Source organism: Erythrolamprus reginae, chromosome 2 (genome assembly GCF_031021105.1).
Source record: "Erythrolamprus reginae isolate rEryReg1 chromosome 2, rEryReg1.hap1, whole genome shotgun sequence".
Taxonomy (NCBI): Eukaryota; Metazoa; Chordata; class Lepidosauria; order Squamata; family Dipsadidae; genus Erythrolamprus; species Erythrolamprus reginae.
This window is the reverse complement of record NC_091951.1, coordinates 88,911,638-88,983,726: the sequence shown is the minus strand read 5'-3', so window position 1 is coordinate 88,983,726 and position 72,089 is coordinate 88,911,638. Positions and strand designations below refer to the sequence as shown.

The following is a 72,089-nucleotide window of genomic DNA, read 5'->3' as shown; positions in this document are numbered from 1 at the left end:
GTGATGGTGATGGCAGCAGTGATGTGTGTGGATTTCTTTACATTTGTTGCCATTTTATTAACTTTATTTTTTTTCTTTTATGAATTATTATTATTTGTAAGCGTTTTCTATTCCAGAAGATTCTGGACAGATTGTAGTTTTTAAATATTCAATCAAAAGAGCTGAACACATTAAAAAAGATGACCAGACTACAAACAATGATAACAATTTTTTTAAATGACAGGGATTGCACAAGCACAAGCAACCAGGAACACAGTTAGTTTTCAGGGCCTTCCAGAACTTCAAGACAGTGGACACCATATGTATCTCTGAGAGTATGCTGTTCTGGAAGGCAGGGCAAACCCATAGAAGGTATACTTCCTTCTGCTCCCCAAATGTTCCCAAAACATTTAAATTGAAGGACCTGGAACATACTCACCAGGAGTGGATTCCACTTACCTTCGCCACCGGTTCGCATTGTGACGTTTCGTGCACGCACATCCCCTTGTGCGATTACACTTCTGTGCATACTCAGAAGGTGGATTCAACCCAAAAGACAGCTGAGGAGCTGATCAGTTGTGCTTTTGGGCGAAGAAATATAGACCACTTTTAATCCAGGGGCAGGCAGGAGGGCTTTTTTCAAAGCACGGAACAAAGAAAAGACATCCAAACACAGGAAAATCAGCCAAAAATTCAGAAAAAAAGATGGCGGTGAGCAAGGACCGGCACAGGCAGAACCGGATCCATGACAGCAAAATTACATCAACAACAGTCACTAACAGTTCGGGCAATCTGGTCTAAACCGGGAGGAACCCAGCCCTGAACCTCACTCTACCCTAATATATCAAGAGACAAAAATAATTGGAGATGAGTAGTCCCTCAAATAATTATGCCTCATAATTTGTCAATTTTCCTTGACCAACATAGCTTTTTTAATAGCAACTACTGTGTTTCAGACAGCCATGGTTGATGGCGGATTAGGAGTAATTCAAGAGGCAGGGCACTGATTGAATGATATTCTTTGTACAATATTATCAATCATCTGGAGGGAGAACAGGTGATTGCTATTTGGCTTATGTTGTTTATGAGCAGGTCAGCTGTCATATTTCAAGGTCAACAGAATGAATATGATCAGAGTCATGGCAAACTGCTTCTGAGGAACTGGGAGGTGGCTGGTAATATGGAAGCACCCTGAGCAATTGTAAGAATAATTCATTTCAGTTAAACATTAGAAGATACTTTCTAATTGCAAAAAGATGTTCGACACCAGGGCAAATTATTCTGTGGGTGCTGAATTCTCCTTCCCTGAAGGAATATAAATAAAAGCTGTGAGGGTAAGATAAGTGTCCCTCTTGTTTTCCTTTCATTTCAGAGATGAGGGAATTAGCCTAGGAATATCTGTGATCCCTCCCAATTCTGTGATTTTGAATTAATAGATTCAAACAAGCACATGTAGACCTCAAACTATTTATACATCCACATGAAGAAGGAAAAAAACAACTGTAATTAGAAATTTGACAGAGAGAACACTATAAATAATCTCTTTAATAGGAAAAAAGTGTTATGTGTGTTCTCTCTCTTTTTGTATGAGAATATTTAATTTTAGAGCAGGAGTAGGGGACTGTGGAAGTTTTATGACATGCCAGCTCAGGAATTCTGGGAGTTGAAGTCCATAAGTCATAAAGGGGCCATAGTTCCCGACCTATGTTTTAGAGGGAAAAATATAAGTTATAGAACTCATGATCATTTGGATTTCTCAGAGTAAGACAGATGGGAAATCTTTTGGAAGGTAAAGTAAATATCACAGTACATGATGCAGCAGGTCAGATCATAATATCATCTCTCGGTGTAAAAGAAGTGGGCCAGTTATCTGATGTCAACAGGTGATGATAGAGGAAAATATATGCTTTCTTTCAGGCTGGCTACCTAAGATCTAAATGGCCAAAACCTCCTATGAAAATAAAAATAAATGGCTATGTTATCTTCCTTGCGCTAGGCTTGCAGTATGCAAACCAATTTCCACATCAGAGGAAACAGAATTCTGAATCACTTGTCTAAATACTAATATTCTGCCACTGGGATGGTTCATGCTTTTAAAATTTGTAAATTATCTACTATTCTTATTTCAGTTTGCATGCTTTGTTATGGTGGGGCAGTTAGATCTAAAATTGTTTGCTTTAAAGTCATATATGTCTTACTGGAAAAAACCAAAGCATACAAAAACTCTTATTATGCCGAAATGGTTTGATCCACTCAAGGCAAACTGCTGTGTGTGAAACAGAGGACGTGCATGCTCGTACAGCACTAATTCCCCAGGTACAAAGAAAAACCATTTTATTCTCTTTAGCAACAAGTGTGTGTTTTCCTTTTGATGTGGGTTGATATCTATTCTTGAAGGTACTCTTCCTGCACTCCATCCAAAATAATTTAAAATGTAGCTAAAGATTACACACTTCTCCTGACCCCATTTGTCAGCAATAAAATTTATCTACTTCATTAAGAAGCAGCTTCATTGTTTCATTATAGTAAGGATAGCATAAGGAAATGAGAAAAAAAGATTTCTCAAGTCACAACAAAGGATTTCCTTTGTAGAAAAGAAGAGCTTTCTATAGATTACTAGCTCCACCTGCTGACAGAAGAAAGAAATCTGTTTTGTTAACATTTTTATTTATTTATTTATTTGTTTGTTTGTTTGTTTGTTTATTTGTTTATTTATTTAAATTTAAAAAACTTCTATTGTTTTTCTTCTCTGACCCCTAATTAAAAAATATTACCCACTTTCTGACAGTGTCAACATACACAGAATACTTTATTAAACCCAGAAACTCATGGTTTGAACTTCATAGCATTTTAAATTAGTGCTTTCATTAATGAGAAGTCCGCCAACTTTGAAAAAAGCCAAAATTATTCAAGTGATCTGCCTTAGAATCGTATATTGTGTCATTATCAATTATTTATCTTATGTAAATCAGAAAGTGAGGAGAAATAAATCAGTTCAAATGAATTACAAGTAAAGAACATAACATTTCAAGATGAAAATAAGATGTAAATTGCACTTTATGAATATTGTTTAGTTTTTAGCCATTATAGAACCTGTTTGACTTGGATTCAAGATTGAAGCAATGCCAGACTTTACGGATGTTGTGATTCCGTCTGAGGCTCCTCAGGGAACGGCTGACCCTCTGCCGGCTCCATGCTCAGAGGGGGAGGAGGAGGAACAGGAGGAAGAGGAGGAGGCCCAGGCAGACGGGGAGGAGGAATATCAGGCCGAGGGAGAGGGAGAACAGCCTGAGTCCCCTGGGGTGGAGCTCTCCCCAGCAAGCAGCCTTGAGTCCTTAGATGAAAATGCACAAGCCATCATCGATCTCAGGCAGAGAAGAGCAGCACAACGAAGGGGACAATTAGCCAGGTATTTCCAGCCCTAAATAGGCAACAGCTAGGTTTGGGTGTGGTTCTCCCCAGAAAGGTTGAAAAGGCAGACCCACCCTTCCTGTATTGTGGAGTATTATCTTTGGGAGTCCTGGGACCTGGCTGTGATCTTTGGCGTCTCTGATTCTGGCTTGTGGCCTTGAAGGCTGAAACCTTGGGGGGAAAGGCGTGGGTCTTATTCTCTACAGTGGTGTGTGTGCCAGCAAGAAGTCTGCTGTATTGTCTGGCCGTCAGGACTCTGCTGTGAAGCCTCATAGCCTGCCTGTTGGGAAGAACAGGTTTTTCTCTGTGTTTATTTTTCAAACTATAAAGTGCCTTTGCTTTTACCAGCGTGTCTGGCTGTTTTTTCCAGTTGGTGTTGAAGTCTGGGGGCACCCAGACAGAACAACGGAGTAGTTTATTTATCCCAGTTGTTATTTGTTTTCACATACTGTGTACCCACATACTGTACATATACAAAGACAAATTATAGAAAAGACAAATGTTAGTTCAGCCAATACTTTATTAGGCATTTGTTAATATGACATTTGCTAACCTAAAAGGGAAACAATGTTTTATGCAAATTCAAAAAAAGATAAAAAGTATGAACATAAACATTTTCCCTGCCCCCAAAAAACACATTTAATACCTAAACATGCAACCCACTAGTAATCCGAATTAAATAAAGCAGAAAAAGTGTACAGAAAATATCTCGAATTTACAGTATTTCAAGAAGGCATCTTATAGTAAGGAGGTATCAGCAGCTTCCATGCATAGTTGTGGTATAACTAGGGAACCTTGATCTAGTATCGTTACAAGCTCACAGGCATACATTCTGGAGGGCAACCTTTCAAAAAAATTGATTTCAAACTGTTCAGTCTTTTATATATTCAGATTCTTGAGGATTAGCTACTAAGGCAGTCAATGCAGTGATCCAGAACTGGGAAATATGTGTATGATTGTCTGCCTTCCTCAAGCCTAAGGTCCAGCTTCAGGAAGAAGCCCAAGGGTTGATGTTGTGGTCTGCCCGCATCCTGCACTGCTGGTCATGTATCCAGAGGACCAGGATATTATTTGGGCAAGGCCAGTTCATTTCGTGCATGAGACACCTGAGTTCGATAGTGAGGAAGGCTCAGTGCCAGAGGTTGAAAAAGCCAACCAGGGCCTTCTGCACCTCCTCAGTTTGAGCTGAGTGACTCAGGAGAAGAGGGGGAGCTTCTGCTTGATGCTAGGGTATGCAGAGCAGCTAGCTGGCATGACTGGCTCTATAGGAGGAGGGCTCCTCATGAGTAGAGCTAGAGGCTAATTGGCCATGCCCTGAGGCTATTTAAAATGTAAGTCACTTGCTGGAGACAACGTCGTTGATCCATTTATTTATTTATTTATTATTTATTTATTTATTTGATTTTTTTTGCCGCCCTTCTCCTTAGACTCAGGGCGGCTTACAACATGTTAACAGAGCCAGCCTATTGCCCCCCCAATCCGGGTCCTCATTTTACTCACCTCGGAAGGATGAGTCAACCTTGAGCCGGTTATGAGATTTGAACCACTGACCTTCAGATCTACAGTCAGCTTCAGTGGCCTACAGTACAGCACTCTACCTGCTGCGCCACCCTGGCTCTTATTTAGCTTTGCCGTGTTCTGATTTTCCTATTTTCTGAACTCTGGATTTATCGCTCTGTGAAAATAGATCAATACTGGGCTGTCAGCCGACTTCTGTGAGTTTTGATAAATGTGGATTTAATTGCCTCTTTACTTTGAGGGTTTGATATTGGGCCAGCTCTTAAGAGAAAGTAACATTTGAGCTTAGTGAGAAAAGACAACCTTTTCTGTTTCTATGAACTTTCCATCATAGCTAATAAGAAGATTTATTAGAACTGGACATATCTAGTTTAATGAAAAGAAGGACGAGGGGAAACATGATAGCAGTCTTCCAGTATCTCAGGGATTACCACAAAGAAGAGGGAGTCAACCTTTTCTCCAAAGCACCTGAGGGTAGGACAAGAAGCAATGGGTGGAAACTAAACAAGGAGAGAAGTAACTTAGAACTAAGGAGAAATTTCCTGACAGTCATAACAGTTGATCAGTGGAACAACTTGCCTCCAGAAGTTGTGAATGTCCCAACACTAGACGTTTTTTAGCAGATGTTGTATGACCATCTGTCTGAAGTAGTGTAGGACTTCCTGCTTAACCAGGGGGTTGGACTAGAAGACCTCCAAGGTCCCTTCCAACTTGTTGTTGTTAGTAGTAGTAGTAGTAGTAGTAGTAGTAGTAGTAGTAGTAGTAAATAGCATTGTTTGCCGAAAGTGGTGTGTGCATTATTTCCAAGGGGACTCTGCACTGGCACACAACAGGTTGATATCTATTTGGGAGTTATACGTACCCTGTTTCCCCAAAAATAAGTCACCCCTGAAAGTAAGACATAGGAGAGGTTTCATAGAATTGCCTAATATAAGGCATCCCCCGAAAGTAAGACGTAGGAGATATTTCGTTTTGCAGCATTCCCAAACAGAACATATATAACATATATTTGAAAAAAAGTATAATTGTTGTACATGGAAATAATGGTACGGTAGTAGTAAGAAATTCTTGATAGGATTCAGTTTGTCTGGTTATGCTGGTTTGTGATGACAACTACTGTACAGTATATAATAACCAGCTCCCCCCTGAGATTAGAATTGCCCCCACCCTCCTTGTCTTCCGTAAACTCCTTAAAAGCCACCTCTGCCGTCAGGCATGGGGAAACTGAAATAACTTCCCCAGGCCTATATTGTTTATGTATGGTGTGTTGTGTGCATGTTTTAAAATTATGGGGTTTTAGTTTAAATTATTAGATTTGTATTAAAAAGTGCTATTGCTAACATGTTGTAAGCCGCCCTGAGTCTAAGGAGAAGGGCGGCATAAAAATCGAATAAATAAATATTACATTGTTTTGCCACTATTGTTGTGAGCCGCCCCGAGTCTATGGAGAGGGGCGGCATACAAATTTAATAAATAATAATAATAATAACAATAATAATAATAATAATAATAATAATAATAATAAATGTTCTTTTTTTGCTGTTCAGCAATAAATGTGAATTCTTCTTCATTGGAAAAAAAAAATAAGACATCCCCAGAAAATAAGACATAGCACATCTTTGGGAGCAAAAATTAATATAAGACGCTGTCTTATTTTCAGGGAAACGGTAAGATAAGACAAAGTCATAGCTGGTATTAGAAGAGATGGAAACAATGGGGGTTTTTTAGATGATGGCTTTTGATTTAGAATTGCAAGTCTGTCTTTAAATATAAATAACTTGGTATTATTTACCCAAACACTACTTAGGACTACCAATAGATCTTTAAAAAGGAAGTCATTTGCCTACAAAGAAATAAGTGTGGAATCTTAATAGATGGCAAACATTTGGAAGCATGAAGAAAGCACAATCTATTCTATTGTGATGGGTTTTTTCCATTGCTTAGGACTGTGTCTTCATAAAATATTAGTTTTGCTGGAAGGAACAAAAGGATGACATATTGTAAATAACTTGTTATGCTAGTCTTTTACATGCTTATATTTTTGTGGTGGGAATTAATTCATTAACTGTAAAAGAACAGCAGCTAAAGCCCATATTGCCAAAACCCAGATAGTGCAAATATGCCAAACTATTTTTAGTTTCTTGTGGATTCAGACACATTCTGTTCAAAGGTCTCACGTGCCCATTAAAAAGGCATCTGCATTGACAGCTTGAATGATAATTCATGCAATTAATAAGAAGTTCATCAAAAACAAGAAAATTGTTATAGTTTCACCAAATAGTTTTTTTTCTTTTTAAAACAAACAATAGTAATGCTCTTCCCTCTTAAAAAAAAAAATTCACAAAGAGGATGTTAATTTGGCAGCATGTTGAAACTGCTTGTATTTTCATATAATTTTGAATAAATACATTTAAATGTGTTAAATAAATTATATATTTATAAATAATTTATTTAATACGTGTGTTTAAATAAATTATTTATTTACAGCAACATATAATATGTTTGTTTAATAAATTTTTAATCAATCTACAACCTCAAGTGCCTAATTCTTATGAGAAATCACATCAATATTGAGATTATTGTCCAAAACAAATGCACCATTTTTCTCGTACCTTAAGCCTGGCTGTACATCCTGCTGTGAAAATAAACTAGAATGAAGTTGGAAGAGGTGTAGCACTTTATTCAAATTCTACATGACAGTGTACAATGACAGTGCCTAAATTCTTCTTGTAATTGCTAAAGCAAGCAGCTAGGACTAATCCATTATTTTCTTTTAAGGCATTTTTTTTCTTGTTCTTTCAAAATATTGTGTCTTTCAAATATCACTTTGAAAACGTCACCACTTCAAGCTTTATGATAAGAAATGTCAACCTCAGACCTCCAGAGGATAACCCAAGGCCAGTCATGCTACAAGGAAACTAGCTGGCACCTTTTTCTGAAACACTGACATATCATTTTTCATATATCTCTGCAGCTTACTTCTTACATTACCACTGATCAGGGCTTAACCTAAGCATTTTTTTGCTAGTGGAAAAAGTGTCAAGGCTGACCTGTAAATTATGTCTCACACAGGCAACTGATGCGCTACAGAAAGTCTATGGTATATTCATTTAAAGACAGGCAGGCAGATACTGAAATGTATGAACATAGTCAAGACTGAGGATAACGTTTCCCTAATGCTTCTAGAAGAGTTGGTTTCCATTAATCATTAATGCAAATCAGACACCTTTATCCTCCCCCCACCCCCCAAAAATGTATCTCTATGTAAAGTTATGAAATATTGAATGCCAGAACACATTTTATATTTTATGGTAAAAGAATAAAATGAAAAACTTTATTTTAACAGCATCAATACATGATGACATGTGGAGGTTTGTTATGAGATAAATAGCCAGCTGTTCCTGAAAGACAGATGTCTCTGCATGGTTCCTGGGCAACCTTCTGTCTGACAAAAATTAAAATACTTAATTCTAATAATTGAACAATATTATATGTTTCAACTTTCTCCTTCAGGTATGTTTCAGAAGTATTAGGACCACAGTTTCCAATGATCTTGGAAGGCTCCCTTCTCTACCAGGTAATTAGTAGCTAATATTGCCCTCAAAAGACATCCAGCACCAGTACTCAAAGCTGGATGGTGGCTTTTTTTGTAAAGGCCATTGCTCCTTCACCTACTGCTTCCATTGTAATCTGATGGGATTCCACAAGTGGCTATTGTATCTTGCTAGAAACCATTATAATGCAAATGAGGACAAATGTCTCTCCATCCTTTTGAAAGGTATTTGATGCAGGAGTGGAGGAGCAGCTGTCCAGTGCTGAACTCAGTCAGCAAGATTCAAAGGCAATGGGGATCTTGCCAACTCAAAATTTGGCCCACAAATTTTCATGGACAAAAATGTGGTTAAGGAATTGACCACAAAAAGGTATATCCATTCACCAATATGATTAAGGGCAGGAAAAGGCAGAGAAGGAAAGTGGAAGCACTAGTTACCATATTTTTCAGTGTATAAGATGCACCAGTTTATAAGTTTTCAATAGTCTTGTTGGGCTGTCAGATTGGGTGGGAAAACATACATGGCAGACACATTCTTTCACCAACCCCACACATTTAGCTGCAACTCTCAGATCTTCAGTAATTCAGCTATACATCTTCATTACCAAACAAGAGCAGTTTTAGCTGTTTTTTAATATTAGATTTGTTTCCATTGTAAGATTGTTATTGTTGTTGTGAGCCACCCCAACTCTTCAGAGAGGGGCGGCATACAAATCTAATAAATTATTATTATTATTATTATTATTATTATTATTATTATTATGAAGAAGAAGAAGAAGAAGAAGAAGAAGAAGAAGAAGAAGAAGAAGAAGAAGAAGATCTGAAGTCTAATTAACACAGGAAAGAGATGGGATTCCAACTTTGGACATAAAATCAAAAAGCAAATAATTCACCTCTTCCTTCTGTTGCTAAGCAAGACATTTGTTCAATGAATTTTGTCCTATTTTATTACCTTTCTTGCCACAGTTGTTAAATGAATCACTGCATTTGTTAAGTTAGTAACAGTGTTAAGTGAATTTTGCTTTCCCATTGACTTGGCTCACATTGACTTCGAAGATCACAAAAAGGATCACATGACTCCAGGACACCATAACTGTCATAAATATGAACCAGTTGCCAAGAATCTGAATTCTGATCATATGACCATGGAGATGCTGCAATGGTCATAAGTGTGAAAAATGGTCATAAACTAGTTTTTTTTCAGTGAAACTGTTATTTCAAACTCTCACTGAATGAATTGTTGTTGTGTTGTAAGTTGAAGACTACCTGTTTATAGAAAACCTTATATAATGTATCTCTACTATAAACAAGTGAATAATCAAATTTATGTTTACATAATCAAATTAGTAATACAATATCAAGCATCAAAAATGTACATATCAGAAGGCACTAATTGGCAGTCACTTTAGTCCTTTGGAACATGTGGACAAATGTCAAATACAGACTACATTCCTTCACGTCTTTCTAAGGAAACTGCGAGTATGAAATAAACAAATATTTCCTCTGGTGTAAGCAATAATTCAGTCTGATATCTTAGTGACCCCCTCCCAACTTTAAAGGTATTGATCGACTCACGCTAGTCCTTTCATGCTCAATCCTAGAAGAGATCTATAGCATTATTTCTTGATTGGTTTGATATGGAACAGCTTTCACATAATTGCATTTTGAAGAGCAAGTAACAATAAATGTATAGATAACAGAAATTAAATGTGCAACCACTGCAGTAATAGATGTCCTAAAGCTGATTCCATAGGTGTAATAGATTCAAGTGGGATGTTTAAAAATGAATATGATAAACTTCTAACTGGACCTGAAAATAAAATCATTTCCAAATTGTACTTATTTGCTATAATATGAAAGATGTGGTAAAAGCACCTCTGGTGACATGGGCACAGAACATTGGTTATTATATTTAGAAATTTTAAAATATCAAAATCAGTATCTTATAAGGAAAATTACTATAAAATGTGTTTCCGATGGTATTTGGCACTGACCTAATTAGCTAAAATATATCCAAAATTGAGCCCAAATTGTTGGCAGTGTCAAAAAAAAATAACGGCACCTTCTTCTACATGTGGTGGTCATCTTCTGAGACAAAAAAAGTCTGGACAAAAATCCACAAATGGATACAAGAGATAACACAAACAAAGATGGAATTCTCACCAGAATTGTTCTTATTGGGAAAAATAAAAAGGAATATAGTAAAGCCAAAAAAAATTTAATATTACATATTATGACTGCAGCCAGAATTACCTTGTTCCAATATTGGAAAAATACAGAACACCGCCCCCCCCCCCCCCCAAGAAAAGCAGTAATTAACAAAATATATAATTGTTCTGTAAGGGACAAACTGACAATGGAATTAAGGGGCCAAAAAGATTCTGAGTATTATGAAATATGGGCGCAATGGCACAAATGGTTTGAGTTAAGAAATAGAAATGAAAAGATTACAAAAGATACATAAAAATTAGTAAAACAAAGAATGTAAACATGTAAATATGGATGGTTTGAATAAGGATTTTGTGATGGTAGAAATTAATATGAATATTACTGTAATTAATTAATATGTAGCAATGCAGAAATACTGAATGTTTGCTGATATTATAATTTCCTTTTTTGTTGTTGTTGTCTTTGCTATTTTTGTTCCTTTTTTATTTATTTTTTTCATTGTTGTTTGCTTGTTTGTCTGCTTTAAAATATATCTGAAAACCAATAAAACCTTTTCCAAAAAATGAATATATAGGCCTGCAAATAAGTCTTACTGCAGCATCTTTTCATTCTGACAGCCATAACAGCATGGGTGAAAGATCTCCTTTAGTGCCATTCCTATTCATCCTTCAAATGGTAAGTGGTAGCAGAGAAAAACTGGGAAACTTCTAGCAAGGGCTTCAATGGCTTTATGAATACTAGTGGTTGTGGATAAACAAATTGGAAGTCCTGAAGATAATGAAAGAGCTCTCTGCAGATGGGTACAGTGAGCATAAAATCAACAAATGCTGTACAGTGATCTCTCGATTAGCGCGGGGGTTACGTTCCAAGACCTCCCGCGCTAACCGATTTCCGCGTTATACTGGATGCGGAAGTAAAAAACCTTCTGCGCATGTGCGCCATTTTTTTTCATGGCCGCACATGCGCAGATGGTGGAGTTTGCGTGTGGGCGGCGGGGAAGACCAAGGGAAGATTCCTTCAGCCGCCCAACAGCTGATCTGCTCCGCAGCGCGGAAGCAGCGAGGAGCCGAAGATGGGGTAAAGGCAAAGGGGAAACCCCATCTTCGGCTCCTCGCTGCTGCCGCGCTGCGGAGCGGATCAGGTGTTGGGCGGCTGAAGGAACCTTCCCTTGGTCTTCCCGCCAGATCACTTGCCGCTTGCCGCTTGCCAGTCCACGCCCCCCTGGATGAGCAGCCAGCGATTGTTCCGCTGCCGCCAGCATGGCCTGGCTGGCAGCGGAAGATGTAACCTTCGCAACCTCGGAGAGCTTCCTGGGCATGAAAGCTCACGAAAACCAGGAAGCTCTCTGAGGTTGCGAAGGAGCCCACGATCACTCGGCTGCAAGCGGGAGGAAGGCGAATCCCACGGGGCTGGGCTCGGTTATCCCCTCGGCTCCCCTCCTACCAGCCCCGCCGCGGAAGGCTCCATTCTGTTCCCTGAATGGAGACCGCCGGCCGCTCAATCGGGTGGCAGGAAAGCGAATGTCACGGGGCTGGGCTCGGCTCCCCCAGCCCCGCCGCGGAACGCTCCATTCTGTTCCCTGCCGGCCCGATTGAGCGGCCCGCGGTCTCCATTCAGGGAACAGAATGGAGCCTTCCGCGGCGGGGCTGGTAGGAGGGGAGCCGGGGGGATAACCGAGCCCAGCCCCGTGGGATTCGCCTTCCTCCCGCTTGCAGCCGAGTGATCGTGGGCTCCTTCGCAACCTCAGAGAGCTTCCTGGTTTTCGTGAGCTTTCATGCCCAGGAAGCTCTCCGAGGTTGCGAAGGAGCCCAGGATCACTCGGCTGCCGGCGGCAGGAAAACGAATGTCACGGGGCTGGGCTCGTCTCCCCCCCCATAGCAGCCCCGCCGCGGAACGCTCCATTCTGTTCCCTGCCGGCCCGATTGAGCGGCCGGCGGTCTCCATTCAGGGAACAGAATGGAGCCTTCCACGGCGGGGCTGGGGGAGCCGAGCCCAGCCCCGTGACATTCGCTTTCCTGCCACCCGCAGCCGAGTGATCGTGGGCTCCTTCGCAACCTCAGAGAGCTTCCTGGTTTTCGTGAGCTTTCATGCCCAGGAAGCTCTCCGAGGTTGCGAAGGAGCCCAGGATCACTCGGCTGCGGGTGGCAGGAAAGCGAATGTCACGGGGCTGGGCTCGGCTCCCCCAGCCCCGCCGCGGAAGGCTCCATTCTGTTCCCTGCCGGCCCGATTGAGCGGCCGGCGGTCTCCATTCAGGGAACAGAATTAAAAAAAAAATATTTTTTAATATTTTATTTTTTTAAATAATATTTTTTGAAAAACCGCGTTGCAGCGTTTCGCGCTAATCGAGAACGCGCAAGTCGAGGGACCACTGTATTCACACTCAGAGGCTTCTGAGAATTAATAGATATTTTCAGTCCCCTCTGAACCATCTCCAGGCACAAAAATCTTAAATAAGCAAATAATAAACATGATGTATTATTTCAAATTAATATCAGCTACTACCTGATATTTACCTTCTTTTTTCCCTCCCTTTCTTTCATTTTTCTATTCAGTCTGCTTAGTTAATAAAACTTACATTACGAGCAACTGGCAATTGATGCATTCTATGCTGCATCAGTTAATATGACTTTATTATGACTTATTGAAATTCAACGAATCCCAGAAGGCTGTGCTTATGTTTTGGAAGCAATTAATTTTTGATTGATTTAATTCACTGTAGTACAGTTTGTAAACTGTTTGTGGATGTTTGAATAATTCTATTACGCACACACACACACACACACACACCATATTTTTGCTGGTAATATATATATGACAAAATATCTTATATATATTTTAATATATAAATAAATAAGATACTATATTTTTAATATATTAAAAAAAAAATAATAATAATAATAATTATTATTATTATTTATTAGATTTGTATGCCACCCCTCTCCGTAATAATAATATATATATGAGAAAACATTGCAGCCAAATGATCTGGAAATTGATTGTTATTTTCAGTAAATGTTATTTATTATTGCAGCCCTATTGTGGTAACTTATGCAGTTACTTTATGAAATAAAACAATGAAGTAAATGAACTTTGTCTTTTTACAAAAACGAATGGGTAAGGAGAAACAGAACATCCTTTTGTGTTTCAAATTATCAACTTCCCATTGTACAAATGCAATCCAATCGAGTGGCAAAAGTAATTAAACAAACAAAATGAAATCAAGGTGAAATGCTATCCTTTGTCAAGGATCTCCTAGAAAAGCTTAGAACATTAATACTGCCTGTCTAAATAGAAACCAAGATGAATATACATGCCTAAGTACAGAAACTACAGTGGTGAATCAAGAAAGATATACACACTCAGCGAAATAGTTATTTTTTTACCGTATCATTTCTCCATTGTGTTCCTCTTATATTCAGATTATTCTGTAATGTGGGTTGGATTCAAAGCCTGTGACTCCTTGAAAGGCAGTAATCAAGCTGTATGGCGGAGCAGTGGTTGAAGAGAACGTTTGTGGTCTATGTCCAAATCCAACCCTGACACCAACTCTAGATGTTGGAATGAGTTTTGTCTCCTGATCTTGGTGACAACACAATTTCACCAAAATCCAGTTGAAGCTAGATATGAAAAATTCAGTAGGATGTGACAAGAACAGGCTGATATAAACCAGGATCTCTTTCCTGCAATTTCACACATTCTTATCATTTATTACACAAGCATCAGGTTGGAAGGGGAGGGAAAATAAACCTGATAACTAGATAACAAGCTAAATTCTGGATTAGATAGAGGTGTGTATAGGCTGCTTCATCCTCATGTACAAAGAACATTTTTACAAAATAAGCACAATGTGCTAGAAAGCAAATCTCTCTTATATGCAAAGATAGTGAAATTAAGCTAATGGAAATTGTAACTCCATTACTTTGTTAACAGTAAATTCTAATGAAATGAAAACAACAGTTACCAAAAAATGCTGTATAAGATACTTATATGCACAGGTTCCATGCTAATATATGCACATTCAGGTAAATGCTAGAACAGCAACAGAGGAGCATCTTTAACATTTGGTATGTTGCCGACAAGTTTGTCAGGCCCTATAGGTAGGCTCACAATGTCCTACCTATAATTCCTATTTCACAAGAAATACATTATGAGAAACATAATTATTAGACAGGTGTTCCACACAAGACCACAACTTGCCTCCGAATAATCTACTTGCTTCCAACCAATCTACTTGCCTCCAACAAAATAATATCAAAATGGTGGTCATTTTAATATCCTCACAATACAATGATCCTAGTATGGAAAGAAAGAGGAATTTTAAAAATGACATTAACAAATCCAGTCAACATGATCCAATAACTGCATTGTTGGCAGAATCCCAATAAATTGTATTTATTTATTTAGTCAATCTTGTATTACATATAAGTATATACATAATGAGAAACCTGGTACAACCCTGAATCTAGGACTCATCCACGTTTCTACATAATATGCTTCTTTCACCTCAGCAAACATTCCATCATTATTGGACATGCTTGTTACAGTTCCCAGCTAATGTTATTCAAAGGTTATTGACTTTAAAGAGAAAAAAATGTGACTTTAATCAATATATATTTATACTACTGCCAAAAAGAGAACTGAAGATGGCAAAGAGCCATTGCTCTTAACAGAGAGAAAGCAATTGTAGAGAAGAGGCAGAGTACCAAATACAGCAGATTCAAGACAAAAACATTTCTTCCTGAACAATAAAACCTATCAATCCATTCAAGATACATCTATTATGTTGTTACTGTTTTTCTGCATACACCTTTCTCACTTGGTGGTCTCTGGATGCATAGTTCCCTCTAAGCTGAGCAGGTGAGCAATCGCTCACTTAAAAATCATCATCAACTCAGAGTTTTCCAAACCTGCCCAGAAGCCGAGAGGGAAATTTTATTATTATTTCTGTGTCGCCCAGTCCCGAAGGGACTGCCGCTCAGACACTATACTTTTCCGCCCACCCCAAAAAAAATTTAGAGAGAACACTGTCTGGATGTATGGATTATTCTTTCATATACTATAACCAGTCCTGAAATTGGCTTGTACTTGCCAGGGATTAGGATATTTTTATCTGGCCAGAGATTAGGATATTTTTAACTGCCTGTAAAACATACATGTTCTTCTTTTGGGGCTAGATTGAACTTTAAAACTGCCAGAATGAAGCCACTTTCTTGGCTTTGTCATTGCCCAAAAATAAGTCATTATTGGTACATGTTTCTGATAGTCGCCTACATACCAGCAGATGGGCCAGGCTCCACATTCACACAGCATATTGTTATCCACTAAGATTTTCCACTTGAGTATATTGGTTTTACATTTTGACACTCCAACTCTCAACCCACTCAAGATCCTCCAAGTAGTAAAAGGGAGGTCAGATCCTTCAGCCATATCCTCCTTTAATGTTACTCCTTGATCAATGGTCTCCTTTCTCCATCTTTTAATTCAATATTATTCTTGTGTATCCTCAATAATGTTTGTTCTTGCCATAAAGCTGTTCCTAGATCTGAGTCGGTGGAGCTTGGGGCATACTGTATTCAGATGATGTAAATCATTCTCTTGCTTAGTTCTCTTGACATCTGCTGTTACTTTTCTCCTAATCTTACATGGAGCAATACCAACAAGAGAATATATTTTCTCAATTGGTGTAAGTTTGAGACAAACTGTCATTAAATGTACTGCTTCATTGATGGCGATATCATCTTGTTTCGCATATGTACTTGTGCCCCAACCTGAAGGACATACTCTGCTGTAGAGATGCTCAAGGCCAAAGCTAATATGCGCAGTGTAGATGGTTGAGCTCTCCATGTGTAATTCATCAATTTCCTGATGATAGTGTTCCTCAATCTAACTTTAGCCTTTAGTTTTCAGGCAATGATGTTTAAAAGAGAGCTGGGTGAGATAGGTAAGAAGAAACAGAATAACCAACCTAAAAATCTTTTCTGTCCCTTTTTTCCCCCAATTGTTTTAATCAATCTCATAAATTGCTTTGTGGAAATTATCACCAGATAAATACTTGATAGCTTTCATATACTGTATTTTTAAAATTTGACACTTGATATTTATATATTTGATAGCAGCATGCAATTGACAATAAGTGCACACTGAAAATGATATGTATAATTAGTGGCAATTTACACATATTACAAGTACAACTGGGCAAACTTATTTATAACTCACAGATTGCATTGTCTCTCTCCCTTGCTCAAATAAAAAATATCTGATCAATAGATAGTATTCCAAGATGTACTGTTAAATCAAGGAATAGTTTTTCCAGCCAAATGGAAAAATATTACAAATGGGGCATTATATCTATTCCCCCCCTTCCTTCTTGTTCCATCCATAATTCACTGACAGCATCAATTGCTTTCATGACAGAGCAACATTATATTCAGTGGCTCCATTTTCTTCACACCTAATTCAAAGGTGCAGAAAAACTTAAACAAATCCACAAAGCAATTTATGAGATTGATTTTAAAAAATTGGGCATATACAGTATTCTTAAACATCATACTTCAATCTTGGTGGCTGAATCATTTTTTTATCAGAATAGTTTATTTGCTTAGCACCCTTTGACTTCACAGCACATCATTTTCTTAGTCTCGGTTTTAGTCATGATATAAACATTGCCTCCTCAAATTAAAAAAATATAGACTAGAATTAGATAAATATTTGCGGAGACAACGTACCTTAGTTGGGTTTCATCCCTTTTCCAAACAAGTTGCCTCACTCATCTTGAAAGGCAACACTTAAGGGTAACACCAGTTCATAAAAATTAAAAGGATCAGGAATTCTGACAAGAAAAATGAAAAACCATTATAGGATGGACTACGTTCAGACTGGTTTACTCATGGAAGGATCACACTGAGATTTTAAGAAACCAGCTTGCACGTGTCAATTAGTGTTGCAAGGACGAAAAAGAATATGTGAGTCTATCATTAAAAATCAAATATTATCACTGCTTGTTTTACTATAATTATAAAATGAATATATAAATGTTATATACATATACATATACACATACACATACATTACTCTTTAGAAAAGTGGTTCTCAACCTTTCTAATGCCGCGACCCCTTAATACAGTTCCTCGTGTTGTGGTGACCTCCAACCATAAGTCTAGCGCCAATTCTCCCAACAGAGCTTTCAGCTGATTGGCAGCAAGGTCAGATGGACAGCCCCACTGTCAACGCCTGATTGGTCGGATTGTAAAAAGTTCCAAAGCGTCAGAATAGAAGCTTTAGTTCCTAACATTGGGGGAAAATTGTCTTTTCTTATGTGGTCTTAGGCGACCTCTGTGAAACAGTCGTTCAACCCCCAAAGGGCTCCTGACCCCCAGGTTGAGAACCACTGCTGTAGAAGATTAAGGCAGCATATACAACATTCTCTCCTCTAATTTGTCCTTTGCTGGGGGTTTGAAGTAAAATGGTCTTTAAGATATTGCATTCTAACCATAGTTTCACCAATAACAATCTAGGTCTAAAAATGTTTTAAAAGAAACTTGCTGTTTAGGACTGTACAAACTTCCATTAATATTTTGCTCACTTCCAATATGGGCTGCCTTATTGGTTTCGTTTGACTTCAATACTTTTTCCCAGTACTCTAAGAATCCTCAAAGTTTCTCAACTTTAGCAATTTTATGGCTTCTGCACTTCAAGTCTTTGAAATCCCAAGCCAGCTTGAGAAATTCTAGTGCTTGCAAGATCACGAAGACATGTTTGCTTCCAGATATTGCGTCCAGGTAGCCTCTAGTCAAAAGCTTCTTAATGCTTTTGCAAGTAGAATTGGAAATGAGAGAGAAGATGATGAACAACAACAACCAAGATAACCTTTATTCAGGTTCTTCATTGAGGCAAACCAGCCATGAGATAGGATGGCCTTAAAAAATGTAGTTCTAAGATATCTGAGAAAGGTTTAGGGGAATTTTCAAATTTCTTATTGTTACAGTTCACAGCAAATTGCATATTGTTTCAAACAGGTCTTTGTTGTTTCACAAACGTGCTTTAGCAAAAAAAACAACCTCTGACATTCTGACAAATGGTCATCAACCCTGTGATTGACAAGAAAATTAGGAAATCACTGGCAATTAAAACCAGTCCATTCACAAGGAATATTTCTTTCCAGAGCAAAGTATCAACTCTCCAGAGTAAGTTTGAGAAAGAAAAGAAAGCTGGGATTACTTTGGGGAACCTATAAAGCCCTTCATGGCACCGGACCAGATTATCTCAGGGACCGCCTTCTGCTGCACGGATCCCAATGACCAGTTAGGTCCCACAGAGTGGGTCTTCTCCGGGTCCTGTCAATTAAACAAAGCCACTTGGCGGGACCCAGGGGAAGAGCCTTCTCTGTGGTGGCCCCAGCTGTCTGGAACCAACTCCCCCAGAGATTAGAATTGCCCCCACCCTCCTTGCCTTTCATAAGCTACTTAAAACCCACCTCTGCCACCAGGCATGGGGGAATTGAGATACTCTTTCCCCCTAGGCCTTTACAATTTTATGCATGGTATGTCTGTCTGTATATATGTTTGGTTTTTATATTAATGGGTTTTTAATCATTTTTATTATTACATTATTATCGTACGCTGTCTTATTATTGCTGTTAGCCGCCCCGAGTCTCCGGAGAGGGGCGGCATACAAATCCAATAAATAAATAAATAAATCTTTAGTGAATTCAAAATCAGTGCAGATAATTGCATATGGATCTGCTGATGTCTCAGTTGCTTGGTACTGTACTTTTTACTTCAGAGACAAATAAACTGTTTATTTGCAAATGTGTGTCTGAAATGCAGATTTTCAGTATCCATTTTCTTCAGCTACAATGAAGTTCCAGTAGAGACCATTATTTTCCACAAATTAAGCTGACTCTTCTCACCTGGGTAAATAATTTCATTGTTTCATGTGCTGATGCTTTGAACTTGTTTTTTTGTTTCTATATAACCGCTTCCTGTTCTTGTAATTAGATACTAGCTCTTGAGCACCTGTTCTGTTCCTAGCATAATTTAGCCTTACATAGGTTGTTGAATTTAATAGGTTCCTCTCCTCAAGAAGACTTTGCTAGATGTAGACCACCAGAGGAATAAAACCAGCATGTTCAAAAAGTATAATTACATTTTCAGTAGATACATGTTTGGCATCAAGCTGCATACACAAGCGGTGAGTGCAAAATGGATTAAAATTCCAATAGGCTTTCTTCTTCTTTTTTTCTGAAATCTGCCAGAATTGTTATGATTCTATACAGAAAATGAGCTACGCTACTCTCTGCAATCCATGACATTCAACATAAATTAATATAAAAATGATTGGAAATAATCATAAGTACAATTGAGATATTAACCTGGAGTCTACTCTCCAGGCATGAAGTCAATTACATGCTGAATTGTTTTTGGTTACTGCATAAGCTGCTTCAGTCATTAGTTTTTACACAGTTCTTTATCATCAGTAAGTAATGCATGATTTCTTTTGTTCTTATTGGGACTCATCAAGTGCAGAATCACTATAGTTAATATTGTATAAAAATAAGTTTGACCTACTAGTTTTGGCACCAGACTAGAAACCAAGAGACTACAAGTTTTAGTCCTATCTTAGCACGATAGCTGGCTGGGTGTCTTTTTCTCAACCAGCAACACAAATTGCTAGGAAGGAAACTGCTAAGAGGAAAAAAGTTCTGTTCAAACCACTACACTGGATATTGAACCCAGAAGCCATTGTGCTTTATAGCAGTGTTTCCCAACCTTGGCAACTTGAAGATATCTGGACTTCAACTCCCAGAATTCCCCAGCCAGCATTTGCTGGCTGGGGAATTCTGGGAGTTGAAGTCCAAATACAGTATCTTCAAGTTGCCATGGTTGGGAAACACTGCTTTATAGGATGAACCTAGATTTATGAGCTGTCATGGCCTTGGTAGTCAAGGTACTCCAGAAGGGAGATATATGGACAAGATTTTACTTACCCATGGCAGTGACTTCTTGATTTTCCACAAGCAAAGAGCAGCAAGCCTGCCAAATTCTTTGCTGCAATTAGCAAAGCACCTGGCAAGTCTGGGCTTCAGGTACAAAGGTTTTACTGCATCAACCTTGAGTGGGTAGAACTGATCACAACATCCAAGAAAAAAAGATACTCCTAATTGCATGCGTAATCTCTTTAGTAGCAACATATCCTGGTGAGCCCAGCAACCTTCTTCTTTGATTCATTTGAAAACCAAATTAACTTTTGAAAAGTGCATGGCCATATGAATTTTTAAGGGGGAAGCACTAGAAATTATATCCTTAGCATTCATTCAGCCGCGCAAGCATTGCCAAATGATTTGTTTGCAGATCATCTCAAGAGCTACATTTGCCAAGAGCAAAGTTAATAAATGTAAATACCTTCATGAATTAGCCATGTAAAAATTCTAAAAAATAGGCATCATTGGAACCAATTTCCTTCATTGTTACTGGTTTTAAAGCAAACTTCTTAATATGCTATTAAAACAGTATTGCATTAATGGATCGTTACTACAGCAATCCCTTGATATTCCATGGCTTTTTATTTGAAAACTAAAATGAAATAGTAGAACTGATTGCCATTAACTAAATGAACAATGAGAGAAGAGGCAATTTGGTAACAGCAACTGCCTCCCTACTGAATTTCACCAAACGTATTTCTGCTATTATTCACCTTTAATTAGCTTTATTAAAATATGTTTTGTAATATTTATTTATTTTATTTATTTATTTATTAGATTTGTATGCCGCCCCTCTCCGTAGACTCTGTAGACTGTTTGTGATAGATGGATAGACAGATAGACAGGCAGACTGACAGATTTGTACATACAGAAAAAAGACTGCTATTTCATTTAATTGACAATATATTCAAAATGCTTGTCTTTATCTTTTACTTGTTTGGCAATTTCAAGAGTGCATATAACCAATCTATAGTCTTCTTGCCATTTGAATATTTGTGCCTAATCCATATTAGTCTGTGCTTACGTCCCACTGACACTTCAATAATCACAATTATTGAAATGAGGAATATCATTTTAATAACATCAAATGCCTTGCTTAGATTACACCACAAAGCATAATTATAAAAGAAATACCTTCGAATTCCTACGCTATCCAAAGGTTACTCATAGAATGTTGAATTTCAGGATTTATGTTTTTAATACAGTTACTAAAATATTGCAAATCCAAACACAGATTATTTTATCAAATTAAGAGAGAAATAATCTGAAATACTTTGTTTTGATCCTTACAAACTCATTCCCAACGCTTAAATGTATATATCACAAAACAGATCTTTGAGAATGATGGACATTAAAATCAAACACATTTGGAGAGATCCTCTCCTTTGGGGAGGCTGTTTAAAGGACAGCCGTAAATTTAACAGGCAGCAGCAGCAATATATTCTATAGTAGGAAACAGAAGCCAATATTTCTACCAACCTTTGATTGAATACATCCTGTGCATGCCAAATCTTTCACAGGAACATGGAAACATTTTTCAGGAATGAAAAGGCCTTCAGTTCATAAAAAATGCATCATTTTAATGTAACAGTTATGAACTCAGAACACTGTAATTAAATTTATAAATAAAAAAATACAAAACATGGCTGCTATGATCCAGTACTCCTGTATTACCAGGAAAGAGAGGCAGAGAAGAACCTAGGTTTATTAGATCCTTTTGAGCCTAGAACTCCTCACACCCCTTAAAGTTACAACTATGAACTAAGGATGCTGTGAAATAGCAGAGTAGTTTGTGTGAGAGATTGTAGTGCAGGGGTGCCAAACTCGATTTTATTGAGGGATGCATCAGGGTTGTGTTTGACCTTGGAGAACTGGGTGGGTGTGGCTAGCGTGGGCATGACCAGCTCAATGTCACTTGTGTTGGTAGCATTTGTGGTGGCCCAAGGGATCTTCCAGTAAAAACAGAGCTTGGGAGGGCTGTGTGTGACACTCCCAAGGTCCATTTTCAATGGCAGAAGCATGGCAGGCCTGTCCTTTGCTGTTTCTAGGACAGCCCCTGGGCAAGATCTAAGCACCCCACAGGCCAAATCCGGGCTGCGGGCCTTGGGTTTGACACCCGCATTGTGGAGTATTTCTGGCTCTGAGCAGGAATATGTCATGGAAAGATCAGTTATTCCTATTCCTATTGCTTCTGAAAATGCCACTCACTTGTTATTCAAGAAAACAAATGGAATGTGTCTTCCAAGGTTTCTTGGAACTTGAACATGATAAAGTTTAACTATATTTATACCAAGTGATTTAATGATACATAATTGCCCATGACTTTAACAGAGCATGCTTTACTTGAGCTTTGCTGCTGAAATGTAATATCTAAAACCAAGGGAAACATATTAGCCTCACACATCCCAGGACCGGTTAGATCGCACAGAGTCAGCCTCCTCTGGGTCCCATCAGCCAAACAATGCCGACTGGTGGGCCCGTGAAGGAGAGACTTCTCTGTGGTAGCCCCAGTCCTCTGGAACCAACTCCACTCAGAGATTAGTACCACCCCCACTCTCCTCGCCTTCTGAAAGGCATTAAAAACACATTAATGAAGGATGATTGTTTTTACATTGGGTATTACCTATTTTTTCTAATGTTTTAATCGTATTCTATTTTTACCTGTCTTTTTACCCTTGTAAGCCACCCCAGGTCTGTGAGGAGAAGGGTGGCCTAAAAATAAATAAAATAAAATAAAAAATAAAATAAAATAAAATAATAAAATAAAATAAAATAAAATAAAATAAAATAAAATAAAATAAAATAAAATAAAATAAAATAAAATAATAAAATAAAATAAATAAATAAAATAAATATAAACTGTGTTTTATAGCAACACTTAAATTTGTGCTTTATTTAGTGATGCAAGCTAATCGTAACATTAAATGTTATGTTATTAATACTTTCCATGCTACAGTTATAGATATAAGTAGATCATTCTTCCAGTGTTTATTTTTAGCACTTTAATGTGGCTTTTGTTATAATTTTCCTTATTCCCCTTAAATACTATATTTTAACATGGTTTCATATGAATTTTTTTAAAAAAAATTGAATAGAATATTATAGCAAATAACACTTGATATTACATTTCAAATATTTATAAAATATATTAATATTTGCATTTGCAATATTTAAGTATTGTATAAAAATGAAGTAAAATCTCTGACAATTATGATTTTTTTAAAGGAAAAAAGTTTCCCATATGCTTGCTTTATGTTTCCTTTAGCAGTACTATATTAACTCCTGAATATTATCTGGTTATCCCTTCCCACTAACAAAACAGTTTTTATCCAACAAAGTATACTTCCTACATGTTTTTACAATTGTTTCAAATCTATTCATCAGTTCTCACAGGAATCCTCTTCATTGAAGATTATGGACAGTGGTGGGATTCACATTTTTTTACTATCAGTTCTGTGGGTGTGGCTTGGTGGGCATATGACTGGGTGGGTGTGGCCATGTTGGGTGTGGCCAGGGACTGTGACAGGTAGCAGTTGGCCTCCTGCATCCTAGAAGCAAAAACGGGCCACAGGGGCGGGAAGTGCTACATCCCCCTGCACTTATATTAGGCCTAGGGGGCCTTCCTGAAGCCTCCTAGGAAGCAAAAACAGGCCTAGGAAGCCTCCCTGAAGTGAAAATGGGTCTAGGAGGACTCCCTGAAGCCTCCTCTTGGGAAGCAAAAATTGACTGTGGGGAGGGTGCCACGCCACACCTCATTTTGGGCCTATGAGGCCTCCCTGCACTTATCTAAAGCCAAAATGGAGGGCATGAGCACTCTTGGAAGGGGTGGGACAGGAAGTGGCAGGGCTAGCCAGCATTTAAGAACTCATTCGCCCAAACTGCCCAGAACAGGCTGAATCCCACCACTGGTTATGGACTATATTTTACTCCATTAGTCTGGTGTGAGAAGATTTTTTTTTAAACTTTGCAGTCTAAACAGAGAAAGAAAATGACCCTCAAAGTAGCCCAGCTAGCTTTCATGTGTAATTGAGGAGCAGGATTTGCCTCTCTTCATCCCCAGTCCAGCACATAACTGGCTCACATTTAAATTCCTCCATGTATATCATTAAAGGGCATTCTAAACAATTAGAATCCTATGAAGCAGTAACCTCCAGCATAAAATATATTTAAAAACAGCTCCAAATTGCTGAAACCTGGCAAAGTTGTCAATTTAAAATGTTTTAGGCTCAAAACCTAATTTTGTCATCAACTACAGTTAGTCCTCAACTTACTAATGTAATAGACCCTGGAATTATGGTTGTTAAGTCATGTTAGTAATTGTTTAGAGGATCATCATGTGTTCATGATTGTTTTAATAATCTTTTTGCAGTTATAAGCAAGCACCATATTCATTACGTTTATGCCATGGTTGTAAAATAAACCCCTTTTCCCCAATGTCCTTTTTTTTTTTTGCTGGAAACCAGGAATAAAAGTGCCAAACGTCATAATAATATGACTGTAGGATGTAGTAAAGAGCCATAATTGTGAGTTGGTTGCCAAGCACCCAAAATGCAATTCCATTAATTCAGAGTACAGTCATTTGAACTTCAAAATCAAGTTATACACAGTTCTGCAGAGGTCCACTGTAACCTTGAATGATTGCTAAATGATAATACTAAAGCAGACATACAGGAAAACTTTGGTTAATGACTGGTTATTACATGAGGATTCCCTGTAAGTCTGTTTCAATATTTCAATCAGATAATCATCAGAAACATTACATCTTTATACATCTTTATATAACAATTATCCATTTAAATACAAATCCCTATATCAAATACATATTTAACATTATTTTAATTGTTCTTTGGAATATCTTGATAAAATGTGCATTCTAATAAAATGGATTAGGTTGGTCTCTGTGAAAAATATTGTCGTAAGTGTTGCCATAAGGCAAAGCGCTCCAACCATGACATGAATTAATCTGGCCATCCATCCTTTATCGCAGCACAGAAACACCTATAAAGAAAAGAAACTGAAATTACTAAGACAAAGAAAACAAACCTCAAAAGGTTAATATGTTTGATTGAAAGATAAAGGAAAGACCTACCGACTTCATAACCTGTTTCTTAATCATTTTCTTGTCAAATTATGCTACTCTATATAGCAATAGCACTTAAAGTTATATACCGCTTTATAGTGCTTTATAGCCCTCTCTAAGCGGGATTTACAGAATCAGCCTATTGCCCCCAACAATTTAGGTCCTCATTTTACTCACTTCAGAAGGATGGAAGGCTGAGTCAACCTTGAGCCTGGTGAGATTTGAACTGCTGAACCTTGATCCAAATTGCAGGCAGAAAGCAGTCAGCAGAAGTAGCCTGCAGTACCGCACTCTAACCACTGGGCCACCGTGGCTCATATAATTCAGATATCACTTAAAAGTAATGTCTGACGCAAAACCATTCACAACTCTAGCAGAATGTAAGCTTCTAAAGACACTGCAACATGATAATCAGATACAGAGCTTTATTCAAACCTTTAAAATCATTTTAATAAAGGTAATTGATCTCCTATTGCCATTATTTCTGAACCATTTATGGAATAAAACCACGAACCATGTGCCGCCTATTTCATAGGTAGATACAGTCACAGTAAGTACATGGAAACAGTCACCACATTCATTCAGATGTATTTGCAAGTATGATCTGTTTATGCGGAACAGCAATATGTCATTTTTTTCCACTTTGCTCATTACAACTGATGAAATTTATTTAACAAGACTTTTTTCTTTATCCTCAGAAACCCAGAAAGGGGGTCTTTTAAGTTGACAAATTCAGAAGATGCAGCTATTTTGACCTAAAGGCGCACTTCATAAAGTGACTCTCCAAATGGTAGAAGGAAGTGCTAGTTTAGTCACCTGTTTTATCCAAATGAAACAAAGTTGGGGAAAAAATATATCACCCACCTCTGAAACCTTAGTGCTCATCCCACTGATGAGATAAACAACAACCAGGAATCGTGAAATAAGAAGGCCCTTCAAAGGTCTATAAGGACTGCATCCGAAGTATCGATAGATGTAGTGGAGGCTGTGTAAAATTCGGATCCCCATATTGAAGCAGTTGGCAAGGACAAATCCTATGCTCCCTAGCCAAGAGGTCAAGAAATAGGACATGCCCAAAAATGCAAAGGACAAAGCCAGCATGACAAAGTTATACCTAAAAACAAAAATGAAAACATTTTACACCATATCAGCATCTTAGCAATTTAAGGACATAGAGATGGAATTATGTTTTGGCTACTTTAAGTAAACATCTAATTCGTTCCATATGACGATCTCAATGGCTAGGAGCCTAAAAAACCAGCAGATCACTGCTAACGTGTCTTGTAATATGAGGTAGGTGAGGTTCACTTATTATTTATTTATTTATTTATTATTTATTAATCAGATTTGTATGCCGCCCCTCTCCGTAGACTTCCCTTCCTTGAGATCAAGTACCATATTTTTTGGAGTATAAGACACAGTTACCCTCCCCTCCAAAAGTGGGTGGAAATGTTATTGTGTCTTAAACATCAAATACAGCCATTTTTGGCCTCCTGAAACCCCGTACCGTGCATCCTGTTTTTGCCAAAATCAGGCCCGTTTTTCGTAAAAAAAATGGACATGCAGAGGCTTTGGGAGGCCTACAAATGTGGTGTGTGTTTGTGTGCCCTTTTTTCACCTCTCAAATCCCCCATGCATTTCCCCCCCCCCAGCCCGCAAGAGCACTCTGCAGTCCTCCCAAAGCCTCTGTGCCTTGTTTTTGCAAAAAAAATAACCCATTTTTTTCACCTCTAACCCCACCCCACCCAATGTGTCGCGTTTTTGCCCTTACCGGACCCCAGTACCACTCTGCAGGCCTCCCAAACCCTCTGCACGCCCTGGGGTACACAAATGTTTTGGGAGGCCTGCAGAGTGCTCCTGGAGCCCAGGAAGGGCAAAAACGTTTTGAGTTTTTTTTGCTTTTTACCTCTTCAAAATCTTAGTGCATCTTATATTTACATATTGCATCTTATAGTCCCAAAAGATACAGCAAATTAAACCATGAAATTTTATTCAAGTGTTGAATTTGTGCTTGGCTCATTTTCTGTATCTGGCTCTTGTTAACTAACCGTCTTTTCAAACTTATTCCAGACAATTTATTAATCTAAACTAAGAGCAGCATCTATCACCTCACCTTCCAAAAACTTAAAAGAAAAATGCATTTTCTATTGACTATTGTGGAAAAAAATACATTTAAAATGATTATTTCATAATGAAGGAGACACAGATCTACATTCTAAGTAGGTGTGATAGACAATATAAAGTATGTACTGCTTTGAACATTGAGAAAATGTTTTTCACAAACCCCACTGAATACTAAATGAGTACTAAATGAGGAGCTTTGGTATCTTTTGTTTTTCTCTCTTTTCTATCTTTTGTTGCAGCCTCAAAAAGATTAAAAGCTTTCAGGCCTGTATTCAGTTTAAGCACAGTTTATCATTACATCCAAATATAGCAAACGGAGGTATATAGCTATGGCAGAGAAAACCAATTACCAACCACAGCTGCTGATCCCGACTTAGTCCCTTAACTATTATTACAAAGATTAACATTAGTTTTGGACTTAGCTATAATGATAAAAGTATGTAAATTAAACAAGAGGCTAAAAATGTCTGATCTCTTGACATACATCTAGAGAGTGAGAAGATTTTGTATGTTATGCTAAACAGTAGTTTGGCCTTATGTCCAAACCAGGTGATATAAAATGAGATGATATAAAGATGATACAAACAACAACAACATACAAGCAATCATCATAAGTTTTATTGAGGTTTTTTTTAATTAAAAAAAGGCTCTACTGAAAAGCTGATGAAATCTAAAAACCGAACTGAAAAAGTAGGTATCTACAGGCAGCCACAAATATGCATTGAATGGTAATTGTGTTTTTAAAGTACTGCTTGCCAATACAGTGGTACTTCAAGATACGAACCTAATTGGTTCCAGGGGGAGGTTCGTAAGACGAAAGGTTCGTAAGACGAAACATTGTTTCCCATAGGAAACAATGTAAAGTCAATTAATCCGTGCAACAAGAAAAAAAAAACCGCAAAAAAACCGCTGCCGGCCGGCTGTCACCTTTTAAAACAGGGGGGGGGGCTTCCCAGCAGCCTCCGGAACCGGGAAGTTTGGCAAAATTTCGGGGTTCGGGAGGCTGCTGGGAAGCCCCGCAGCCCGGCTGTCACAACAACCGGGAGGCTTCCGCCTTTGGGTTTTCGGCTGGGGGAGCAGGAGGACCTTCCTAACTCCCTCCTCCCCGAGCCGAAAACACAAAGGCGGTCATTCATGGCGTGGAGGAATGGGAAGCTCAAACGCCGGTGGCTTCAGCTTCCCATTCCTCCATGCACTTCGCCCTGAATGCCTTCTGGCCGCCTGGCAGAGCGGGGAGCCGGGCAAGAGCGATCTTCTGCCAGCCATGGGCGAAGGGCGGGGAAGCCGGCGGCTGTAGCAGCTGGTGCAAGAGGCTTCCCCGCCCTTCGCCCATGGCCAGCAGAAGATCACTCTTGCCCGGCTCCCCGCCCCTCTTCTGCTGGCCACATTGGCTGCAGCGGCAGTGACAGCTGCGGCTTCTCCTCCTCTTCCTCCTCCACCTCCTGTTGCCACTTTCCCCAAGAAGCCTCCCGTCCACAGAGGAGGCAAGGATACCATTGCGCTGCTTCAAAGCCCGGGCGGCTCTGAAGAAAAAGGGGGCCGCAGCGGTGGGTGTTGCTGCAGTTTATCTTTCTCTTCCTCCTCCTGCGGCCGCCTTCCCCGAAGATCTTCCCGTCTGCAGAGGAAGCAGGGAGAACTTTGTGCCACTTCGGAGCCCGGAGGAGGAAGAGAAGGAGAAGCCGCAGCTGTCACTGCCGCTGCAGCCAACGTTTTCTTCAAAGCCACACCAAGCTCCAAAGCAGCGCAAAGCTCTCCCTGCCTGCTCTGCGGTCGGGAGGCTCCTTGGGGAAGGTGGCCGCAGAGGAGGCAGGGAGAACTTTGTGCCACTTCGGAGCCCGGAGGAGGAAGAGGAGGAGAAACTACAGCCACCGCTGTGGCCACACTTTCCTTCGGAGCCCGGTACAAAGCTAACCCCGCCCCCTGGGCAGCCAGAAGGCTCCTTTGGGAAGGCGGCTGCAGGGGGAGGAGGTGGAGAGGCAGGATAATTTTGCGCCGCTTTGGAGCCCGTTTCTTTCCTGCTGCCACTATCTCCTTGAAGGTTTTCCCGACGAAGCGCTGCGCTGGGCTCCGAAGTGGCGCAAAGTTCTCCCTGCCTCCTCCGCGGTTGGGAGGCTCCTTCGGCTGGCAACAGAAGTCCGGAGGTGGGGTTTCCCAGGAGGGAAGCCTCAGCAAATTCGCAGCATCGCAAACCTCTGCTGGGGCTTAAGAGCCAAAGCATGCTGCTGAGACGGCTTTAGCCCCAATCCTGCTTTAACGGGGCTAAGGCTGCTTTAACCCCAGCCCACCAGTTTTCACAGAGGGTTTCTAAGGTGTCCTCCTGCCTATTTGCTCTCTATGTGTCATCCAACTTTCGTGGAGGGTTTCTTAGCTTTCCTCTTCCCCATTCTCCGTGAAAGCTGGAGGACAAATAGAGAAGAAACGGTGAAGAGAAAAGCCTCCTTGAAAGGTTGAGGACACATGGAGAGCAAACTGGGAAGAGGAGAGGTGGAAAACCCTCCGTGAAAGGTTGGGGACACATGGAGAGCAAACTGGGAAGAGGAGAGGTGGAAAACCCTCCGTGAAAGGTTGGGGACACATGGAGAGCAAACTGGGAAGAGGAGAGGTGGAAAACCCTCCGTGAAAGGTTGGGGACACATGGAGAGCAAACTGGGAAGAGGAGAGGTGGAAAACCCTCCGTGAAAGGTTGGGGACACATGGAGAGCAAACTGGGAAGAGGAGAGGTGGAAAACCCTCCGTGAAAGGTTGGGGACACATGGAGAGCAAACTGGGAAGAGGAGAGGTGGAAAACCCTCCGTGAAAGGTTGGGGACACATGGAGAGCAAACTGGGAAGAGGAGAGGTGGAAAACCCTCCGTGAAAGGTTGGGGACACATGGAGAGCAAACTGGGAAGAGGAGAGGTGGAAAACCCTCCGTGAAAGGTTGGGGACACATGGAGAGCAAACTGGGAAGAGGAGAGGTGGAAAACCCTCCGTGAAAGGTTGGGGACACATGGAGAGCAAACTGGGAAGAGGAGAGGTGGAAAACCCTCCGTGAAAGGTTGGGGACACATGGAGAGCAAACTGGGAAGAGGAGAGGTGGAAAACCCTCCGTGAAAGGTTGGGGACACATGGAGAGCAAACTGGGAAGAGGAGAGGTGGAAAACCCTCCGTGAAAGGTTGGGGACACATGGAGAGCAAACTGGGAAGAGGAGAGGTGGAAAACCCTCCGTGAAAGGTTGGGGACACATGGAGAGCAAACTGGGAAGAGGAGAGGTGGAAAACCCTCCGTGAAAGGTTGGGGACACATGGAGAGCAAACTGGGAAGAGGAGAGGTGGAAAACCCTCCGTGAAAGGTTGGGGACACATGGAGAGCAAACTGGGAAGAGGAGAGGTGGAAAACCCTCCGTGAAAGGTTGGGGACACATGGAGAGCAAACTGGGAAGAGGAGAGGTGGAAAACCCTCCGTGAAAGGTTGGGGACACATGGAGAGCAAACTGGGAAGAGGAGAGGTGGAAAACCCTCCGTGAAAGGTTGAGGACACATGGAGAGCAAACTGGGAAGAGGAGAGGTGGAAAACCCTCCGTGAAAGGTTGAGGACACATGGAGAGCAAACCGCTTTCGGAGACTGCTTGGGAGCCGCGCGGCTGTTTTAAAAGTTGACAGCCGGGCTGGGGAGCTTCCCAGCAACCTCCCGAACCCTGAACCCGGAAGTTTAGCAAAAGTTCGGGGTTCGGGAGGTTGCTGGGAAGCCCCTCAGCCTGGCTGTCACCTTTTAAAACAGCCGGGCGGCTTCCAAGCCGTCTCCCGAAGCCAACCCGGAAGTTCGGGTTTGGCGTTCGTAACATGAAAAAAGTTCGTAAGAAGAGGCAAATTTTTTCTGAACCCCGGGTTCGTATCTCGAGTTGTTCGTAAGACGAGGGGTTCGTATCTTGAGGTACCACTGTATTAATATTTCTGTTACGTGGATATGGGCTTATAAACAATGACATCAATTTAACAGTACCTTTTCTCTCTATCCACACCTTTATCCAAAGAGAACTGTTTTGCTATGCCACTGATCAAACTGAACTAAACAGTATCTTAAATACCCTTTTAATATTTCAATGTCTGCTTTCCTCATACTCATATGCTGTCTAAGGAAGTTCTTTAATGCACGAATTCCCATGCATGGGAAGTGGGAATTAATAACAAATTCATGAAAATGAGGATTAATTCAATATTATTCTGATCTTGAACTAGAATGCTGTAATGAACATCTTCAAAGTTTTTGCCTTTCACACTAGAGGATAGCTTTACTGAGAATTTACAATTAATCACATCTTACAACTCTCTGAAATGTATTTTACTTGATCAAAAGTCAATTTAAAACAAAATTATGGAAGCTGCACAGTGACAGGGATTTGCATAGAAACCTATATTATCTTAAATGTATAATTCAATTTTTTTAAACATTTAATTAATCATTTGTGGGATAAGTGGGATAAGTTCTCTAAAAAGTTAAAACTTTCCTTAGTCAATAAAGTTAGCACATCAGAATTCTTCAGCAGAAGTAAAATAGGATAGGTTCATTATAAATAACTGTTACTTACTGATAAAGTTTAGAAGCAGATTTATTTGTTTAAGTACAAGACCTCCACAACATATAGTGGTGTCAGAGCAAAGTTAACAGGAGGCTGGCAGCTATTATTATTCCAGGCGCAGTGAAATTAATTCACTGGCTTAACACAAAGACCTAAGGCAGACCTTTATGATGGAGCTGCACTGTATTTTAAAGGCTAACCTTCTCACCGAAACTTACAATTTCAGGGATAATTGTTCTGTTTCTAGCAGAGTCTGTGGAAATGAGTACAAGGTTTAAAGATCAGTATCAATAAAGGTCAGGGCACCCAAGATCAAGCAGAATGAGTTTGCTCACAGTGACCAAGGGTAGCATCTTATTTGTTTCATCACACCAGTGAATGGTGGAGAAGTAAATACTAATGGCTAGACTTAGTTTTAAGACTTTGCACTTTATATATTTAAAAAGACTACCAGTAAGTTGCTGGTGCCATTTTATGAACCATTGATGGGGATTAGCATTTTATAGTATCCTTATAAATTTATATAATGTACCACTCAGAATAATATGACTAAAAGACACCAAGCAGATAAAAACTTCAATGAGGGATCACTAGGAATATTAGAAAATCTGAATATTTTAGCTATGTGGATGACTACTTATTGGCAAATGAATCAGTTAGGTGTTCACTGACTGCTAAAAATGTGAGTCACGTGTTAACTCTTCCTTGAAAAAGAGTTTCATAAACATAATATCTAGCAGTATCCATGTTTATTATTATATAAGAAATATTCAGCTAAATGGTGACTAGAAATGGCAGAGATGTATATACTACTAAAGCTCTTTTTTCCCCGTAACCTTTAACTGGGCAAAGCAGTGCACCATAGGGCAAAACGTTTGACCCAAACAGAATTTTATAAAATTTTAGAAAACATTTTATGACATAAAAATTATCATAAAAGTTTATGACATAATAGTTTATTATCGTAATAGTTTATGACATAACAAGATTTTGCATGTTGATGTTTGACTGTGCTATACAGTTCAACAGGGGTTATTTTAAAGGCAGATATATCTGAATGTATCCCAATTTTTTTTTAGTGAAGGGAGTACATAAGACATTCTGTCACTGTTGAACCCAACAGAGAGACTGCCGGAGAGAAAACAAGAAGAAAGGAAGAAAGCGCCCAGAAACTTAGAAGAAGCAGTGTGCATGTGCTGTAGTTTGCAGTTAGTAAGCCTCTTAGCAAGACCCTAAAGCAGTGATGGTGAACCTTTTTTTCTTCGGGTGCCGAAAGAACGTGCGTGCGCACTACTGCACATGCGCGAGTGCCAACACCCATCATTCAATATCTGGGAAGGGCGAAAACAGCTTCCCCTGCCTCCTGGAGGCCCTTGCTAAATGGCCTATTTCCCAACTTCTGGTGGGACCAGAAGGCTCATTTTTCTCCCTCCCCAGGCTCCAAAGGCTTCTCCCAACCCCCGGAGACTCTTGGGAAGCCAAAAACGCCTTCCCAGAGTCTTTGTGTGAACAAAAAATCAGCTGGCCGGCAGACACATTCACGTTGGAGCTCAGCTAGGGCGTGCCAGCAGACATGGCTCCACGTGCCACCTGTGGCACCCATGCCATAGGTTTACCATCACTTCCCTAAAGGTTCAAAATAGTAAGTTAGAGGAAGAATACTGCTTTAGGTTTCCAATGTTCCATGAAAACTTTACGGAGTCCCATGATAGAGAGGAAATGGGAAGGGTTGAATGCAGTTTTGGGCACCCATGGTAAATTTTCTAAGGTTTAGTGAAAAGAGCAGGGTGGGTCAGCTAACTTTCAGAAGCAGGTACCAAAGGTTAGCAATAGCAATAGCACTTAGATTTATATACCTCTAGTGTTTTATAGCACTCTTTACAAGTGTCAGCATTTGCCCCTACAATCTGGCTCCTCCTTTTACTGACCTCAGAAGGATGCTCTCAACTCTTCTTTAAAAATAGGCTAGTATTAAATATTGTTATACATAATGAGTATCAGTTAATACATTCTGTTATAATTAGGTGAGTTGCTTTATTCTTTATGCTACAGGCAAATAAATATGCAATAGGAACTGCACCAAGAAATAAGTGTTATTTATTAGGACCTCAAATAGCTAAGATTCTAACCAATCCAACATACACCTCGCTCCAAACACAGCTTGTGATTCTATCCTACAGACTTGAAATTCAGTCCTTTAATATAGAGGTAGAAATGGTGGGATTCAAATTTCTCCCTCCGGTTCTGTGGGAGTGGTTTGATGGTGGTGGTCATGTGACTGAGTGGGCATGGCCAACTTGATATCACTCACTGCCATGCACACTCAGTCACATGACTCCAGTACCAAGCCACACCCACAGAACTCGGTAGGAAAAAAATTGAACTTATAGCTATTGCAACCTTTCTTTCTTTCTATCTATTTTCTGCCTGGCCCAATCCGTCAAAGGCATCCTCCTGCATGCTTCCTGCTCTCCCTTCACCAGTCGCACACGTCACCCTCCTTCAAAGACCCCAGCCCTACCCCGCTTCTTTCCCCATGACCACCATTCGGGCTTACCTTCCTCCCACAGTGACTGGTGGCAAAGGGGAAGGCAAGCTCTTCTTCCCAGCGGCCACCTCTTTGCTGTCCGCCTCCTGCCACTGCTGAGAAGGGGCTGGCAAAGAGGCAGCAACTGGGAGTGTTTTTGCAGTAACACCAAAAAAAAGAGCTTACCTTCCCCTCCGTCACCAGCTACCATGGTAGTAAGCCCAAAAAAGAAGTGATCCTGAAGTAGGAAGTAAGGCTAGGATTGTGAAGGAGGGGTGACATGGGAATGGCGAAGGGAGCAAGTGTGGCATGGGACTAGTGAAGGGTGACATGGGACTGGCAAAGGGAGCAGGCGTCAAGCGGGTGGGGTGAAGCTGGGCAGGGCATGTGCTGAGTGGCTAGAAGAGGAGAGTGGGTGAGCGGGGCAAGCAGCGACTGGGCTACTGGGGTCACCCAGAGGTGGTATTTACCAGTTCAGCAAACCAATCTAAATTGCCGCTACTGCTTCCCCCGAACCAATCCGAACCGGTCAAATACCACTCTGGAGGTAGCTCTTGACTTATAACCATTTGTTTAGTGACTGTTTGAAGTTACAATGTTACTGGAAAAAATGATTTATTCCATACATACCACCATTGCAGCATCCCCATAGGCATGTGATCAAAATTCAGACACTTGAAAACTGACATATATATAGTGTCCTGGAGTCAAGCGATCACCTTTTGCAATTTTATGACAAGGAATGTCAAGGGAGAAGCCAGATTCACTTAACAACCAAGTCCCTAATTAGCAACTACAGTGATTCATTTAGTAATTGTGGCAAGAAAGGGAGTAAACTGGGAGTAAAACTCACTTAACTATGTTGGAAGCATAGCAATGGAAGTTTGGGGCTCTATTTTGGTCATAGGTCAAGAACTACCTTTATTAGAAAACAATCTAGTATAAATAATTCACAAATCATTATCATTTTCAAGAATTGTACTCATGAATATCTCCGATGCCTAAGTGGAGAACTAATGGAATGCATGGAAGAATAGAAGATTCATACCCAGGATGTGCATTTTCCTTTAGTGGGGACACCCCTAACGTGACTTGGAGAAGCTTAATTAAAATCCATACTTCAATTGATTATACATCTAGGTGAATCTTCAGGGACTAGATAAAGTAACCCAGTTAGATTAGTTCATAAATAGTTCCTCATATAAATGAATGCTTTTTTCTATCCATGGGAGAATAGCTATAAAATTTAAGCTATTATTTATTCTGACGTTCTAAAACTGGATTCTCTTCCCCATTCAAAATTACAGACAATATAGAATTAAAATTAACTTTTGGTAATTGCGGCAATTTTACATTACCTGTCCACTTCTTCTTTAGACATTGAAGCAAATGTAAAACACTCTGTTATCCCATTAACAGCAAGCAGCAAGACATACAAACTATACCAACGAAGCAGAGTTGGACCTGATTAAACATTGTGACAAGTAAATTAATCCCACATCTTAATTTTGTACAAAATGCAAATAAAATTAAATAAATTATAAAAACGCAATCAACTAGTATAATCTAGCAATTTAATTTTTTACTTTAATTCAAATATTCAATCTCAAAGCAGACACAGTATAAGAAATAGTATCTATAATTAGGTTTGAATATGGGTTAAGCTCTAGATAAAATTTTATTTTATTTTTATTTAGTTATTAAATTAATATGCTGTCCATTTCACTGATAAGACAGCTCTGGGCTGCTCCTTTTTTTGGCCTCCATCAATGTCAGAGAAAGCTTTACTACCCGAACTAAAGGCCTCAAAAAGCCTGTCGCAAGCCAGATGGCTGCTTTTAATATTCATTAACAGAATTATACAACTTTTTCATGAAAGCAGCAGATGCCAAAAGACAATTGATGAATCTATTCTGCTTATTCCAAAATTAATTTTATATTAAAAATTGAGTCATCCCTTGAAAGCTAGATAAATGTATGCAGCATGTATGAAGCTACCTCAGAATATCAAACCAAAGATTGGTTTGTCTATTTATTCGATTTTTATGCCACCCTTCTCCTTAGATTCAAGGCAGCTTACAATATGTTAGCAATAGCACAGAGCCAGCATATTGCCCCCACAATCCATGTTCTCATTTTACCCACCTCGGAAGGATGGAAGGCTGAGTCAACCTTGAGTCGATGATGAGATTTAAACAGCTGACCTGCAGATCTACAGTCAGCTTCAGTGGGCTGCAGTACAGTTGATAAATATTTCAATTCTAGCAACGTTCTCAAGTCTTAGAGAAAGGTTGCTGCTACTGTATATTTTAAATTATGGGAGTGGAATCTGCAGACAAACAGATGTTACTGTTCCCTGTGCAACTTTAATCAGTGTGCCCAATGGTAGAAGAAAGCTAGATGCTTTATGTCAGCAAAGTCTAGAGAGCAGAGTTTTCCTTCTCCAATTTTAAAAGATGAACTGTCAGAAGTAAATCAATAATAATGTAACACTGGTTCTCAAGGCATAATTTCCCTTCCTATTTCCTCTATGTAGAGTTTGCTTTCAAATGGTTTTACATAAGTATTACCTGATCCTGAACTGAGCATTGATCCCCCATAAAGATCCAGCGCCAATTGCGAATAGGCAAAACCAAATACTGTGATGGTTAAGCCAATCAAGAGCACCAGTTTCAACAGTGATTCTAATACAGTAGCTGCCATAGAAATTTCATCCTAAAAAGCAATTATATATTTATTTAGTGTAAACAATGAAACTGTTCAAGATTATTATGCTAAACATATACAAATCTGCAAAAATCCAGATGATTGCAAGTGAAAATTCTCTTTGTTGCCATTTAATGATCTTCTACATTTTTGTGCGCCCTAGATTTCCAAGCTTTAATTATCTTGCACTGTTTTAGGTTTAGATCTTTTCTCCAGGATTCAAAACAGCACATGTCGCATTCTCCTTCAATTTTCCCCACAGACCACAGTAAGAGGTCTGTGTAGTAGGTAAATTATGTAATATTATTTTGAATTTTTACTCATAAACTGTTATATGAAATGTATATTCATACTTATTCAAGAAATCCAATCCTGAGTACTTTCCCCTAAAATAATTTAGTACAGTGAAATTAATTGAAAATGACATCCTGTTTTTAAAATCACAAATTCTAAATTTTTCTTACTTAGTTCTGTAAAGTACTTTAGAACTAATTAATATACAAAGAGGCCTCTTGGAAGGACAGAAGCCCAGCACTGTGTTCTGAAATCAGCCAATATTTTTCTGAGAAGTGTTCATTATTCTCCAGTTGCTGTTCCCAGGGACTAATGGTGGAGAAAGCTGACTGAGACCATATCATCCATACACTTATCCTTCAGCCATTTAGACCTTCCATTAATTTCAGAGAGCAATTTGTAAAATGCAACAAATATATTACTTTCCTTTTACCTGACCTCATTTTCTCACCATTCAATTTCACCAAACTGCTTCCTGTCCTAATATAGAAGTTCTATATCATGAGAAAAAAAATTCTACATACATTCTCCATTCTATGCTTAATTATACATCTTTCAGTTTTCCTCTCTTTCTAGTGAAAATGTGTTTTAATGTTTTAGAAAACATGGATCAATACTTTCATCCTTTTTACTTGTTTAACATTAAATTAAAACATGATAAGACTAAACCTACCTGTTTTTGCAACTTAGTATCTTTCCCACGTTCTAGAACTTTAGCAAAATATACATAAAAACTTTCTTCTATTGGTAAAAATATAAATCTAGCTGTCAAAGAACCAAGGTTGTTTATAATATCATATACACCTTAAGAAAGGAGGAGAAAATAAAGTTAATATATTCATTATTAACTTAATGTTTGTTCACAAAATAAATTAGTCTATATCTAAAAACATGTTTCTATTAAGATTAAAAATATTGTAAGTATTTATATTAATATTAAAAGTATTATAAGTATTATAAATTACATTTTGTAAGGTTCCAGATAAATTGTTTGAATAACACTTGCAACTCAGAGAGCCAATATAACGATTCAAAAATAATTTATTTTTATAACAACAATCAACCTAATAGAGAAATCTACTCTATTCACACTAATGAGCAAACAATGATTACTGTGGCAAACGTATTTCATACAAATGGAAAATCATTTTCAGTTCCAAGAAAAATAAATGATCCCTTTTCAAAGTGCAGAACTTTAAAAACACTAAGACCTTTCATTTCTTCCACATTCTTTGAACTGTAGTAAAACACCTTCAAGATGATGTCTTCCAGATTTGTTAGACTTAAATCCTTATAATTCAATGCCCTGGGAACTCATTGACAAATAAAGACCAACATATTACCATGTCAGAAAGTCAGCTGTCTGTTATCCAATGCAGCATATACAGTATTCTTTCATTCTTTCATTAATATGGAATCAGATATGTCATTAACATTAAGAGAAAGTATACGCTTAGAATCAGTTTAGTGTACTACTGAAGTTTACATATGGCATCATTAGGAGACAATTAGAAACTGCCACAATCTATTTATACATTCATACTGAATATGACTCCATGACTCCTCACAATTCTGATCTCACCACAAAAGTAGCAATAGCTTTTTTACTGACAGCCATTCCCCAGGGATTTCAAGCTCTGCAGTCATTGATATTGTCCCCTATGCCTAGGTTCTCTTTCTGTCTCTGTCTCTCACTCTCACTCTCTCTCTCCCCCCTCTCTCTCCCTTCCTCCCTTTCTGTCTCTCTCTCTCACACTCTCTCTCCCCCCTCTCTCTCCCTTCCTCCCTTTCTGTCTCTCTCTCTCTCATTCTCTCTCCCCCCTCTCTCTCCCTTCCTCCCTTTCTGTCTCTCTCTCTCTCTCTCCCCCCTCTCTCTCCCTTCCTCCCTTTCTGTCTCTCTCTCTCTCTCACTCTCTCTCCCCCCTCTCTCTCCCTTCCTCCCTTTCTGTCTCTCTCTCTCTCACTCTCTCTCCCCCCTCTCTCTCCCTTCCTCCCTTTCTGTCTCTCTCACTCTCACTCTCTCTCCCCCCTCTCTCTCCCTTCCTCCCTTTCTGTCTCTCTCTCTCTCATTCTCTCTCCCCCTCTCTCTCCCTTCCTCCCTTTCTGTCTCTCTCTCTCTCACTCTCTCTCCCCCCTCTCTCTCCCTTCCTCCCTTTCTGTCTCTCTCTCTCTCTCTCCCCCCTCTCTCTCCCTTCCTCCCTTTCTGTCTCTCTCTCTCTCTCTCTCTCTCTCTCTCTCTCTCAAAACAAAGTGCTCCCTCATATTCAACTGCATTAACAAAAGATTCCACAGGAAAACAAATCAATAGTTAAGGATAATGTTTGCAACCCACTATCTCCCCCAGATGCTCAGGTCATCACTTTATTTTATTTATTTATTAATTCAATTTCTATGCTGCCCTTCTCCAGATACTCAGGGCGACTTACAACATATTAGAAATCTACATAAAATCACATTCTAAAATCCCCACAGTTAAAAACTAAGCAATCAGATTCATACCTCATACATCCTACATGCATTCACTGGGCGGGGCAAGTTTCAATGGCCCATGCCTGCCTGGGTCTTCAGAGCTTTGCGGAATGCAGGGAAAGTGGGGGCAGTACGAATCTATGGGGGGAACTCATTCCAAAGGGCTGAGACAGCCACTGAGATCTCTTCCCCTAGGAAGCGAGGCAACATTGTCTAGCTCAGGGGTAGGCAAAGTTGGCTCTTTACTTATTTTATTTTATTTTATTTTATTTTATTTTATTTTATTTTATTTTATTTTATTTTATTTTTTTTATTTATTTATTTATTTATTTATTTATTTATTTATTTATTAGATATGTAATAATATAAATAAAGAAAAGAATAGAAGAAAAGATATAAAAGTATAGGTGAACATATTTGAAAGGAATAAAAGATAAATGAGATAAGGAGAGAAAATTGGACAGGGGACAGAAGGCACACTGGTGCACTTATGTACGCCCCTTACTGACCTCTAAGGAACCTGGAGAGGTCAATCATGGATAGTCTAAGGGAAAAATGTTGGGGGTTAGGGGTTGACACTACTGAGTCAGGTAATGAGTTCCACGCTTCGACAACTCGGTTGCTGAAGTCATATTTTTTACAGTCAAGTTTGGAGCGGTTAATATTAAGTTTGAATCTTCTATGACTTGTGGACTTCAACTCCCAGAATTCCTGAGCCCATCATGCTATCACAGGAATTCTGGGAGTTGAAGTCCATATGTCATAGAAGAGCCAACTTTGCCTACCCCCGGTCTAGTTGATGGGATCCGGAGAAGGCCAACTCTGTGGGACCTGACCGGCCACTTATTAGATAACAGACCAACGAAATACCTCAAACCTTTATTATATTTATCATCAAAAGTCAGAATCACATAAAAATGCTTTTGGACTATTTTTAGATGTTAACATATGATTTCATCCATGCTTGTAAATTTTGTTATAAAGTCTTTCCTACCTTGGTCTCCAAAGTTTAATACATTCAGGAAAGTCATCACATATCTTTCACCTGTAGAATTAATATTTCAAATTAGTATTTCTTTCTCAAAGGGAGATCTTGCTCAACAAGGGTGGGGTCTAACTTACTTTGCTCCCAGTTCACTTCCTCCCGTGCCACGGGGCTGGGCCTCATGGGCGCATACACACTTTGCATGGGGCAAAAAATAACCCCCCCAAAAAAGTTTAAGGCAAAAATAATATGACAACCGCATGCACAGTGCAGAAAACTCAGCTTCCGCGCAGAAGAAAAAAACCCCAGGAAACAAATCCCCCCCCCAAAAAAAAAAAATTAAAAAAACATTTTTTTTAAAAAAAAGATGGCAACAAGCAGAGACCGGCATTGAGAGAAGTGGTTCCGTTATGTCACTGTGACATCACCAGCAGGTCACTACCAGTTTGGGCAAACCAGTCCGAACCCACCTCTGCTAATCAGGCTTAAAAAGCCAGGGGTCTACTCTGCTTAAGAAACTCTTTGAATCCAAACACACAATGTATTCACAGAAAAAGAAGTGACAACAAAGGCTACCTTACTTTACCTTACCCTACCCTACCTTACCTTATCTTGACAAATTTCATTGTGTTTCCTACTTCCCTCTTTTAGGAAAGGTTGTTGGGAGAGCCCTGGAGGAAGCAGATTATCAGGATCCGTTTAAGTCAGGTTTTAAACCAGGGCATGGACCCAAGACAACACTGATTTTCCTTCTGAAAGATCTCGAGTTGGAGCATGTGTCCACCCTTACTCTCCTGAACTCTGTGTGGCCTGCAATGCCATTACTCATGGTATACTTTTGGACCTTGTAACTACTCTGGAGTAAGAGTATTGTAGTGGTTCTGCTTATTTCAGAACTAGTTGCAGTTAGTGTTGATGGAGAGATCTATTCCAACCTGCCTTTTATTTTTTTATTTTTTTATTTGATTGATTGATTGATTGATTGATTGATTGATTGATTGATTGATTGATTGATTGATTGATTGATTGATTTGCATGCCACCCTTCTCCAAAGACTCGGGGCAGCTCACAAGATACAAAAACAACACAACAATAGGGACTCTCTGGGCTCTCCCCATTTATATTCAACATCTACATGAAGCAGCTGAGCAAGATAATTTGCAAACACTACAATGAGAATTATCATCAATATGTTGATAATTCTCAGTTATGCTATCCCAGGATAAGCAAGTGATGGTGTTAGTTCTTTGTCTGGAAGCTAAGAGAATCTGAATAGGGAAGAATAGGTTCAGTTCAATCCTAGTGGCTTTGTATTTTAGAGCTTCTGGTTCTGATGATTTCCATTTTTAGTTCTTGACTGGATAGCACTGCCTAATCAGAATTGTGTGCAAATTTCAGGTCCTCCTGGACTTGCAGCTCCTGTTCAAAGAGTAGGTAACAGCTAATCCAACTGCGTATTTTCTTGTCTCAGAAGCCCTGCTCATAGTTGCTCATGCTTTAGTATCTCCTAAGCAACACACTTTACATGGGGCTGCCTCGTATGGCCTGTAAGTTAGATGTGCCCATCACTAAGTTTGTCATTCTTATAACTGAAGCTGGTGTGTTCTCATCCTCCATTACTTTCCTTATTTTTCTTTTTTTTTTGTTTGGCTTGATTTTTACACTGTGCACCACCCAGTCACAACAACAACAACAACAACAACAACAACAACAACAACAACAACAACAATTTATTAGAGTCTTAACAATTCTAAAAATGTGGAAATATCAATCAACAACATTCTTATTACTATTGCTGGCAGAAGGGGGCTGAGAATAAAAAAATCAAGTTGAAGAAAGTTTTGTACTCACCTTCTGTTAAAACTTGTTTTAGGAATGACTGCTTAAAGAAACTCCAAGTCAACCTTGATTCCTTCCAATTAACAATATCCTGAAACATATACAAATAATTAGGTATAATTATTTTGTCCTATTTTGTCTGGGTTTTAAAACAGCAGAGTTGGCCTCAGTTAATACTTGGAGCATAGGCTTTTCTGGAACACCAGGGCTAAGAAGGCTAAAAAGAAATCCTGGAAGAAAGTAATGGTAAGGACCTCCATACCACTTCCAAGAAACCCCCATGGACATATCCTGCAAGTCACTGGGGGTCAACCTTGATTAAATTTATTTTACCCTGATATACCAGTCAAAATATTATATGACACAATCTCTGAAAAAAACTATTTAATTAAAACACTATATTTAATAAAAAATAAGGTCTTAATTAAATAAAAATTCATACATACATTTGCCTGTTCCTGACCTAGTTTCTATTATATTTTCTGCAAGTTTTAATGTGGAAGACTGTTCAATTTTTACAGCTACATTTTAATATGCAGCTCAAAGAAATGTCTTCTATTATAACATCTGAACTGTTCACCAGAAGATTAAAAGGCAGCCATTTTAGCTCACTCAAGTGTTTTCATATTAGAATTAACTATATATTTAGGCCAAAGGTTTTCTAACACTTTTCTGAAAAATGATCTGCATACTAGATCATTTTGAGATAGCGTAGTTATTAACAAAAGCCATTTTCTGTACAATATAATGTATTTATTATTTTGAAAAGATACAATCATCTCTGGATCTAAAAATTTGCTTACATAAATAAAAGTTCACTAAATGAAGTTTAAATATAATATCAAAATGATTAAAAATGTATTTTGCTCAATATTTTACAGCAACCACAATCTTTTCTTCTATGAAACGTTTCAGAATTATTTTAGTAGTTTCATTCAAAGGAGAGTTATAAGGATGGTGAATGTCTAGAAACCATGTCCTATGAGGAATGGATCTAGGGATGTTTAGTCTGCAGAGGAGACTTGATAGCTGTCTACAACTATCTGGAGGGCTATCACAGAGCAGAGGGATCAGCATTGTTCTCATTAGCACATTGAAGGTCTAGAAACAATGGAATGAAACTGCAAGGGAGTAGATTTAGATTAGATATCAGAAAAAACTTTCCAACAGTAAGGGTGATAAACCGGTGGAACAATTTGCCACAGGAGGTGGTGAGCTCGCCTTCACTGGAGGTCTTCAAACAGAGACTGGACAATCATCTTTCTGGGATGGTTTAATGAATCCTGCATTGAGCAGGGGATTGGACCCAATGACCCTGGAGGTCCCTTCCAACTCTATGATTCTATGATTCAGTGTCAAGTTTCATTAAAATCAAAAGAATAGTTTGCACCCTAATGATGTTAGTGACACTAATATTAAAACAATAGACTTCATTTCTTTTCATCATAGGTTTCTTAATTCTGTGTAAAAGTAATATATCTACAGTTTGTTGAGCTCATTATACAATAGATAAGTCAACATTTTGAATCCATTTGTCACCTTGTATATGATATTTGTAAAATTTTAAATGCAAAGCATAATTGGGATTATGAAAAAACTATTTTATAATCAGAATATTAATTTAAGTATGCAAATTGGTTACATTCTTTTATAACTAAGAATACATTATGGATTTAAACTAACAAGCCACAAGAAACATGTTTTATAAAGTAAATCTAAGTTCAGAGAAACCATTGAAAGTTTTTTGCTCATAGAGTTAGATCTTGCAGTTATTAAGCAGTTATTCTGGGTCACTAAGCAGATAGAGTCCCAGGTAAGGAGCACAGGTACCTTAAGCATTGAGGGAGGCCTGGGAGGATCCATTGCAGAGCTGGGTTCTGACTTACCTCGCTGCCGGTTTGCTTCCTCCCCTGCCTTGTGGGTATGTGCACGTTATTGAAAACCCAGCTTCTGTGCATGCCAGAAGCAAAAAACAAGATGGTGGCGCTGGTTCATGGGCGTGACCAGCTGCCCATCACTGCCGGTTCAGTGAGCTGGGAGAAATACCCACTACCAGTTCTATAGAACTGGTCTGAACTGGCAGGAACCCACCTCTGGTCCACTGACTTTGTGGAGAAACCAGCAGAGAAGATTGCTAATGGTATCACATGAATGTGGAACATTTGGCAAACAATTGTATGCTCTACAGGTTGCCAAGCACTAAGATAGTGATCACTTAACTACGGAGGGGTATGTGCAATGTTCTCTGATAGTTGGAAAAGCTTTATAGGTCATAAAACACCCTTTCCAAGGCCATTGTAACTTCAGATAGTCATTAAGCAATCAGACCTAAGTCAAGGACTATTTATATTATAATAAAGTTTACAAAAACACAGTTGAGGCATATGATATAATTTCTCCAGGACCATAAAAAGTACTCAATTGTGATAAACAAATGATCACTGATGCTAGTTAATAAAATATTTTCCTCATATTTCCTCTTTACCATCTTATTTGTAGTGGTATACGCTGGACTGTATAGGTTAAATGGATGTGTAAGGAGTGACTTCTTAAGGGATAGAAAAACCTTAATGCACAAAAATATGCCACATGGTGTAGAGAATAAGAAAGATGGCCTTGACAGGAATTTGCAGGAAATGTTACATAGGCAAATGGGTCAAATTTGAAAGTGAATCAGGCAAATGTCTCCCTAAATTACTGAAGGAACAGGAAATACAGACTGATCAGACTGCAAGATTCTCTTAGGTTTCCTTGATAAAAATATTGTTTTTATAGCAATATTATTATTTTGGAAATCCTTTGTTTATATATCATAGTTAGATCTCACAAAAAGCTTGGGAGCAAAAATGTCTCAGCCCATTTCAGGTACCTATTTTTTTAAAATTTACCAATATTTGCGAATATCCAAGTCATAAATGATCTTACTATATAACAAAACTATACACAAAGGATCTCAAGCATCATATGCTTATTTTTTCAAACAATAAAATGTAAATATTAAAAATTTAAGCAACTGAAATCTGGAAAATGACTGTGAAACTGAAACTGATTAACAGCTAACTAGTTAATACAGTGTTCCCTCGATTTTTGCAGGTTCGAACTTCATGAATAGCCTATACCACGATTTTTTAAAAAATATTAATTAAAAAATACTTCACGGCTTTTTTCCTATACCATGGTTTTTTCCATCCGATGATGTCATACGTCATCACCAAACTAATAATTTTTGCAAATAAATAACAAAAAAATAATCATTGTTAATAAATAATTACGTTTATAAATATCAGGATCACTATTCAATGGTGAGTACCAGTAATAATGGTAAGTAAATGGTTGTTAAGGGAATGGGAAATGGTAATTTAGGGGTTTAAAGTGTTAAGGGAAGGCTTGTGATAACTGTCCATAGCCAAAAATGGTGTATTTACTTCCGCATCTCTACTTCGCGGAAATTCGACTCAGAACACATCCCCCACGGAAATCGAGGGAACACTGTATATGATATTCAATTTAAGAATTTATTAGGACAATTCGGCTACTCGTGAACAACATCTTGTTCCATGAAGTTATCTGATTTTTTAAAAGCTGTTGGACTTACCTCATTATGTCCCAAAGCAGGCAAAAAAGATACCATTCTAGTAATAGGAAATGATTTTTTTGTTGCCTCAGGAGAGCCCAAAAATTTCATGAAATATATCATATAACATGATACTAGAATGGTAGTGTATAAAAGCTGCGAAAGAAAAATAATTCATACTGGTTTTATTGTCAACATAGCAGTGCAACAACATTCCTATTTGAACAGCAACAAAACATCATGTCGACAACATTCAAAAGTCGTGCAATTACATCCAATCCGATCCTACTTCAGGATTAACATGATGAGGCAGATGCCAAGGGCCATAGGATACAAGCAGTATGACTTTTCTCTAGGGGGAACCTATCAACCTAACTTTTTAGTTCAACCTCAGGTGTATTGGTGAGCACTCACCTTAACCTGGGACAAGAAATTTAAGATGATGAGGGGAACACCACAAGTTGGAAACTTAATGCTGAATTATTTACAAGACTAACTCACTCCTTATGTTCATCTCACCTCCTTGGCAGAGTAACACTGGCACTTTTGCATAAGGCACAAGCATTAGCTTTCCATCCATACCAGTTATCCATCACGCTAAATTAAAAGTTATATGTGTCCAGCATGCACAGGAATATAAATATATAGTATTTGCTTGTAAACACCATTAATGTGATGTGAGTTAAGAAAAATATGCCAGTTTCTACAACCAATTCATATGATAGATCCTATAAATGGTAATAAAGCAGGGAGAAAATTGTACCTGAGCCAAAGAAAAGATATAGAGTCCCCAGTGTGGATACAAAACTACTAGCAGAACTGTCAAAAAGCATTTGCAAAGGATTGACAAACTCTCAGCAATCACCTGTAAAGCAAATACAAAGATCTTATCAAAAACACAACATGACGTATAAAAAACACAACTTCAGATTCAAAAAGTATGGACTCCAGAATTCTTAGAAATGTGCAGCTCTGAAAAGCCATGAATACTTTCTATAAGAGCAGAAACTTTGCAAAGTACAATTTTTCTTTAGGATAACATTTTCAGTTGTTTGGGTATTCACATCCTCTGTGATGAACTCTACTCAACTATAATGAATTGAATCTCAATTAAATTATTCATGCTTTGTTTCAGGAAAATCAGGTAGTTTTCATGATTAAAAATCCTATTGATTTCAATGAACTCAATGTAGTTAGAGTTGAGTTCATCACAATGATGAACAGGTAAAGCAAAGTTATGGAAGAAATCTTGTAGTCCCAAACGTTTTCAGGTCTGCAATGATGGCTCTCTATTGTAAATAGAATAAGGAGAAGGAGAAGGAGAAGGAGAAGAAGAAGAAGAGGAGGAGGAGGAGGAGGAAAAAACCACCAAATAACACCATCATCTGCTTTGAAAGGGAAGGGAAAATAATAAAAACAATTGCCAGAGATGAAAAAGAAGAATATTCATGTACTTCACAGTTATGCAGGCGTGGTTTCTGCCAAGACTACCTCTATGTAAACCTCTTTTTGCCAGTGAAACAGCACTACACAAGACTGTTTAGCCACTCTAGTGTAGTGGTTAACATTCTGACTAGAAGCCAAGAGACTATGAATTCTAGCAAGAGACCAGAAGTGTGTCTTTTTCAGCCCAACACATTTTATGGTGTTATTGTTGTGAGGAAAATAAGAAACAGAATTATGTACATTGCTTTCAACTGTACAAAAATAAAAGGTGGTATTATCATCATATAATAAAAGGTGATATTGTTAACATATGCATAACAATGTGAAATCACAGCTGCCAGTTCTTTAACTGATGATGACCTCCATTCGCATCAAGTTCTTCCCCAAAAAAACAAGGCTATCATAATCTATACGTGCAGCTCCAAGTAGTGTGGCTTTTTGTATCTGATATTTGGAGATTTTATCAATAGTCAGATTTTCTAAATATTGTCCAAGGCTTTTGCGTATGGTACCCAATAGGCAATAACAATAACTCATCATTGCTAGTTTATGCCATAATCCTTCAACTTCAATTTTTTATCTTGATACTTTATGATTATTTTGTATCTTTGTATTTCCTATGGTTCATTCACAATCAGCCAGATATTCAGATTTATTGTTGTTGTTAATTATTTCATCAACAAGACTAATGTATTTAAGTTAATGTATTTAGGTTAATCTGTAAATCAATACTTTACCTATAATAAAATGTCAGAATATACGTCAGAATAAAAAAAATTAACTTGAGACATCTATTCATTTTAGAATTCATAATTCATAATTTTAAAAGAAGCAAGAAATACAATTTCATATAGTTTCACTAACCTTTAGCCGTACAAGTAAATGTATTTGAGCTAAAACCCAAAAAGGTTCACCTAGGAGTTCAATCACAGCGGAAAGACAAAAAGCAAGTACTCCAAAATTATAGTAAGGTACTGCATTTTCATTAGGAACTTCAAGTATATCTAGCCAGATCCAGCCCAGGAACACACACCAACATATGCCCAAAGGAACTCTACAAAAGTTAAGAAGATAAACCATGAAGCCAAAATTAATAACTTGTTCTTTTCTCTCTCATCTTCAGTGTGAATTTAGGAGGGGGGGGGGAAACTGCATCCAATTTTACCAAGAGTAAGTACAATAAACTTGAAAAGTACATGCATTTGTTTTTTCTCCCTACATCTGCAGAAATAAATTATTTCTATAGTTTAATTACAATATTTCTTGGAATGCATTATAACTTATAAGGTTTTTGCATACATATTTATTTGAGAAATCTATACTTTTCCTCCAGTGCTTTAGGGTAGGAATGCTATTTGGAAACTAATAACCCAATACAAAAAGCAAAAAAGGAACAGCACAAACAGCAACTTTTGCAGGTGTTATATGCAAATATGTACAAAGGTGGAGACACACAGACAAACATACACATAGAGAGAGTGTGCTTTTATTTGCCCCTTCACTCACTAAAAAAGCCAAGGCACTTATATTTCTTGGACTAAAGCAGAGTATTATATAAAGTACCCAGTCTTTCCCACCAGCATTGAAGTTTATTTAATTTCAGAACATTAGCATTGAAAATTGGAGATTGCTTTCTTTTTCCAGGCAGTGAGGCAAGAAGTCTTCCACAGAAAACCATTCTCATGCAAGAGCTGCATAGCAGCTTTTCTCAATTTCTCATGGAGACGTGGTAATTAATATATGCAATTAGAATTAAATTAGAATTAGGTGAATTAAATTACCTAATTAAATATTAGGTAATTAATATATGAATTAGGATGAAACTATTACAGATAAGCTAAGATGTAATTTAGGTAAGCATTAAGTCCCTTAACAACTTCATAGCCTATCTTGAGGAGCTCATCTGCCTGTTTCTCAATGTAATCGTGACTTTAAAAACAAGCTCCTATACCTTTTCAAAAGTGCAAGCAACACTGCAGAAGGATTGCAGAAGAAATTAACTAAAATGTTCAAATGAGAAATTTAAACTTACGTTAGCCATAATAAATTAAATGTTTGTGTCCAGTTTCTCTTTGAGCTCCCACTTAAACAAGCTTTACGGAATGCTTCTCTGGCTAAGAAAACTATTGTTGAATAAAGCAGTGTCAGTCTAATATTTTGAAAGAAAAAAGGAAGAAAAGGGCAATTTTATTTTGAAAAGAGAATTTCAACAATCAATAATTTTATTACATTGTTAATAGAATTATATTAACTTTATATTAACTATATAATTATTATAATTATCAATAATGTGTATCAAAGGAGATTTGATTACCTTAAGAGTTGTCAATTATGAATTGAACTCACCCAGGATCACATGCAAACTGGGGAGAGTCATAAAATTTTATAGAAATTGTGCCAGATACAAACTAGACATTTGAAAAGTTAATAAGCTCACAAGTCATTTACCACCTGCTTCCTTTTTTTAACAGAACAAATATGAACTGCCCAATATATATTTTTAATTACTTATGTTTCAAAATACAGTACTTAAGTTTTAGTCTTTTTTAAATTAACCTTTAAATTAACCTTTTATAAATACATAGCTTTTAAAGAATTCTTAAATTTATAGTAGTTGTTAAAAAATCTGTGGTGATACCAAAAATGTCAGTTTTTCTATTTTACTTCACTTATACCTATTTTGTGAATTGGGGATCTCATTTCTGCAAAATATAACAGTTAGAAACTAGATTTATGCTTGGTAATGATCCCCAGATGTTAGTACAAGTTTCTTTTCTCTGGATCCTAACTTATATTTAAATGTTATATTTTCTTGATAACACTATTAATTACAGAAAAATATAATCTTACAACATTTTATCATTTGTATGCAATTGCACTGAGTATATTACATAGTATCAAAAAAGTGGAATTGATTTTCTCAATTTATACTATGGATTTATCGATGTATTCCCATTGTTTATTTTTCAGCTGTCTGAAAAAAAGTTTCTTGAGAGTTTCGTAATAAAAATTAAAATCAAGAAACATACAGAATTAAAATGATAAAACAAGAGCACATTGAAAATATTACTCAAGATTTTCTTAATCTTTTCCCAATATATTGCTTGGGGTGGATTAGGTTACAATTTTAAATGTCATATTCTTTTAGCAATAATTTTGTTCTAAAATAACAATAAAATTACATTAAAGCAAGGATGTCAAACCCATTGATATGTCACATTGCCGTAACATGTGCATGGGCTGCCAGTTTGATACTCCTGCATTAAAGTATCACTATGTCTGTATCAACTTACACAATAACACTCTTTTAAAGGTAGAAATGTATTTTGGACATGAGGCTATTATTTTGTGGACAAGGTGAATTAGGACTTGGACATCAGGGAGAAAAACTAGTATATTTGGCAATGCCTGGTGTGCAATTAAACCCAATGTATTTCATATTTTGAAATAATAAAGCAGCAACAAAACTTCTTTATTTCATTTGAAGAATTACTCAGAACTACTGAACACCTATTAAAATCAGGAGTGTCTTTGGAAACATAGCATTTTCAAAACCACTAGAACAGTGATGGCGAACCTGTGGCACGCAGGGCCATATATAAGAGCACACAAGCCGTTGCCCTACGTTTTTGGCCTTTGAGGGGTGGGTGTTTTCATTCTCCCCAGGCTTCAGGAAAGCCTCCTGGATTCTGGGGATGGTGAAAAGCAGCCCAGGGGCCAACCAGAAGTTTTTATTGTCCCCAAGGGCTCAGGAAAGTCTCCTGAAGCTTGGGGGTAGCGAAAAACGGCACAATGGGCCTATTGGAAGTCCGGAGGCTTCAGTGAGGTCTGTGCACATGCGTGGGGGCAGCTCAGGGAGGTTATGTGCATGTACGGGGAGCAGCACAAGGATTGTGCATATGCACGGGGAGGACATTGCATTATGGGTGTGGGCACGCACACATGTACATACACTTTTGCTACCCAAGGCAAAAAAAGGTTCGCCATCACTGCACTAGATATTTACATAACTTAGAGGAAAAGGCATTATTCAAAAAAACCTAAATCAAAAACTCAAATTTCCATTTATACATCAGTGCAGATATTCATTCATCCATACAATTCAAAATATCTCCTTGCAGAATCATACCAAGCAGCAGAACATAAGAGCCATGCTGAATCAGGCCAAAGCCCATCAAGTCCAGCATTCTGTGTCACACAGTGGCCCACCAATTGTCCATTGGGATCTTGAGCAGAAAGAGAAGGCAAGACCCTCCCTTTCCCTTGACCCCCAGCAAATGGTACCCAAGGGAATCCTGCCTGCCTCAACCAACAAAAGGCGGCACTTGGACATCAGTTTCAATAACCACTGATACACTTGGCATCCATGAATCTGTCTAATCCTGCCTTAAAGCTATCCAGGCTGACCTCTTCTGGAAGTGAATTCCATAAACCAACAACCCTTTGGGTGAATAAATATTTCCCTTTATTTGTCCTCACTTTCCTACCTATGAGCTTTAGGGAATGTCCCCTTGTCCTATTATTGTGTGATAGAGAAAAGATTTTTTCTCTATCCACCTTTTTTATCCCATACATGATTTTATACACTTCGATCAAGTCACCTCTTAAACGCTGTCTTTCAAGGCTGAAAAGACCAAGGCGTTGCAACCTGGTTTCATAAGGGAGGTGCTCCATTTCCTTGATCAGAAAGTTAAGCAATTTATCCAAATTTATTCCAGAATGAAATAGAGAGAAAGCTACTATAACTTGGAACCATTAATATTTCATTTTATTTTTATAAAATGATTATGATTTATTACCTTACATTCACAAGACCAATTATTTCTTTTGATACATAACGTAAAGTAAAAGCATTTAAGCCAAACGTAATTAGCCGGAATAGCACCTGCAAAAAGAAAAGTGAAATTAATCAAACATTAACTTTCTGTAAAAGAATTCAGACTTCAACATTTGTTTGTTTGTTTCGATTTTTGGCCTATCTTTTGTTCAGGACTTCATCTTAACACCATTATGCTCTTATCTCCACTAAATAACATTAAACTTTTCATTTCAATTTATCATACTCAAGTGAGATGTAGGATTGTTTCCTTGTTCTAATAGTGGAAGTTGGATACAATGATTCTAAATTTATTGTCATACAGCTACTGAGCTATGCTGTTTGTTTAGATTAGAGCCTAACCTAATCTGTAGGGAAATGCTTGTAGCCTTTTCAGGATGATCCTCCATTGGTTGCTGAAAGCTGAGTCTGTCTCTATATATCAAAGAATTATTCTATATAACAGGATTCCTGGGTTAGCCCTACAGATTACAGGCGGCAGCTGTTTTATGGAAATGCAAGTGTCATTGCTAGATTTACTTATTCTAGACAGGGAAGCTCAACAATGTAGCTGTAGGACTATTTTAGCTGCAAGTCTACTAAACACACAAAAATTATAAGACTCTGAAATCACCTCAATGGAGGAATGCCTGATGAAGAGGATAAAACTTGCAGAAATGGAAAAACAACTTGCTTAATTAAAGTAAAATCAATAACTACATTTATTAGTAAACCCCTTCTGGCCTTTGTGCTATAAAAACAGAAAAATGAACTTGTGATTTTGGGACCACGAATGACAAAAGACAGCTTAAGGAAATTATGATGTAATCTTAGAGAGGGTTAAATATAAAGGCATTTATACTACTATCAAAAATATTTATATTATTTTCTTTGTTTCTTACTATTCTTCCTTTGTTTCTTTTCTAATACAGTATTTGCATTTTTATCATATATATATATCATACATATGTATACAAACACTTACAGAGAGAGAGAGAGAGGCCTCTTCCACCTGTTATTCTATTCTATTCTACATACTTTCTCCAATTAAATGCAGGTGATTTCTGGGAAATGTCAAATACACAGATGACAAAGAGAAGAAGGAAAATAAAGCATCTTAGAGGACAGTATCAAGATTCAGGAGAATGGTGACAAGCTGAACAAGCAAAACCAGCAAGATTAAATCCAATGGAAAAACAATGCAGAACAGCTGAATGGAAGGGAAAAACCCTCAAAGGCACAAATATAGTGTATGCAGGAGAGACCATAGATGCCAGAAGTATAGACAAAAAATACTCAGGGTCTTGATTAATTGTTTTAGGAATAACATTGAAAACTACACTGTATCCAGAGGAGACTCAAAGGCACTTTTTTCAAAAGGCAACTGGACTTTCTTGGGGGCATCTTTGAAATTGTTTTGCTTCTCATCCAAGAAGCTTCACTTCTAACTGACTGATGGTGAATGACTGTTGGAAGGTGTCCAGAGTCAATGGATAGGAGATGGATGGCAAACAATTTTCATAAATGAATAAATATTTCCCCACCAAGAGGAAAAAGCACCTCTGGGACAACGATGACCTGAATTAATGAGAATCTCAATAGACGTACATCCAAGAGGAGAGTAACTACGACGTGAAGGGCATCATGAATGAGAATCTCAATAGACATATATCCAAGAGGAGAGTAACTACAACGTGAAGGGCATCATTGGAACAGTGAGGGAGTGCTGAATATGTTTATCGTGGAGAAAAGAATATTCTGGAAGGCATAATAGCTATTTTCAAGTCTCTCTCTGTCAAGGGCTGCCCATAGAAGACAGGGCAGAACTGTCCAGAGATATTCCAGGACATAAGAAACACTAGGTTTAGATCATAGGTCTCCAACCTTGGCAACTTTTAAGACTTGTGGACTTCAACTCCCGGAATTCCTCAGTCAGAAGAATTCTGGGAGTTGAAGTCCAAAAGTCTTTAAAGTTGCCAAGGTTGGAGATCCCTGGTGTAGATTACCAAGAAAATTTCTGAAAGAGCTGTCAACAACGGGACAGGCTGCCCTATGAGTTGGTGGACTTTCCTTTTCTTGGCAGTGTCTTGGCAGCTATCTATCTGGGATGCCTGAGCACTGGATTCCTGCAGGGAAGAGCAACTGGCAGTAGGGAAAAAAATCATTGGAATTCTTATGATTCACCAACAGGAAAGACTTTGGTCACATATGCCACTGTTTCCCAACCTTGGCAACTTGAAGATATTTGGACTTCAACTCCCAGAATTCCCCAGCCAGCATCCGCTGGCTGCGGAATTCTGGGAATTAAAGTCCAAGTATCTTCAAGTTGCCAAGGTTGGGAAACACTGACATATGCTATGATCCATTAATTTTTGATGCTACACTTGATTTTTTTGCCTGTCACTTCGTCACCAGCGGCTTATTGACGCGCATCTGGACCACGTTCGTCTCCTGCCCATTGTTTCAACGGGAGCTTGAGATCCCCTTTCTCCTGGAAAGAGCCGGCTCAAGAAAAGGAGAAGCAAGAAGAGGCGGAAAGAGAGCGCAAGGCTGCCCCCTCCGATCTCCATCCCGCCTTCCCATCGGCTGGGGCGGGTACCTGCAAGAGGGCGTTGGAGGAAGCCAGCTTGGCAGTATCCCTGAGCACGTCCTGGGAGCCCATTTTCCCCGGCGCCGTCCCGCCATCCTTCGCGCCCATGCAAAACGACTCTCCGTGCGGTCCTCCTCCCGACCTTTTATGTACAGTATTTATTTTCCCTCCTCTTCCCACCCCGGCGGCCTTGTCAGAGGAGGAGAAGCAGCCCGTGGCTCCTCCCCGTCGCGCTCGGATCCCGTCAGCCGCAGAGGGAAGGACGAGAAGGTGGCGGCTTCGACGCTTGCTTCATCTAAAACCGCCTGCCGCCACCGATGCGCTCTCCTGGCCTCTCTCTCCCTTCACACCTGCAGATTCACACGTGGCAAAAACCGGGAATCCAGCTGAGAAGGCTCGTGCCGCGGAAGGCGCCCCTTCTCTGAACTGGCCGGTTGTCTTCTTTTTTCCCCCTCCCCAAGTTTTTATTTTATTTTATTGATTAATTGATTTTGTCCTTTACACAATGAGGGTTTTAGAGGGTGTACGCATAGTAAAATACATAATGAAGGTTATAGAGCAGTGTTTCCCAACCTTGGCAACTTGAAGATATTTGGACTTCCACTCCCAGAATTCCCCAGCCAGCGAATTCTGGGAGTTGAAGTCCAGATATATTCAAGTTGCCAAGGTTGCGAAATACTGTTATAGAGGATATACTCGTAGTAAAATATATCTAATAAAGAATAGAAGGAATAAAACATCAATGAAAGAATAGAAGAAAGGTATAGGAGATATAGGAGAGCAATAGGACAGGGGACGGAAGGCATCTGGAGAGGTCAACCATGGATAATCTAAGGGTAAAGTGTTGGGGGTTTGGGGATGACACTGTGGAGTCCAGTAATGAATTCCACACTTTGACAACTCGGTTACTGAAGTATTATTTACAGTCAAGTTTGGAGCAGTTAATATTAAGTTTAAATCTGTTGTGTGCTCTTGTGTTGTTGTGGTTGAAGCTGAAGTAGCCGCCAACAGGCAGGACATTGCAGCATATGATCTTGTGGGCAAGTTTTATTTTTATTTTTCCCCTCCATACATCAAAGTAGTTATATCAACATAAACAAATCATAATAAAAAGTCACCAAAAATATCTTGCTTTGGTTTCAATCTAATTCATGTATTTATTTTTATTTTATTCATTTATTTATTTGCCAAACATGTATAGAATAGTAGTAGTTTGTATAAACGTAACATAAGTAAAAAGTACCAGTGAAAGAGGACATACATCAAAGTACTTGATGTATGTGGGCATATAACTCCAATTAATAAATAAAATAAATAAATAGTTATATCAACATAAACAAAGTTAATAAAAAGTCACCAAAAATATCTTGCTTTGGCTTCAATCTAATTCATTTATTTTTTTTATTCATTTATTTATTTGCCAAACATATATAGGATAGTAGTAGTTTGTATACACATAACGTAAGTAAAAAGTAACAATAAAAGAGGACAGTAGGCACAGGGGTGCGCTTATGCATTCCCCTTACATTGCTATCACTGCTATCAATGTCATATGATTAGTTTTCACTAATTACTCTATATCTCCTATCCTTTGAAGAAGAAATGCCTTGTTGGTGGGAAATGCCTTGGCAGCTTTGATTTAATTGAGGCCTCTCTCAGCTGTAGTGATGCGGGACACAGGTTTTGCCTCAAAACCTCAATAGCAAAATCCTGACACAAAACAATTCTCTGTCCTTCAAAGCTTTTGGTGCTACAAAAAATATAGCCATGGCATTTGGGAGGTTTCATTTGAGAAAAATAGTCTGATGAATGAAATCTTCTTTTTCAAACCATTTTATCTTCTTCTATGTAGGAAAAGCTCCATAGGAAAACAAATTGTGGTCTCTCCAGATCTCACCACCTATAGTTACTATATGCATGAATTAAAAAGTGAATCTTTCATTACTTTAAGTTTGTATCTGTTGTGTGCTCATGTGTTGTTGTGGTTGAAGCTGAAGTAGTTGTTGACAGGAAGGACGTTGTAGAAGATGATGTTATGGGCTATGCTTAGGTCGTGTTTAAGGTGAGGTAGTTCTAAGCTTTCTAAACCAAGGATTGTAAGTCTAGCTGCATAGGGTATTCTGTTGTGAGTGGAGGACTGGAGGGCTCTTCTAGTAAAGTACCTCTGGACATTTTCTAGAGTGTTTATGTCCAAAATGCAGTGTGGGTTCCAGACAGATGGGCTGTATTCAAGGATTAGTCTGGTGAAAATTTGATAACTGATTTGATAACTGATTTAAAAATTGATAACTGATACAACACTGTCAATTGCATTAGGAATAAAAGGAAACTTGAGTGAATCCTTATCACATGCCAAGCCAAAACTAAATACTGTAAATCATACCTTAGCACAGTGAGTGAACTGCATCTGCCTTCTATCTCAGTGGACTTGGGTTTTCCCTTTCAATGGTTAGCCTCCCTGTGTAAAGGGAGAAGCTGATAATGAAAAGTGGAATAGAAAACTGTTACTTAATTTAATGCCCATTACAGTAAGCCATGATTTCTAATTTTTCAACAAGTGGTAAATGTTCCAGGTTTGTCTTCCAACCTTAATTATTAAGCCATTCACACAATTAGGCTGGAACTAAATTAATAGGGAATGGCGCTTAACCCTTGATTGTGACCTCATATACTATGCAGTCATAACGATAAACTGTTTTTCTCTATAGCTAAATCATAAAGTGGTTTGATTTGGTTTGGCTTGTGTAAACCCAGACATTGTGATTTATGAACCAAAACTAAAGCAGAAATCATGCAAAAAAAGCATACAAACCCATTTTCAGACAATAGTATTTATTTCTTCAACGTTTTCTTATAATGCTAGCTAAAATGCATATATCAAATTCTCATTCAGTGTTTACCTATTTTTCTTTAAATGAACTATGTAATTGTATTACATCCGTTACTTTTTAATACTTGAATAGTAATTCAAAAGATTATAATAATTCAGGAGACAGAGTAGGTTTAGTTTAACAGTAAAAGCATTTTGTTCAATAACATATGTATTAGTTCCACTAGATGGCAGGCCTTCCTTAGAGCAACAAGTAGAAACATAATTTATGCGGGTGAGGATTTTATCTTAGCAACATCTTTGGTTCTGGGTAATTTTTTCCCAATCACTTTTTACCACGTCATTGATGGAGATCTGCAATTCTAAACACAGTTATCTATGAAGATATTACAACTCAGGGTGACCTGCTTATGAAGAAAATACATGTGAGAATATACTAGCAGAACACACTTGCTAGTTATGGGATGACGGCAGCGGTGGGTTCCCCCTGATTCGGTCTGGTTCTGCGAACCAGTAGCGGCAACAGTATGAGGCTCCGCCCTCCCACCCATGCACGAATCAGTAGCAACAGGTTTTAGAAACTGGAAGAGGGGGAATTGATATGGAAATACGTAACCTATCAGCAGTTGGGGATCAAAGGGATTAGTTTAAGCAACAAATGTAAGTTAACTTCTTGGTTAAATCTTTCCTTCCTGCTGATGAAGAGAAAAAGGCACAGTGGGGAGCCATAGAAATAGAATAAAAATATTGTAAATCCAGGATATGGTAGTCTCCTTTGCAACAAATGGGAAGACTTCAGAATGACACCTGTGTGGCATATAGGTGTGCAATGCAAGGAAAGAGGGCTAAATGTGAACCCTCTTTAGTTGCCAGTGACCATGCAATCCTCAAATTTTAAACATGTCAAGGAAAAACTTCATGTTATGGAACTGGCTATTCCTTTTTAATTAAAATAAATTTATTTTATTTAAACTTACATTTACACTATTTCATACAGTAATTTATTGTGAAGCCAATCACCCAAGTAGCTTAATGAGAAAGGAACATACTCGGTACCTGGATAGGAAAGATAGACTAGAATAATCTGAAAAATGGTATAATATAATTTCATTATTCTTGTACATCCAGAATACGAACTTTTGTATAAATAACACATATAAATCTCTAGCAAATATAATACATTGTAAAATTAGATATTGTGCAATGAAAATAACGAAGTGGGTATAAAGTAAATATACTGTTTATTGTTGATCTAGTTCCTGTAACTTTCATTCCAAGTATAAATTAAAAAGGTGATCAAACCATGATATAAAACCAATCTTCATTGTTAATTCTCCATGGTTTGCATTCTCTTCAGATTTCCACAAGTAGCTACTATAATGTCAATAGTTGTACAGATCTATTCTATAGCTTTGAAGTTTTCTATGAACCTCACTTCACTTAGAACACAGAGTTGGAAGGGATCTTGGAGGATTTCTAGTACAACCCCCCTCCCTACTTAAGCAGGAAATTGTGTACAATTGCAAACAAATGGTTGTCCAGTCTCTTTTTGAGAGCCTCCAGTGATGAAGCACCCACAACCTCCAAAAGGAAGCTATTTTATTGGTTGATTGCTCCCATTCTCCTTAGTTCTAGGTTGTTTCTCTCCTTTATTAGTTTCCATCCATTGTTCTTGACTTGCCTTTTGATGCTTTGGGAAATAGTTTGACCCTCTCATCTTTGTACCCAGGGTAGAGTAAAATACATAAATAATTATACTTTCTCTGTGATTTATTTAATGATAACCATCTCACAAAATATTTCTTTTTAATAGCATATGTTTGAAACCAAGTTTTCACATTCAACTGAAACCTGATATATAGTATACTGTAGGTATCAAGCAAGGGTGAAATTCAAAGAATTTCCCTACTGGTTCTGTGGATGTGGTTTGGTGGCCAGGGCAGGGGAAGAATACTGCAAAATCTCCATTCCTTCCCCCCTCTGGGTGAGCCAGAGGTGGTATTTGCCAGTTCTCTGAACTACTCAAAATTTCCACTATCAGTTCTCCAGAACCTGCTGAATTTCACTCCTGGTGTGTGGCTGGGTGGGTAACTATGAAATTAGCTTTCCAAGTAAGCAGGCAAGCTATCTTATGCATCAATCAAAATCCAGCAAATAAATTAAAGCACAAACCACATTCCACTCCATTCCTTCAGTTCCTTCAATCAAGTAGATATTCTGCTCTATTGTGACTAATGTAGAGTTAGCAGCACGGTCCTCCTGCACTTTTCTGCTTTCACAGTCAGATACAGGAAAAGGATGTTGAGGTGTTGGTGTTCCAGTGATTCAAAGAACAAAGCAAATGAAACTGCTGCACAGGCGTTACTGGTCTAGTTTTGAGTTTTTTGAAGCACTAAATGTATGTGTTTAAAGTCATACTTGTCAAATCATTGTTCAGAGGGAAAGTGGCTTCAAATGATTAAACATTTTATCCTTAATTTTCTAAAGGGGTTCAGAAATTGAATATTATATGGGGTAAAAATGTTGTTACAGTGCCGAGACTGGTAAATGAGAGAGTGGGTTTTATGCATTGTTAATTCATGGTTACTGTATTGTGGAGTTTGCACATAATGTTGTTGACTCCTTGGATGATTGGTCAACAATTTCCACAGCCATGAACTTAACTGGGCTCCCAAAGTGGCAGTCTCAGTACCCTGGAAATTGTATGAGTATTCTAGAATGTTTTGAACTGACCATGTCTTGAACTAACATGAAGGCTGATCTGCACTGGAGAACTGCAGGGAGCAGATCTTGCATTGAACCTTACTAAGAGTGATTGGATTATCAGGCTTAAAATTCTTCTCTTTTTTTAAGCACAAAACCAAAATGATTTTCTGGACTTCCCCCCTTCAGCACTGTGAAGACCTGATGACTCAACACCCATGCTGGACAGCAATGGGAGAGGGAATCTTACAAGAAAAACAACCATAATCCTGCAGGATTTGTCTTGTGGAATGATGCCATTTTAGCCCTTCTGCAATTCGCAACATATGGAGGACGGTAATTATTGTAGGCTGGTCTGTTGTTGTTTTCTCCATCCAGCTCCAGACTTTTTCAATTGCACACCAAAGAAGTAAAGGAAGGAAGTGAAGTACCAAAGTGGTTACAAGTGGGAAAGTGGTAGCAGTTTTGGAGGTAATTGTTGTAGGCTGGTCTAGTTTGGTGGGGAAAATTGGAAATATTTGGATGATGACTGATGCTACATGTGAGACAGAAGGGTCTGTCTGCTATAGTACTCAGTGGGGAAGTTTGAGAGGACCCACTGGCAGGGGCAAGGGATATCAAGTGAGATGTGGCCAGCCAACAATGCATTATTCCTGGCTTTCCCTCCTAGATCTGTTAGAAGCCTCCAATACCATCAACCATGGTACCATGGCTAATTCCCCATTTCCCCTGCCATTTAAACCATATTTCTAAACCTGCTTTCAGAGGGTCGGTTAAATTATTAATTTCTATTTTACTCCATTTTTTAAATAATAACTCCTTATTATTTATACTATTAATTTCCTTTTCCAATTTCACCCACTTCTTTCCCCCCCATAACTGTAGTTCCATTAATCTTTCTATTTGAAATGCTTCTCTATATAATTCTAAGCTCGGGCTTCCCCCCCCCCTCTTTCTCGTGGGCAAACAGCCATTTTTTCCTTATTCTAGGCCTTTTGTTTCCTTCAATCCAAAAATTTAATTTACTATCCCATTCTCTCAATTTTGCACCAGGAAAGGTACCTGGTAAAACCTGAAATAAATACATCATTTTTGGTATAATCATCATTTTAAGGGCTCTAATCTTAGCAATTCTTCTTAACCTTTTTTTCCTCCAGTTTTTTATCTGCTTTTGAAGTCTCTTCCATATTGAATTATAATTAACCGTCGCAATTTTGTTGGGATTCTTTAACAACCAAACTCCTAAGTATTTCATTTTTTTACATCCTAGTTTCAATCCTGACGCTTTTTGTATCTCAATTTGCTCTTTAGGGCCTGTATTTAAACAAATTATCTCTGATTTCTCTATATTAACTGTGAGACCCGACTGGTCTTTAAATTCCTGGAGTAAGATCTTTATTCTTTTCATCATTTCAATTGGGGTTTCAATCAATACTATAGCATCATCTGCAAAAAGATTTAATTTTAATTCAAGTTTTCCTATTTGGTAACCTCTCTACTCCTTGTCATTTCTAATTTTATTTGCTAAGACCTCAATTGCCAATGCAAATAACATTGGGGATAGTGGGCAACCCTGCTTAGTTCCATTCTGAATTTTAACTTTCTCTGTTCTGTTACCATTTACCCTAATATAAGCTATATTATTCTTATAAATTGCTTTTATAATTCTACAGAAGCTATCTCCCATATTTAAATCTTTATACAATTGAAACAAGTAATCATGGTTAACTTTATCGAAAGCTTTGTACACATCTAACTTTAAAATACCTAGTTTTCTTTTGGTAGTGGTAGCATGGTGTATCACATTAGCAACGTTTCTAATTGGTTCATAAATCTTTCTTCCTTTAACAAATCCATATTGGTCTTCTCCAATTATCTTTGGTAAAATATTCTCTATCCTGTTTGCCAATATTTTCATAAATATTTTGTAATCCTGGTTAAGTAAACTGATAGGGCGATAGGAACCTGGATCCATTAAGTCACGATCCGGCTTTGGGATAGTTATAATCTCTGAAAATAATGTCTGAAAAACATTATTAAACAATTTTTCCAAATGCGGTAATAATTCATTCTTATAAGTCTTATAATATTCACCAGTAAAACCATCTGGGCCTGGGGCTTTAGCAGGTTTCAACCCTTTAATAACTCTAGATATCTCATCATTTGTTATTTTTGCATTTAAGATTTGTCTATCTTCTTCCATTAATTTCTCCTTAACTTCTATAGTTTGCGTTGTGATATGTTCTTTTTTGTATAAATTCCCATAAAAGTCTCTCATTATTTTTTCCATTTCTATATTACTACGTTTTATTGCACCTTCCTTATCCTTTAAAGCAGGGATATGGGATTTCTCCTTTCTTTTTTTCAAATAGTGTACCATTTGTTTCATTGATTTGTTCCCCCATCCCATAATTCTCTGTTTTACAACTCAAAATTATCAACGTTACATGTATTGAATACAGGTAATGACGTTAACTTAAGCAGAATTATAAAAGAGTTAAATAGCAAAGGGATAATGAGAATTGAACAATTATATGAGAAGGACGGGAGAGTTAGCAGAACTCGGCTGGAATGGTGGCTGGGTCAACAGAAATGGCTGCAGATTAATGCAATAAGTAAATACTTAAATAAAAATGAGAATAAAGAAGCTTTCTTGAGAGAAGAAAATTGTTTAGAGAAAATAATAAAAGAAAAGATTAATAATACAAAAGCTCAATATATATAGCAATATATATAGAATGTTATTGCAAGCAGAAGAAGAAGAAGTAATAAAAGGTTTGACAAGATGCTGGCAAAATGATTTACAAATAGATGAAAGTGAAATGAAAGAAATAGTAGAAAATATACATAAGATTAAAAACACAAGAGTTAAAGAGATGAGAAGAAAAATCTTACATAAATGGTATTATACACCAGCACAACTTGCACACCTCCAGGGGAAAGAGAAAGGTAATTGTTGGCATGGTTGCCAAAAGAAAGGAATTTTCATGCATATGTTCTGGGAGTGCGTAGAAATTCAGAAATTTTGGAAGGAAGTACAGAATGAAATAAATAAAATGTTAAATATTAATTGGACAATTACAAAAGAAATAGCGATTTTAATTAAACAAAGAGAACTAGAGATTTTAAAGAAATAAAAACTGCAGCATTGGAAACTGCTCAAGCGGTAGTGGTATTGGGTTGGAAAGAGTCTATAAAATGGACATTACAGAACTGGTACTGGTACATGGTGGATCACATACATTTTGAAATCATGGAAATAAGATTAAACAACTTTGATGAAAACAAACTGGAGAAGCTGATGGTACGATGGAATAAGGTGAAAGGTTATATGTTGAGTAGAATCTGTGATGCAAATGTGAAAAATAAACTCCAATCACTCTTTCAGTAATAACAAATGCAAAGTAGAGCCAAGGAAATATATATATATAAACTAGTAAATTTTCGGACCCCCCGCAATGGGTGGTGGTGGTGATGGGGGTTCTTTTGTCGGTCAGGTGATGGGCACATGCACTGTGCACTGTTTTATGTTTGTTTTTTATGTAACCATATTTACAAAATTAATAAAAATATATTTTTAAAAAAACCAAAAAAAAAACCATGGTACCATGGCTACTAGAAATAGGAAGCAATGTTGCAATGACTCTCCTGCTTTTCCCTGCCTATCCCTAGCCCCCTACTTTGTGAGGTGCTTCACAGATTCATTCTTTCCTGGCTTTTGTTTAACATACACAGCTCAAAAAAATAAAGGGAACACTTAAAAAACAGAATATAACTCCAAGTAAATCAAACTTCTGTGAAATTAAACTGTCCACTTAGGAAGCAATACTGATTTACAATAACTTTCACATGCTGTTGTACAAATGGAATAGTTGTGCAAATGAAATATTCAATGAGAATATTTCATTCATTCAGAACTAGGATGTGTTATTTGAGCATTCCCTTTATTTTTTTGAGCAGTATATAAATCCATTATATGAGAACAGCTATCAGCATTGTGTTAAATATCATCTGTGTGATGATAGTGCTCAATTACACATCTTTGCCCCTGGTAAACTAAAGTACATGATCTCAGTTCTGCCCCACTGTTTGGAGGCTGTAGGAATCTAAATGGGTAAAAAAAAAAGGTAGGATTTATTTTCAGCACTACTATTTACTTCAAATCCAGCAATAGGGAGAGGCTCTAGCATTGTCCCTCCTGTTCCTGTGTTTCAAATTTGCTATCTCCCAAAAATGATCATTTCAAAAAACCCATTATAGAATCGCAACATGTATTCTGATACATTGTGTAGTTTGTCTTCTAGTCTTCCTTGAATTAATTCAGTATACCTGCTGTGTTTTCAGAACAAGCGCTCAGTATTGTTTAAACAATGAAGTGGTTTAGCCCTAGGGAAAATAAGGCATAATTTTAAATAAATACATAAATATGTATTATTTAATCCGCATGTAGAACATTTGTAAGGGTTCTTATTTTGCATTCTGAGAAAATTATAATGCTTGAGAAATGTCATTTGAACAAAAAACCTGGAATTCAGGTGGGTCTCATTTTTCTTTGCCTTCAAATATAGACACTCTGAAACCATCTAGAATTAAGGAATAAGTATAAAGACATGAAGATTGGGAGCCCTTGGTGCTTACTCAGTTTGATTGTATTATTGCCAATGTTTCCTTACCCAGACTAGGTATCATCATCAGCAGTAAAGATTGATGCTCAGAGAGCACCAAGAATTCCTCATTTCAACCCTGAGCTATAAATATTCTCCTTTATTTCTACCACATATATGTGTGTCAGATAGATAAAATCTATAGAGAACATCAGTAGAAAAGACAGAGAGCAGAATTCTGCTTTAATAACCAGTGCCTTAAGACTAAATCATTGTTACATCTGAAAAACTAATATTTGACTGTATTCAAAGGAGAAGAATTGCTGCTGTTCAATTCCAGAAATCTCTGCACAGTTCCCATTCTGGAAAGAAAAAACATCTAAAGGATGAAAGGATGAACAGCGATTATACTAAATAGATTCTTAAAAATCTAAAGGGTAGCTATTGTAGTTTGTTGCCATAGCAAAAAAGCCAAAGAGTCCTGGGGCTTCTATTAGTCCTGTAAAGACTTAACAAATGTATTATTAATACGTATTCACTTCATTAGAGGAATAGAATGAATTCCAGCAAAGGTGAAATTATATTGCACTTCTTCCATTCCGTTACTGTTTTATCATTTTTCTAGGGATTATTTTAGCAGTTAATACAGAGTTGGATCTAGAGCAACACATTTCTACTTATTTAGTATCAACTACATATAAAAATTATTGGCAATAAATGTTGTCTGTATATATGCTAACTATATGCTAGAAAAAAATTGTCATGTCTAGTCCTCAAATACTTTTAAAAGTTTCCAGATCCTAAACAAGAACAATTTGATGTAATCTGAAAGGCACCATTATCACCATCAATTATCTCCATCATCAGCATCACCAAACTCACATCCTATCCCAATTTTCTTATTTATGTTAATAGAATCCCACCCCCCATCTACCCAAAGTTTCAAGTGGAGTTGGGCGGCATATATATTTTACTTACCTTATCTTTCTTCCAAAGAGTACAAGTAGGTACATCTAGGTCCACTCCATCCCGATGCATTTCTCAGGAATACTCTGGATATTCTTTTGTTGGTAGTTCCTTGGATCAAGGCTTTAGTTGTTCAAATGTCACTACATATGGCTAATGCCATACATACCAAATATATTATTTAAATTGAACTTTACCTGATTCACACAGACTCCCAAACATTCACATTTTCTGTATGTTCAGGTATGATTTCTAAGCTAAGGGGTTGGTTGGGTGGGATGGGAAGGTGCTATGGAAAAGAAAATGAACCTATGGCGAAGGCAGGCATATATTTAATACTGTATTCTGACTATTAGACATCAGAAAATGAACAGCACATACTTTAAGAGCCAGTATTCTTTCTGACTGTATATCTCAAGAAGCCAATTTCACCAAAATTCCCATTTTCTATAGTGTATCTGTCTGAGAATATTACTTCAGAGTTTAATTTTAAACCCATTCCACCGTCCTTAACCAAGTTCCAGTTCTTGTGAAGTACAATTCATCTCAAGTCAGCTGTCCAAAGCAAACTCTTTCCCCTGTACATCTTAGACTTCAATGAGTTATGATCCATGAGTGAAATGTTCCCAGTTCTGGCAGGCCAGTTGGTCATCGTAGAGCCGGTAGTGATCGTAGTGCAATTCACTCAGACACCACTATTGGGTTCTTTTACCCTCTGCGCATGCACAGAACTCTTTGCATATGCGCAGAGGGTAAAAGAACCCAAATAGCGGGGTTCGGGTGGTTGGGGGAAGCCTTGCACCCCTGGTTGCAGTATTCTTTCTTTTTTCCTTCTCCCATTGCCTAGATAGATCAACAATAATAGTATCTGATCACACAGCATCATGGGCTTCCTTCTGGGATTTTTAAAGTCTGTGGTGATATAATCATAGGAAATAGTATAAGGGCAGACTAGATGGACCATGAAGTCTTTTTCTGCCATCAATCTTCTGTGTTTCTGTGTATTCCTTGTAGTGCTGTATGTCTCCAAATCTATCAGCTATAGGTGGACTTTGAATTGCAACTTCAGTTGAATCCAAAATTTCTATTGCTAAATGAGACAGTTGTTAAATGACTTTTCCCCATCTAATGAGCTTCCCTGCCACAGTTGTGAAGCTGGCTTCCCCATTAACTTTGCCTATCAGAAGGTCAGAATAGGTGATCACATGGCTGCAACTATCATATATGTGAAGCAGGTACCAAGCCTCCAACTGTTGATCACATGACCATGAAGATTTTGCCATGGTTGTAAGTGTGAAAAATGCTCAAACGTCACTTTTTCCATTGACTTTTTAAGGGTCACTAAATGAATGGTTGTAAATTGGGGACTACCTGCATCTTCTTTTTTCTTCCAAGTTTTCTTGTAGAGCAATTTTTCTACATTTTTCAGACCCGTCATTCTGTTTCTCATTCTGTAACAATTCTTCCTTCAAATGTTCAGCTTATTTCATTCATCCATAATTATAAATACACAAATTTCCTTCCTGCTAACATTGTTCTAAATTATTAAAATATGCATCTCTATTTTCCTGGTAGAAAATACTGGTAGTTTCATTGTATTTACAAAACATTTATACCCTAGGAATGAGGCTTTGCCTTGGGATATCCTAAGAGAAGTAGAGGTCAGAACAGTATTTCAGAAGTGGTGGGTTTTATGTGCATTTTCCTTAAATATTGATTAGATTTATATCTCAACGTTCCTCCAAAGGCTCAAAAGTGATCTACACACACACACACACACACATACACACACACACTACAACAATTAATCCAGAGAATCATAGAATCATAGGGCTGGAACCGAGCTTTCTCATCTAACTTCTGTCCAAGGCAAAATATAGCATCCAGGACAAATTGCTGTCTAATCTTTCCTTGAAAACTTACAGTGATGATGAAGCCACATCAGCTGTTCCATTGATTAATTGTTCTTACTGTCAGGAAATTTCTTCTCATTTTAAATTGGATATCTCTATAAGGAGCTTTTACCCATTGCTTCTTGTCCCTGCCCTCAGGTGCTTTGGAGAATAAGTTGATCCCCTCTTCTCTGGGATACCTTCTCAAGTATTGGAAGACATAATCCTTCTCTTCATTAGGCTGGATATACCTTGTTCCCTTAACTGCTTATCATACAATGTACCATGAATGTCTGGCTAAGAAACCCAGGTCTCTTTATGCCACACAGGCCAGCAGGGAGGACTTGTGTATACACCCTTGTAGGCTTCAGATTTACAACAAAAGGGAACTTATCTAAATTTAAATGTACAGTCTCCTGATTGAAACAAAGATTCACATACAATATATACATTAATTGTTTGCAGCTGACATATTCTTCATACATGGCAACATTCCCTCATCTATGGAATTCATTCATTCATCAGATGAGGATATAGCCATTCATTTAAATAGTAAAAAAAATGGAAGTAGAAAAAATTAATAGTAGAAACATAGAAACATAGAAGTCTGATGGCAGAAAAAGACCTCATGATCCATCTAGTCTGCCCTTATACTATTCTTTGTATTTTATCTTAGGATGGATCTGCGTTTATCCCAGGCATGTTTAAATTCAGTTACTGTGGATTTACCAACCACGTTTGCTGGAAGTTTGTTCCAAGGATCTACTAGTAAAGGGTGAGATTCAGCCAGATTTGGACCGGTTTGGGCAAACCCGTTGTTATGATTTTGTGCAGTTCTGAGAACCAGTAAAATTAATCACTGGCTGGACCCATCCGCCCTGACCCACCCTATATATTATCTTTCTTTCACTACACAGTCCAGATAAGCCCTACATGGCATCGGACCAGAATACCTCTGGAACCGTCTTCTGCCACACCAATCCCAGCGCCCAATAAGGTCCCACAGAGTTGGCCATCTCCAGGTACCATCGACAAAACAATGTCATTTGGCGGGCCCCAGGGGAAGAGCTTTCTCTGTGGCAGCCCCGGCCCTCTGGAATCAACTCCCCCAGAGATTAGAACTGCCCCCACGCTCCTTGTCTTTTGTAAATTTCTTAAGACCCATCTATATCGCCAAGCATGGGGGAGTTGAGATACCCCCCCCGGCTTATATAGTTTATGTATGGTATGTTTGTGTTGTATGGTTTTAATGATGGGTTTCAGATGTTTTTTAACTATTAGATTTGTTATATTGTACTATTGTTGTTGTGAGCCATCCCAAGTCTACGGAGAGGGGCGGCATACAAATCTAATAAATTATTATTATTAATTATTATTATAATGTCTCCATATCTCACTTCTGCACCTTGCCCGCTCTGCTCACCAAAGATAAGTATGCTGGCCACTTGCCATTTGCCTTGGGTCAGGGCCCAGGGACACACCATTCCCTGGTTCCGGCCTCAGCCCAGAGCCTCTGCCATTTGCTGCCTGCCTTGGCCGGGTTAGGGAATGCACCATTCCCCAGCTCCAGGCTTGCCCTGGGCATCTGCCCACATGCTGCCACCCCCTTCTTGCTTCAAACTACCAGATGGCTCTTCTTACCTAAATCGCTGCAGATCTTGTAGCCATTCCTTGCTGAGGATTAGTCGCTCGCAGAGATGCTCCATGTGCTCAGCAGCCATGTTGAATGCTATTTCTCTGTGCCACAGCACTTTCCGGATGGGATTTAAAGGATAGCGGCAGCTCATTGCTGCTAAATTGAACAAGAGACACACTCTCTCCCAGCAAGACAGCAGTGGAGAAAAACAGCCACTATTGAGCAGAGATGGAGCAGAACAGAGCCCGAATGTCTGCTTGGTTGACTCTCACCGTGCGTGGAAGCCATGTGAGCGTGCATGCATGGAAGCTATGCACGCACGTATGCTCTGAAGCATGTATGTATGCATGTGCATGCATTCACATTTTCAGTGAACCATCTGTTGAATGGATTGAATCCAGTGAAGGGCTACCCAAATTTTTACTACCACACTGTGGACGTGGCTTATTCAGGACACCCTGCATTTTCTTTTAACATCTTTCAGTGCAAAATGGGTGCTCTGGGGTGGAACTCCATTTTCACTACTCCACTGCGTCCCACCCCCCATCCGGGCAGCAGCCCACCCCTGGTTGAATCCCCTCTTGTTAATAGAGATCAAACTATTACTTGCTACTAGCTTTGAAATAGCAATAATAATATTCCTCTTTCATCGGAATAAAGAACTTGCTGGAAAAAGTTCTCAAATATTCTTAAATTGTTCAGCATCCTTCATCTCTGACATAATGGTTGATTTGTTTCCCCAATTCTTCTCTGTTTATCTGAGAATAAATCCCACGTCATGGCATATTTCTGGGTAGAAAAGTAGAATTATGCTGTAAGTAAATACTGATGAATAGACAATTATAGCATTCATCAAAATGTTATTTCACCTCCTTTGAAATCAAATACACTTTTCCACTTGACACATGAAATATGTACATGTATGAAATAATCTTAAGAACTGCTTGGCTTACACAATAAATATTCTGGAACATGTAATTCATTGAAAATATTTATTGCTGTATAATTCCAGCTTTCCTAGCAACCGGTCCATGCACTTCCAACCTGATGCCTTCCAGATGCATTAAAACTACAGGTTCCAAAAATTCAAACCCAGAATTTAGATTCTAGTTCTAAAGCTCTAATATATTAAGAGTTGCCAGCTTGGGAAAGAAGATTTTTACATGTCAATAATACAACTGCTTTCCACCAGACCCTGCAGTGCAGTAAGAGCAACTTTAAGCTGTGGGAAACCTAATAATGCATGTTTATATGGTCATGAAATAAATTAGGTGCCACAAAAGAAACCAATACATGTAGCCCAAGCTGCAGAAAACATTATGGGACTCAAAAAAAAAAAACCAATCCCCCCCCCAAAAAAACCAAATGTAAACCTTATTGATCTTCTAATGTTACAGAAAACTCCAGATATTACAGAAATAGGTTAAAAGTTATCCATAAAAGTTTGTAAGAAACAATACACACTGAAGTCATTGACCAAACAATGGTTGTCAATGTATCAAAATGTTCTCTGTTGTGGGGAACTGGGTACACTGTTTTGTACATGTTCCATGAGCAAATAAGGGTTATTCACTGTTTAGCAGACACCCTGTAGCTTCAATGTTGATTCATGCATTATCAGACCAATTGATGGGGTTGCTTTCCTATCAGTTCTCATGCTGGTCCAGATCTACAGGCAAGGATGAATAATTCCTTTTCACAGAAATGCAATGTACCTTATATATGTAGTTTTTTGTATGGAAGCTTCCTGGAATGATGTGGCAGTGAAATGGAGAAAGAGCACCCATTCTTCTTCAATAACGTATGAATCACATCTAGTGTGGAACATCATGACCTACACA

The 72,089-nt window shown here is 38.2% G+C and overlaps 1 protein-coding gene across 1 annotated transcript; it reads right to left on the bottom strand.

Annotated features, from left to right (window-relative positions):
- Positions 1-24,943: 24,943 nt before the first annotated feature.
- On the bottom strand, positions 24,944-55,857 carry RFT1 (RFT1 homolog). Its single transcript, XM_070735790.1, has 13 exons — positions 55,627-55,857; positions 53,011-53,096; positions 50,244-50,360; positions 49,076-49,265; positions 47,529-47,630; positions 46,787-46,921; positions 43,204-43,282; positions 41,362-41,412; positions 38,572-38,702; positions 37,469-37,613; positions 36,257-36,362; positions 26,554-26,803; positions 24,944-25,607 (listed from the first exon to the last, which is right to left on the bottom strand). The coding sequence occupies exons 1-13, from the start codon at positions 55,723-55,725 to the stop codon at positions 25,440-25,442; spliced, it is 1,659 nt and encodes a 552-aa protein (XP_070591891.1). The 5' UTR covers positions 55,726-55,857; the 3' UTR covers positions 24,944-25,439.
- Positions 55,858-72,089: the final 16,232 nt, after the last annotated feature.

Excerpts from the sequence above, each read along its gene's own strand:
- RFT1 (XM_070735790.1), bottom strand. The coding sequence starts at position 55,725 with ATGGGCGCGAAGGATGGCGGGACGGCGCCGGGGAAAATGGGCTCCCAG. Across the intron at positions 47,631-49,075 it reads ATTTACTTGTACGGCTAAAG|GTGATTGCTGAGAGTTTGTC; the intron begins GTTAGTGAAACT and ends TTTGCTTTACAG. Across the intron at positions 37,614-38,571 it reads ATACTAAGTTGCAAAAACAG|GATGAAATTTCTATGGCAGC; the intron begins GTAGGTTTAGTC and ends ATTGCTTTTTAG.